Raw genomic sequence first — 71,177 nt, 5'->3', positions numbered from 1 at the left:
CTTCTTCCTTCTGACTTCCACCTCTGACCCTAATTCCTCACTCTGCACACAGCCAAGCATAGTTCAGATGGGGGAAACAGTAGGAGAGATTAAGATTCTGGACTTCAATTAGAAATATAAATCAGCTTTGAAATAGTCACATTTTTTGGCCTAACCAGAGGAAGTCGTCTGTATAAATCAGGCTACCATCATGTTTTTGTTATAACTAGAAATATGCCAGCTTCCTGGCTGTTGGAAATTATCTTTTTTTGTTGGTTTTGTTCATGACACTGGGATCACGCAGCTGTAATGTTTGAAGAGAAACTTAGAGTAGAGGAAAGAAAGTGGCAACATAAAGGCAGTGCTGTGACAGTGGCTGCTGGCATGGCTGGGCACAGCACCCCTTGGTGACACACCAGAGGGACACTGAGTGAAGGACATTGCACGATGTCTCAGGCTGCAAATGGGGCGTGTTGGAAGGAAAAGGAACACAAGGAGGAACCATGAGACCCCATTGTACCTCTAGTCCCTCGGGGTATTTATTTTCATGGCTTTATTCCATATTTTGCCACACTGGTGGTAACACACTTCATAACACTGGTGCCGGTGGGTCTACTGTTGCTGGTGACCTCCAAAGTCATCCCTCGTTAGCTGGTGTGTGGGTCCCAGCATCACCTGGGACATCAGTTCGTTATGGATTTGAAGCAAAGGGGCAACCTACCACGTCGGCACAACCAGCCCTGATCCAAAGAGCTGCCTGGGGGTCCCGTCCGTCTCCAGCATGGAGCCCCCGTGCCCAGGGGCTGCACAGCTGCCGGCCACGGCTAACCCGGCGTCTCACCTCGCTTGCCAGCAGACAGTTACTTCACTTCTGTAAAATGGGTAAGAAAAGTAAACTATTCACTCTGCTTAAACATATATTAAACAGCTGCAGCTTTCCCTCTTTGGCTTGCTGTTCCTTAACCCAAATCGTTTCGCTGACATAGTTCATGCTATAGTCCAAAAAAGCAGTTGTGTTGGCACAAGTGAAGTAGACAGTAGAAATCACCATAGTCTCTGCTGGCAGAAAAAATTCAGCACCGAGCTTCCACCTCGTGTGTGACAAAGACCAAGAGAGAGCCCAGAACAGCCTTTGGGATAATAACTTCGTGTGTGAGAGGTAGATAGGAGAAAGAGTAGAGGATGATGGGAGACAAATAATACAGCTTCTTTTTCCACTTCTACAAAATGAAGATTTAATTTAAATGTTTCAGGACTACAGCAAAATTGTGGTATAAAACACATGAAACATCTCATGGCAAAGAATAGCTGAGAAATATCCAGCAATAACAGAACTTCAGCTTCTCATCTGTTCTTAAATATGTAAAACATCTAAAACTCCACCGGGCAGTTCCCGCTGCCAGATCTGGATACGCTGTACCTTATATTAAAACTGTTTTCTCTCTGTAACCAGCTAGTGAGGTTTTAAAGCAGAACGTGCTGTCCTTCACTTTAGTTTCCCTGTGCCCTTTTGCTGCTCAGAGTCCATACGGCACCGACGCTAGATGAGAAGAGAGCATCTCCTGTAAACACGGTGCTGATACAGATCAGTGTCTTTGAAGACAGGAAAATGGTATATTTTTGTTTTTGAAGCCTGGAATACAACCACCTTCCCGCTGGCCATGTCAGTATGGCTGCCACCGACAGAGACTAAGGCTTTGTAAACAAAACCCAAAGATGTCGGGAAGCCTCCCCTCTGCTGCCAGTGCTGACACCCCCTGCGGTGGGTTACCTCAGCCCAAATACCACCGTGCTGACGGCACCGCCGGGACGCCTTCGCTCACCTCGCAGCATCCCGTGCCTGGTCCCCCGCCAGCCTTCCGGCAGCAGGCACAGGCACACACCAGCCTGCCCACAGCATCCTTCACCGACAGCTCAAACACATGTAGGCTCTTTGATTTCACAACTGCTCGCAGGCTTCTATGTTTCCATCGCATTTCTGAACGGTTTGTGATTATTTCCCGCTGGGGCCCAGGGGAACGGTGTGTGATTAAGGGTGTGATCATGATCTGTGCTGTACCATCCGGCAAGTGAAGGGATTGCACGGACACAAGATCCAGGAGGGCAGAGCTGGGGGAATGTGAGTTACCGTGAGGCAATTTGGCTCTGGTGACATTTTGGGGGGTGACACAGGTCTGAAGAGAGAGTCCATCACAGAGAGAATATTGTATTACCCAGCTCCTGGTGCAGCCAGGTAGGGTGTTCACTCCCACCTTACCTCCGCCTCCCCACAGCAAACAGCCAATCTGCCACCTCTCCTTGGAGAAATACGGATAAAAATACTGACATATGTGTCTATCGATCCACACAAATATTCCTCTTTTCCGGGCACCCTCCAATGCAATTCTTATTTCTCTACTATGGCAGCAAGGATATTGGGGGCCAAAAGCCTCCCAGAACTGGGCTGCAAGAAGTGGCACACGCCACCACATCTCTGCACTTACATCTCCCATATTCAGCACGGAAAAGGACAGCAGCGGTGCGACTGTCACCGCTCATCAGCGTCCCAGCACCAGGGAGAGCCAAAGAGCACTGGAATTTACTCTAATCATCTCTAACCATGGAGTGTGGTTGCAGAAAGTCAGACGTGATCAACCTCAGAGCCGGAGCGATTGCTGCAACACTGCTCCTTCACCACGTCAGAGGTAGAGCAGAGGCTGTGCGTGGATCCTGCCCGCTCCTCTCTGCGGAGCAGCCCTTCCCACCGCGGTGGGGCTTCCCAGCCAAGGGGTCTGCCAGGAGCAGAGACACTTGCATGGTTGGTTTGGTTTCTGCCACACTACTTTCCCTCCAAGTTAAAACTATATGCTCCAGAACATGGAATTTAATGGAAATCTTTTAAGAAGAATCTCGAACTGGCAGGGGCATGGACTTGAAATCAGAGACCTGCACTTCTGCCTGTTCAGGGGCTTCAGCCTGTCCATCATGTTAACTGTGAAATTTGCTTTAGACATCTGTTTTATGCTGAGAGCAACCTGCTCTGGGCTTGCAAACACGGTCTGTATGTATAGGAACAAGTTGATGAAGCCTGGCTCTCCATGCTCGCTGTTGATGGGTCTCCCAGGCTGGGGGTGTGAGTTACTAATTTTTCTATTTTTCTCTCTCTCTCTTTTTTTTTTTTTTTTTTTTTTTTTTTGTCCTGGAGCAGCGCCTAATGTTTTCTTGGATAGAAAATCTTTCCAGCTGGCAGTGTCCAAAATCCAACTGTCACACCATGGCTGAAACTACAGAAGGATCTGGTCTCGGTGAAAGAGCTGAGAAGGAAAAAAAGTACCAGCATGGGGCAGAGAGGCGGCTTTTGGCACCCAGAGCAGGCAGGAAGATGGGGAGCAGGCTGGGGCTGAGGTGGGTTACTGGGGTGACAGGGGCACACGTAGACAGAAACAGGGAGGGGGACTCATCCTTCCCACCAGCAGGCTGGGGGCTCTGCAGATAGCCAGGCAAAGGGCAGGCCAATATTTCTGAAAAAGCTGCAGTGGTGTATTAATGTGGAGAATGTTCTTCTGCTTGAGGAGGCAAACACAAAAGGCAGACGAGCACTTTGGAAAAACCCTGTCATTTCAGAGCACACCCGCTCTCCAGAAGCGTGAGTACCGGCACGCTTGACAGCAACCGCTGGGAACTCTGCCCTATTCCTGCCCGAGGCTCATCAGGAGCACGACCAACTCGTGCTGGGCTCACTGTGGTAGTGCAGGTGGGCTCCCATCCCATCCCATGCTATGTCATTCCATCCCAAGCACGGGGCGGACGGGGCGAGGGTCCCCAGCCTTTGCAGGGAACAGGGGAGCAGCTCAGCATCCTGTGCCATCCTCTGACAGCTAAAAGCTGCTCTCGCCTGCCATTAGCACATTTTAAAGTCATTAATCTTTCAGAAAAATCCTGCAGTATTCTAAAGTGCACCCTGGGTAGCAAGTTAAATTTATATGTTTAAACAGCACCATTTCACCTTTTCACTGCGAAGATGCAGCAATGGTACCCCTTGCTGGGCATTTGACCATATCAGCGCTGGGACTGGGATGAGGTTAATGGAAAACCTTCACCAGAGCTCTCCTCCTCTGGAAAATGAAGCTGAAATTTTGAAGTTTAAGTGTGCAACCCTTGTGCCCCTCAGAGTGGGAAAGATGAGCCCATGGACATGCTGCAAAGCCCGTCTCTTCCTGTAGGCACTGAGGAAGGAGGAGGACTTAGAAATAAGGAGCTGGAGGGGAGTAGGAGGAAAAGGGAGGGAAGGAAGGTAGATATATAGAGGTTATAATTACATTAAATTATTGCTGCTAAGGTCATTTTTTTTTTTTCTGGAGAATACCATAGAACTGCAGAGAATGAACAGAAAATTATATCCTTGCTACAGGATGCTACATGCTCCCCTGAGAACAGGGGGGAAATCTGGAGCAAGGAAGACTTAACCCTCAGTGGAAGTGGATCAGGTTAAGGAACTTTTAAATAAATTGGACATTCAGGGGCCAATGGAACCTCATGCGATGCACCCACAAGTGCTGAGGGCCTGACCATGTGATTGTGAGTCCACTCTCTATGACCTTTGAAAGGTCATGGCAATCAGAAGATATTCCTGAAGACTGGAAGAAAGCAAATGTTCCTCCTTCTTAAGGAAGGGCAATAAAAAGATTTGGGGAACACTGGCAAAGAAGACCAATGGTATCCTGGTCTGCATCAGACAAAGCATTGCCAGCAGGTCGAAGGAGGTGATCCTTCCCCTCTACTCAGCTCTGGTGAGACCAAACCTGGAGTGTTGTGTCCAGTTCTGGGCTCCCCGGTACAAGGGAGACATGAGCATCCTGGGGAGTCCACTAGAGCCATGAAGATGATTAAGGGACTGGAGCATCTCTTAAAGAGGAGAAGCTGAGAGAGCTGCGACTGTTCAGCCTGGAGAAGAGAAGAAATGCAAGAAATTCTATTTAAATACAAGAAAAAAACCTGCTTTACTGTAAGGGTGGTCAAACACTGGAGCAGGTTGCCCAGAGAGGTAGCTGAGGCTCCATCCTCGCAGACATTCAACATCAACTGGACATTCTGGACAACCTGCTCTATCTGACCCTGCTTTGAGCAGGAGGTTGGACTGGATTATCTCCAGAGGTCCCTGCCAACCTCATCCAGCCTTATCAGTCTGTGATTCCAACGTTACCCAGCTTCAAATTGTTATCTTTTTGTTAGTAAGAAGCATCTGATAAACTGGACTTTATCAGCTCTAAGCCCAAACAGAAAAGTCTATAGATCTTCACAAGGATTAAAAAATGCAGCTACTACATGTAAATAACAGGGCTCAAAAGAATTACCCTGGAATAATGAGAATTTTGTTGGAAAATGCCACAGAACAAATGATATCATTATTCTGGTTCCTCCTTACAAGAGTATGAATAAACCTTCTGGGAAGACTGTTTTTCAAATTCAGTTTTAGAGAAATGTGTGGAGGGATGGGAAAGGTTTCCCAGTTCGCTTGGGACTTCAGCAAAGCCCTTTCTAATCAATGACCGCATGCTCCAGCCTTGAGAGCAAAGGACAGGCAGGTTGGTTCAGAGCTTGCAAGGAGTCCTTTGGTGCCTTTGACGTGTGCTCCTACAGAAACAGCTAGTCAGTGTAAAAAATATGTATTTTTTGCACAGCAGCTCGCAGCCTCACACCGAGAGAAAGAAGCTGAGCCAAGGGAGGGCCGATGCCGCGAGGTCCGTGGCAGGCAGAACAGATGCATAATTTCATGCTGAAAGAAATCACCTCCTCATATGAGCTGCCTCTGCTATCCCTCCCACCACAACTGGTGGCATTTGCCTTTCTGGAAAGTGAGCCCACCACACAGAAAAAGTAATTTCTCTTCTCTTCAGAGATGTTTTTGCTGGCAGAGCCAGACACCTTCTTTGCTTTTCAAAGTTTTCTAAGCACTGTGGTGGAACGTTTCTAAACACACGCCAGTGAAGCCCATCAACACAGTTGTTGCTTGGCTGGGAGCGCACACCCCAGCAGGGAGATGTGCTCGGCTGCGGCAGCCGCTTGCACCTCAGCTGGTGCAATGCCATGTACCCGTCAGCGGGACAACCAGCACCCCGTGGCACCACGTGTAACTTCACGGAGCAGCGAGGAAGAGGCTTGGCTGTGGTTCAGCCAAGCAGCAAATGTTTTTTGACAGGGAACAGCAGTGTGAAGTTTAGTCTGCTGTGCTGGGCTGAAGTCATCCAAAATTATGATCTACAGCATCTCCCCACCCACCGACTTGCTACTCCTGGGAGGAGACCACCCAATCTGTCTTCCTCAGCTTACCACAGGCTACTGCAAGGCCAAGTCCATGTCTTGTCCCTAAGCACTACGGGATAAAGAGCTTTCCAATCCATTGCCTTTGCCATCATCAAGGACTGGTTATGGTTAAATTCCATGCAGATAATTTTTTTTTTCTAATAATACTGGGGATAAACTCAAAATCAAGACAGAAGGTGGTGTTCTGCTGTCTTCTGAGAGCTGTTTCTACCAGCTGTTGAACGTGCAGAAGAGGGTCAGCATTTGTCCAGGACATGGACTTAATACCAGAAAGGAGTAAGTGTTGCAGCAGTCCAGCACTGAATCAGCTGGCAGGTGAAAGAGAAAGTAGACAAAGGGTAGGAATTATTTATCACAATAAAGAACCCACCCAGGGCTTTTCCTGGCACAAAGGAGAGGGGAGAGTGAGGTTCAGAGGCAGGTGTGAGGAGAGGAGAGGAGGGGGGAGCCCAGACCCTGACTTGTGTGCTTTTGTCATCATGAAAAGCATGATGCAAAAGGCAGAGAAGCCCAGGGGGTCGCGGGGCAGTGCCTGCCCTGAGCTGCCGCTGGGCACCCCATTTCCTGGGAGGCACCTTCTGCAGAGCGGCTCGGAGTGGGATGCTCTGCTTCAACCACAGAGGATGCCACGGCTGCACCACCCGACCATTTGGCCTATCCAACCTCCCTGATGGACTCCCATAAAACGAGTGGTGGGTATGTATGGGGTGGTGGGGGATTGCAGGGACACGGCCAGCAGAGGCAGGATGTCACGCGGCAGCTGACACACGAGCACGGGGACTCGCTTGTGCACGCACCATGTGCACGGTACAGATGTGGCAAGTGCTTGAAACGGCACCAGTTTGTGCACACAGGGCAGAGCAGCAACGGTACAGAGGACTCTAAGGACCTCAGCCCAGGGAGGAGCGGGGCTCCAGCTTGGAAAGCACTGGTGTCTCAGATGGGTGATGGATAAATGGCCTATGTTTATCCAGTGTGGAGCTAATAACTTACAAAAATTAAGCTTCACATTTACACACCGCAATGTCACAAACCACCCCTTCAAGTCTCACGGGATCAAAAAAAGTTCCTCTCAGAAAGGCAGAGAGCATTGCCTCTTGTGGGCTACTCCACGGCACGCTCAGAAAGCAATCACTTTGCATGATGGAAAAATTTCTCCTGTTTTAAACAGAAGTGGATGACAAGAAAGTTAAATCGCTGCAACCTGTTTTGAAATCCGGGTGGTCGTAGCAAGTTGGTCCTCACCCCGAGTCCATCAGCCATGCCTGCTTTCAGGCACGTACGGAGTCACTCGTGCACTGGCAGCAACCGTCCGCCTGCCTTTGCTCGCTGGTTTTGAAATACAAACGAAATTTCTTCAAGCTGTGTAAATGCCTTAAAAGGAAGAAAACAGAATTAGCACACTTTTCATGCGGTCCGTGTAGGAAGGGACTTCTTCCTCCAGTGTTATACCAAGAGAAAACGTGCTTTGCGTTGTATCCCTAACAGGGCTGAGCAGCACGGAAACACTCTCATGGACTTTGCAGAGGAGACAGGCAAAGGAGGGAATCAGGCCCTTTCCATGTTAAGAGACTTATTCACTTCCCTGGGCCAGAATTTCCATTTCCAGGGAGAAAGGGATCGCATTAGCCCAGGGGTTTGGAATTGGAGCTAAACCCAGGAGCATCATGGCAATCAGAGTTTCCTCTCTCCCTTACTGGAAAGTTGGGGGTGATTTTCTCTGCCAAAAGAAAGCAGAGCAGCCAGCTACCCCATCCTTAGGGACTTCAGATGATTTGGGGAATACCCCTGCCCAGGAGGTGCCCCGGGGAGGGGCAGTGGGGGAGGATGCTGAGAAGATCTCTGGGAGACACAGCATGTACCCTACAACTTCCCAATAGAGCACAAGACATTTCAAAATTCCCCAACCAGAGCTGCAGCTTGTTCGAGTAGCGAAGCATAATTGCTCCCAGCTCCGAAGTCACGTTGGGTGGGGGCAGAGCTCTCCACATTACCTCTTCTCCAGCTAGAAAAGTGAAAGCTGCAAGGTCCACCCGATTGCACAAGAAGGACTCGCTTACACAGGGGGGTTTCCCAACCAGGAGCGCAGCTCGCTGAGCCCAGCCCTGCCAGAAGCTCTCTGCGTCACGGGATGCTGTGTGGGCACGAGGCATGGTACCGTGGTGGTGGGGGCGACTGCCTTGGGAATAAAGCCCACGTCAGTCTTTTTTCTAATTAAAACATAAAGAGAACATAAGTTATTAGAAACTGGTATGATATTTAGTGCTGACAGGCTGCAAGAGCTCATAAAGGCAAATGAAAACCAAGCTTGTAGCTTCCAGTGCTCATGAAACAGGCGGAGGAGCGGGGGAACTGCGGGCTTTGTCGGGGTAGGGAGGATTATCACCTTTATGGCCCCTCTTCCAGGGGTGCTGCCTGCACGGCTGCACGAATGCCCATCCCTGCACAAGAGGGCAATGCAGGAGCAGGAACTGGGTGGCAGCCACAGCTGAAAGGGGGTGCAAAACTCCCCTCAAGGGTGTGCAAAGCTTCTGCCTTCCAGCAGGAGCTCAGGAAAGCGCTGCGCGAATTTCTTTCCTGAGACAGGGGAAAATCCAAGTTTCCATGATTTTCTTGTCTTAGCCTGTGCTGAGCCACCGGAGCATGTATGTATTTGCTGTCGACAGTTTTCACTAGAGATTGAAGTGGTGTAGCCACAGTCACTCCCTGGTATTGCTAGGATTGCATGGGGTTATATTGCAGCAGAATTTAATCCAAATATTTTTACTTCTAATGATTCAGGGTAAATTCCCCTACTCAACCACCATTGATTATCTATGCCAAAAAAAGTGAGTTTGGATTTGCCTTCTGTCAGCGAGGTAAATGCACTGAAGAAAAAAAAAAGGCTTTCAGTCGACTTACAGGACTATTGTCACAGCTGATCCACATTAATAGTTTAACAGCCTTAAGCTCGCTCTTAATTCAACACCTGACTTTGCAAGGGAGGAAAGCACTGCACTCCTCCTGAGTTGTGACAGAGTGGTTTTGCAAATCTCAATATGTTTAGTGCATTATAAACAGGAGCTTGTCTCTGAAAATGGTACCAGTAGGGACAGGCTGTTATAGCCCAACAAGAAGCTTTCATGTAGATGTGCATAAAATACCTTAGAACTGTGTGGGAGGAACAAGAAAACTTCCATGAACAACCAAAAAATCCATCCTTGAACTTTGGGGGGTTTTGAGCATCTTGTCAGCTGCATCCTTAGTGCCAATGGGTGCCTTGTTCCTCTTAATTTTTATAGGAATCAGACCAAACCAAACACTTTCTAAAAGCTTTATTTAAATTGGTACATTAAAATAAATGCATATAAAAATAGCCTAATATGACAGTAATTATTACACCATCCAAATCTAAACATAATCTTTAATCCTGACAGTCAAAGTGTGTGTGTGGTAAAGTATTATCAAAAGACATTTTTTCATCCTATCATACTACTCCTTATCCTGGTGTTACACTCTAATCTTCCCATTTAAATACCTGTATCTCATGATCCATACTCCTTTTTTTCTGCTTCTTTCAGCAGCAAACAGTAGTGGCAGTGTTAAACAAAATTATAATATCTTGTTTAATTAAAAACATCACCAGTATTTGAACACTTGAAATAGTCAGCTATGCTTTTATCACAGCATCAACTGAGCTACTTGTTGGATCAGTTGGATCAAGTATCCTGACGACTTCCCATTCTTCCAGATATACACTGGCTCATTTACAGAAACAAAGACTGGACTGGGAGGGATGACTGGCTCACCAGACCTACTGACCATTCATCACAGCATGATGCTTCAACAGAAGACATGCTCCGTTTCTTCTTCCCAGCATAAACTGCTGTGTAATTGATTTTTCAGTAATTTTTCAAAGATGCCGAAAAGATTCGGGATTCAACATAGAAGCCCTTTGAAAATTCAAGTTGTATTTACATACAGATGCTCCTCTGTGTCAGAACGTGGTGTTCTGCTCTGTGTTTGCATGCATTTCACGTAAGAGTGCAGCAGCGGAAATCAAAATCCTCTTCCTTTATTATTCTTTATGCCTTGATTATGAATAAAGAACAATCAAGATCCTCAGCTAGTGACTTCTGTTGAAAGGCACTAAGCTACAGATACATATAACAACACTAGTTAGGGCTACAACTTCCCCCCTAGAAGGGAAATCGGACCTTTTGGCAGGTAGACAGAATTTCCCTGGCTTTTTTTTAAATTAAGCCTTACCACAATAAAAATATAGATTAAATCAAATTTGCATGATGAGGCTGAAATAAAGATACCAGCATTACCACCCTCTTCCCTCCTGAACTGTGTTGCAACTTAAAATCTTTGATAGCACATATTGTTATTTCAAATTTATTGTCACACGACTTGATATCTTTCCTGCATGAAACAGGTTTTTATAAGATAATTAACTGAACCTCAGAGAAAAGAATTGCTATAAATGGTTAGGTCTGATAGAAGGAGGAGAACAGTCTCAAAAAAGTCCACATTCTGCTAATAAACATGCCAAGAAAAAGTACGATCATTAGACAACATCATGGCCAGCCATCACGATTTATTTCCTTCTTTCCAGAGGAAAAAAAAAAAAGGCACATGATCTGATCTTGGAACACAGTCTCCAACTGCTTCAAAAATCTATTCAGCTCTCAAGACATGGGACAAAGAGAGTAAATTTTTTCCTTGAATGTGTGGTATGGAACCTAAAAAAGTATGGTTTTGGCTGTAACGTTTGCCATAGCACATACTTGATTGATGCTGGAAGGCAATGCACGTTCTCCCGCTGGTATGAGAAGAAGCTCAGAGTCAGTTTCAAGGAGATGCATCATTTGGGAAAGAGTTATTCTCCCCAAAATAGCAAGGCACGATATGTGCCTCAGCTTCTCCTAGCTATAAAGCACTATTAGCTGTAGTGCTGCTGTTTATGTAGATAATGTTAACAGAGGAACAGAGGGACAAACCTGGAAACTAGAACCTGAGGTGCTTGCATGGGCACATGCAGAGACACACCGTGGTCTGAAGAGCGCATGGTAACATCCAACCAACCAAACAAAAGCAGTCCCAGGTCCCTCTCTTGGAGTGCTCCCATAGGGAAAGGGGTACAAGCATAGTTCTTCACCTTCAATAACCAGAGGCTTTCCTGGAAGGAAGAGACATCAGGGGAGAGCTGGCAGACTCCCGCAAGAAGACATGTCGTCATGATGTGCAATGGGGTGTCCAATAAAATGTTGTAATACGTTACACAAAATTATGTCCCCAACAACTTCATTTGCTGCCAATTAGAAAAGCCTGTGTTGACTGAATAGACAAAACCCAAACTGACAGGTGAGCAAGTTTCTGTAGCACTATTACAGACATTAAAAGGCACAGGGCTGTAAGAAAAGTCCCGAGCTAACCAAGTCACCTGCCAATTTCCCCCGACTCCTACGTACATGAAATACCTACACGAACATAAACTGCTGTCAGGAACTCATGCTGCAACAGCATGACTGAGTATTTCTAAGGGCCTTCCCCTTGACACAGACCCAGACTTTAATCCCAGAGCTTGGGTAAAGAGTAAACGAGCTGCTAATTCTGAAAAATTAAACCTCCTCATATGCAGACAGTGTCCAGCTATGTCAGCTAGACAGCAAGTATTTGACAGCAAACTGTTTATAGCCTACTTCTGCCAGGGGAACAATTTGAGTAGTATCAGAATAGGGTTTTTCCTGTCATGCTTCCCATTCCCAGACTTCTTTGTAAAGTCTGCAAGCAGAGATGCCAACGTACCCCATTCTGACCTACAAAGCAAACAATTGGACTTGTGTTCCTGCTGCGTTATCACCGAAATGAATCATTGTCGTGACTCCTCATCAGCCTGGCAGGACGGAGAGTTTTCTGCTGGGAAGCCTCAGTTGAATCCTGCACCTACTGCTCTGATGACACCAACTGCATATTTTGAGTTTATCGCAGAAAAGAAAAACACACAGCAGAAAAAGGCCCAGCTTTAAATTTTGCTCTTTGCCAGGACAAACATGGGAGCAACTGAAGCACAACTCTGAAAGCTTTAACTTATTGAACTCCAGGGGAAAAAAAATTAAAATCATTTCATCAATCTTTTTTGAAAAACAGAATAAAGATGTTAGATAAAAATGTCCATCCCCCCAACAAAATAAATTGCACAAATCTGAGGAACAGAAATGGCCATGGTATAACATCATTGCCCACTCTTTCTGTACCTGAGAAGAATTTTAGGGTTGTGTCCTGCTATTGTGGGAATCAGGAGGAAAAAAAACTTGCTGGGAATGGGACACAGGGATGACAAACCGTCCTTTGCCTTCTCAGGTTTTACAGATCCCTGGGCTGGCTTGGCAATGAAAGGTCCCCACTGAATCAGGAAAATTAACTTCAGGGGAAGGCATCCCTACTGGGAGCAAGCAGCTGTCAGTAGTTAATATTTATAGTCTTCTGCTGCAATGGTGGGTGGGGTCTAAAAAAGTGTAGGAGATTTGGACTAGGTGTCTTTGAATCAAGCCTGTTTAACCTATGTGATCTGAAGCTTCTCTCTTACCAGCATTTGGAGCATAAAATCCTATCACTTATGCCTAACTGCCACATACTTGTAACCCTACACATGAGGGATAAAATTAAATCAAGACAAACCAAGACACCCATATTCTCCCTTTATAATTTATAAGGATAAAAGACAAGTTTTTTGCCAGGACAGGGTTCAGGAACTTTAGATATCCTGCTAGAAAAAACATCTTCTCTCTCCATTAAGAGATATCTTTCAGAGTTTGTCAGACATCCAAAATACTATTTCTCCTCTCTTCATTAGAAACCATGTTTTGCAAGTGACAGAGACGTACTCTTCACAGACCACCATTTACTTAAACAAATTATTAATCATAAAGTGATGCTGGAATGCAAGAAATGCTACATCTCCGACCACGACTCAACAGCAGTTGGTTTGACCTTTGTTTTGTTTGGAAAATTCCCAAAGCTAAAAACCTCTCTTGGGTGAATTTAAGCTGGCTGATAATCAGGTTGGCTTTCTCAGGGTTTCGTTTTCCTGCTTTTTTTTGGTGAGCTCTATAGACATAACTCCCTGGGTGCTGAGGGGTTCAGAGATCAACAGTTCAAAACCATTGCCCTACAAAATGCATCCTCATTTCAGTGTGCAACAAGCCTCTGCCATGTATGAGGAAGGGAAGTGCCAGATATCTTGTTTATCTCATCAAAGACTTCAACTGCACAATGGAACAGCAACGTACCGAACAAATACAGAGGAGATATTTTACTTTATTATTTATCCCCTAGAAGAAATAAAATTGTCTGCAAAACATTCCAAAGACTGAAAATATTGTCTACAGTAAAAAGGGAAACTAGAATCACACTTCTCCCACTTGGGCTGTATGAAAGTCTGTTGCTATCTGGAAGCATTTGCATTTTTAGGATAATTGAAAATTATAATATTCCACATTCCTGAGCCAACTGCAATGCAAACCCTCTTAAACATGAATTTTAGTGCAGAACTGTAATAGCTAAGGTCTTTAGTGTCTCAACAAAACAGATCACGGTCATCTGAAATCAGACCTTCCTTTGTAAGCTCAGGTATCAGGTAATTATAAGCAAACCCTCTTTAGATAGGTGTCCAAAGATAATTTTCAAAAGGAAGAAGTATGAATCACATAAAGATTCACAGAACAATTCTCTATATTGTATTTTTGGAGTCACAAAATCTCTGAATCTCATTTCATGATGGAGTCAGTAATGCTTCATTTTTATTTACTGCAGTGGTTAATACTCATCCTCCCATGTATTGGATACTGTAATTTCCATTTGGTATGCTTGCCCAAATCCCATCCTTTTATAAAAGTAGTGCACCACTGGGAGGATGACAGAAAATTAAGGGAGGAAAATTGCTTCAAAGAGACAAGGCAGTGTTCCTTGCTATTGCTGGATTGTTACATGCATTACTTTCCACTATACGATTATTTTTGATGATTAATCTAATAGTAATTACCATTTATCTAATTACTTGAAATATGAAGCCTTTATGGATTCTCCCAGTTCTTTCTCTCATCCTGGAAGTCTCTAGCAATAGCTCCTAGAGAAGGACTTTATAAAAACAAAGTTAATCTGTAAATATTCAGAAAGAATTTAAATAATACTGCTTTTCAACCTAACAATCCAACTTCTAACATATGTACCCTTTCTTCTGCAGGAAAGCAGAGTTTTCCCTGTGTCCAACATGAGAAAAAGCAATTCAGAATTACGGGAATTGTTCCATCCCATGGAGTCAGTAACATAAATGGAAGGTTATGCCTTAGTAATTTCTGGGGCTTTTACCTCCCCCGTCCGGCTGCGAGGATAAAACCTAGAAGACATATTCTGGGAGTTGTTCCATGCAAGATTCCTGTACAGGGCTGCACTGTTTACATTGACTACAAATCTGTATGCACAAGAGAGCTCAGCATGGGAACAAAAACTCATCTCTGAAGTCTTTCTGTAAAACAAATTGAACATAGTTTTCCCCATAACAACAGAAGAAAACAGAAACAATTTTGAAGGGTGAAGCGTCCCTCAAAAAATTTGCAGGGAATTTCTGCTTTCTAATACTGCAGACTTCCTAAAAACACATGGTTAGTATAGGTGAGGCCCATCAAGTCCAGCTAATTGATCCCCCTACAGGCTACAGAAAAGGCACTATGGAGACTCGTTCTACACAAGAAATTTAGCTGTCGAAAGAAGTCGCAATGCAATGTGAGAGCCACATTTTAAAAACTACTCATTTCTTGAACGCCAGCTGTATTCACTGTTGCTCCACAGAATACTATGGGCCAAATGAAATACTATTTTTTACAGGTCAGATCGATCAGATATGATGAAAAGACAACAGGGAGGGGGAAAAGAAGCAGGAAGGTCCTGCAATAGAAAGAGAACCAGCTCTCACTTGAAAGAAAGTACAAGAAACAAGTGTGCAAAAGCAGTGGATCAAGACTTTCAACTAAGAAGACTTATGGAGGGACAGGTATTATCTCCAGGCACAGGTTAGCCTTGTATAAATTCTAACCCTTGTTTTAAACAAACTGACTCCAGATGACCCGTGACGTTTAGAATAATTTTGTACTAGAAGAGAACCTTGGTGGTAATTTTGCAGTAAGCAAGACAAAGCGTTTGGAAGAGAGAGCCTTCCAGTGAACAGGATGATTTCACTTTGAAAAACTTCCTAATTGTTGATTCATCAGATCTCCAAAGCAGGCCAGGCTGGAAATCCTAAACTTGCTTCAGTTGAACCTGGCACGGACCTCTAACTAGTTTGTTGGCAAAATTATTTAAATAAAGGTTCTTTGTCTATCTTTCCTTTTTCCAAAGGTACAAAATTGTATCAAGTAAAAACATAGCCTGTACTGCCCAGAGACTATAAACTAAATTGAACTTAGAAATAAATTTACAAGAATGAAGACATGCTGTTGTAAGAACACTCTTCCTTAACGACCACAGACCCAGCATGAATGTGGAGTACAGCTATGCTGCAGCTGGGAACCCGACTGCTCTGGACCCAGAAGTAAGAGCATCAGTGACATGCCAAATCCAAGCTGACAAGCTCTGCTGGGCAGCAAAGTCCTCTTCCACACCCGCACAAGTGTCTCTGCATGGTGTTATCTTATGGGACCTCAAGAACAATTAAAAAGGATGACCAGATATCCACCTCAAATGTACAAATAGATACGAGGGCACCCTGGGGAACAAGCAGGAGGAACTAGAGCTTCTCATGCCGTTACTACAGCACTGTTGGAATAACAGATATGGTGGGAGAGCTCACGTGTGGTGGGAGCGCTGTGATGGATAGATGGATACAAGCTCCTCAGGAAAGACAGGGAAGGAAAAAGGGAGAGATTTGGGGGGGCTCTTTACAGGAAGGAGCAGCTTGAACGTTAGTGATGGATGGCAGTCTGATTGAGAGCGCGGGTCAGGATTGGAAAAGAAGCCAGTGGCAAGGATGCGGCAGTGTATTGCAGACCAGCCCATCAGGGTGATGAGGACAGTCAAGCACTGGAACAGGTTGTCCAGAGAGGCTGTGCTGTCTCCATCCTTGGCTTTTCAAGGCTTGACTAGATAAAGCCCTGAGGAACCTGGTCTAATCTCACAACTGATCTTGCTTGAGCAGAAAGCTCGACTAGGTCCAGAAGTCTCTCCCAACCTGCATTATACTGTGATCCAATGTCCAAAGGACAGAATCCCAGGCAGGAACTGCAGTTTTGAAACTGAGGCAGAAGAATACAGCATGTACTACCAGCCAAGAAGTGCCAATTTTGTGACTGTGTCTTACCCATGAGTATCGTGCAGAGGTGCTCACCCAGCAGCCAACTGGAGACCAAGGCTGCAGATTCCCAGGAAGCTACAGAGTAATGATGGAGCAGTAGCAGCAGAAGTCATTCCTGCAACTCTTGTGAACATCAAATATCTACAAAAAAAAAAAAAAAATCTCTGGCAACAAATGTTAACTTGAAGTTAACTCCCACAGAGTATGTTCTCAGGGCAAGGAACTTTTAAGTGTTTGCAGTTTCCCTAACCAGTTAAGAGTCAGGGAATGTGAGACTGCACTAAAATGAATTCCCAGTGAGGGGAGGGGGCAGGGGGCCAAAACGTGTTTAATTTCACTGATGTTCCTTACGTGTGTCCTCCCCAACAATCCCACTCCACAATATAGCATATCAGCGCCAAGTTTGAGAAGTAACTTAAAACTTATTGCCTCGCTCTTGCCAAGACATTGTTTACATGTTTTTGGATGAGACGAACAAGCTCTCAAGTCCAGACTGTCACCATAGGCCTTTCTTGAGAAATATCCAGCCCTTGTTTTTTCTGACAGAACCATGTTAGTTGTTTCTAACCATCCTCAATGTGATAAGGCTGGTGCACTCAAATTATAATCATACTATCCCTCTTGATTTGCAAAATATACCCCCTCAAATCTTGGTCCTCCTCTTCTGTCTGGTTCTCCTCCCACAGGTGGCTTCAGTCCCACCGGTGTCACGCAGCTCTTCTCCCAGACACAGCTGATGCTCTAGGGAAGCTCACAGTTGGCTCTCCATCCCCAGCTAGCAGTCTCCTCTAGGAAAGCTGCCAGTCAGGCTTATTTAAATCATCAATGAAGCTGCTCCTCGAAGTCTCCAGGCTTCGCTCAGCAGCTGGTCTCCGGCTCCCTGGACTTGCCAATATCTGAAACAATCACCTGCGCATTTCCACTGATACAACACTGCTTTTGGCTTCTTTCCTTTCTTTTCAGAAACTGGCCTGCAGCCACCACGAGGGTTCAGAACTATTCCCAAAAGGGACAAGGAGACTAAACAGAAAAGTGATGCTGAAAGGTTCTGCATGTGCAGTGACCACTTTCTGCCCTGCCATTTAAAGAATCTTAAGCAGCTTGAACGCTAGACACATCTACAAATGATGCACGTACTTCCGTGCGGCTCAACTGTATATATAACCAGATTACAAAGTTTACTTGTATTTGACTACAAGTGTCCAGTGTCTATATGTCAAAATTCTTATAAAATCTTTCCTATCTATGTCCGAGCGAACCACTGTGAATATAATGACACAGTTCTCTGCTGTATGCCCTGATAAGCCATTTTCTTATTATTGCACTGTGGTATTACCCATTGTGTTTAGCTGGAGAAAAGAAAAATCACAAGTACCCAAGTAGTGCCATAATCTTCAAAAAAGCTTCAAAATCTATTGCTGGGGGAACAGCAAAAAATGTACCTCTAGGTTCTGTAAAGATTAAAGTAGCAACAGAGTCCTTACAGAGTCAGTGCCAAGCTTGCTATCAAAGGCTTTGGGTCAGCACCAGGAACAAGTTACAATGAACTTCATACCAGCCTCCAAAAAGAAGTCCACACACTAGTTTTATACCTAAATACAGGTGCTAAGTTTCAAATTCAAGGCTCAGTCTTGAAGAAGTTAATTCCTGTGACCGAGATAATGACTACGTACGTCATTATTCGAGAAAACATTCATGAATTGGAAATGGACACATATGAATAATATTTTAAATTCCAAATAAACTACCACGGAATTGATCCGTAAAAGAGTCTTCCTGCCACTCAAGGGCTAACCCTTTAGTCTGCCAGCTGCTGGAAAATACTTTTCCTTGCCCAGTTTTTACAGGTTCTTTAGAACTATGCATTACTGCCCACAGTATTTCCAAGAAGTAATACCTCAGGGAAAAGAGAAAACACGCTTTTTAACTGTTCAGACTACACCACTAGGAAGAAAGTTTAAACAAAATCATACACCACTGCAACATTAAAGAATGTAAAAATACTGAAAATGAAACAATCATCAACATCGATGTTGCATCTGTATGATAATCTCAGAGTTACAGAAATTTCTTGTATGGCATTTCTGTTAAGAATAAAGACAACTGTCTGTAGAGTTGTTGTGACCACTGCCATTTAGTTTTAATGCACGTGAGGCTCTCAAAGCGGACAGGTAGAATACTCACAAATACACCTGGAAAATCTATCTGACTTCTGCCAGCTCTCCATTTCTGACTGACTTCCTTCACTACCCTCTCCCACTTCCTCTGAAAATACTTTTGTAACAGATGGACAGACAACTCAACGCTTTAAGTCACTAAGAAGCATTGACTCTCACTGGCCCAACTGATCTGGAGGGGGGACAGTCACTGTTCTGTTGAATATCTGAAAAACAGGACAAGAATGGGAACAGGACTCCAGCATTCCCTACGGACCTCTGCAAGGGACAACAGATCCCTCTGCAAGGGATAGCAAGAGGAAGGCTTGGTGGTGTTGAGTAGGCAGCAACTTTGAGGAGAGTGATGAGGCAAGAAGGGCATGCAAAAAGCCCCTACCTGAACCAGAAATACAGGTTTAAAGTGAAGTTGAAGGCAAAATGAGAAACATGAGTGTGTATACAAGTGTGGGTGGGAACCAGTCCTGTGGGTGCAGAAAACAAGAGAGAGTTGACTGAAGAAATTTGAGATCAGGTAGTAAACACAAGAGCAAAACCACCTTCCCAACACAAACCAGTTGCACTACCATTCGAGAGCAATGCTTTATGAAACGGCAAACCTTACTATCTAATACCATTCTCTTTATTTTTGTCTTGGCACTGTCTACATGAACGGAAAACAACTGCAAAAATAGATACATGCACTTTGGTTTTACTGGCTTCCAGAACACGACTGGAATGGAAGCAACGATTCTAACATTCATCTTCTTTTAAACTGTGGTTCACTGAAAGGTGGTTGTTTCTTGAGCTTTTACTTAGTGTATCATTTGTATGTTAGCCAACAGAATTCCCAAAGGCTTTTTCCCATGCTGCTCCTGTTAGTCTTTTTATTTATTTTTTTTAAAGAGTGCCCAACTGAAGGCTATTTCCAAAATGTATCTGTAAAACTTGCATTTGAATGCTCTTCGTTCATAAAACAGATGGAGAAGTGAAGAGTAAGGAGGAGAAAAATGTACAGAAAGAAAGCAGACCTGTACAAAAAGCATCACGATGGAAAAAAAGTCATTTGACTCTCCATTTCACCATAATAGAAATATTAAAAGTAACGTTCTTCAGACTGTGTGTCACATTCAATTCCTAAAACAGAATGTCAGCTACTGCATTTCTGTGCTGAAAGTCACTTTCCCACTGCTTTTTGTAGACTGTTTGCACTATTTAACTTTAAAGAGTCCAAGAGGCTTCTGATTGTTTCACTTCCCATTCCTTTTGTCCTATTCTTCATCTTGCTGGGATTACTTTTTCCAAATGGTATCAGTAGGGCTGCCAGTCCCCAAGGCTCTTTATTGATCATTTGCTGAGTTTTCTCTTCCTTCTGTAAAATCCAGGCACTTTCTCTGGCCATAGCTATGAATTTCTCCAGCTGTGGCTGATTAACATTCTTGCTGATATTAAGGTCTTGTTCAAAGGGATTCCAGATATAAAGAGGAGACGACTCAGGTTTATTTACTTCCTTTCCCTGTAGACAGTATAAAGAAAAAGCCAAAGTTGCATATATGCATTATAGGCTAAGCAAATAACAAATCACTTGAGTTATTATGTTAGCACTAAAAGCATTTTGACCTAGAAGAGAACTTTTGGGGGGTGGAAAGAAACAAGAAGTCACTATTAATCAAGTTAATTTTCCTGTTAACTTGACTGTACGACTCCTGTTCCCTGAATCCTCTTAGTGGTATTTTTCCTTGCCACAGTCAGATTTCCTTCAAGGCAAAGAACACACAACTACCGCTTAGCCTGTCTTTTTGGCCATTCTCCCATTTGCTTTGCCAAAAGTCTCAGACTTCCCTCATTGCAACCGCCTACTCCTATCTCCATTTGTGTATGGGCAGCATGAGTGTGTCATACTAACCTGCATAGCCCAGTCTGATAAACTACAAGCACTTAAACTGTTCAAACCATTGCTCTCACAGTGCTCATTAAGAGCTAGTATAACAAAATAAGACTACTCACTTTGCTGAAATTCCTCCAAGTTCAGTCTGTCTTTTAAGTGCAGAGCTATTCAGGTCATCGTCCAGTTTTGGGTACTTGGTATAGTACAAAGCAAGTTGTTGACAACTATGTAGTTCGTTATTTAAATGCACTTTAATTTCAGCGCTTATCAGTGCTCCTTAGATGACCTGGTCTGTGTTACAGAACCTCTGCAAGCCTTCCACCGCAAGCTCTAGCAGGAACCTACCAGCTAACGCTAGTCCAGGAAGCATCCATGTACATGCTACATGCTCTTTCCCCAGGGCCAAGAGGACTGACTGACTAGTTAAACAGAAAAACATCAGCAGCACAGACATTTGCCCTGACGAGCTCAGGCTCCAACATGTGTATGCTTCTACTTGACTTTTTTAGGCTTAATGACAAAGTAAAGTTCTCCAGCTTAATCAATCAGTTTCTAGGATCAGCCTGCAGTGGCAAAGAGAGCTCTCATGCATAATCCATAGTGCCCAAGTAGGAAAGAGAACACAAACAAGAGTGTCCACAAAGCAACATGGCACTGAAACCCCCCATACCAGAAGCAGCCCAGCAGGAACAGGTAGTTACATTTATATATGTTTCTATTATACATGCATGCAGCATATACACATGTATCAACAAACAGCATGACTTAAACATATAAAGTAAAGCAAAGTGATAGAGCAGACCTCTTGGCAAGCACAGAATGATCATGTAATCCATCAAGCTTACTGAGTTGTAAGTACACTTACTGTAAGCTGATGCAAACTGCAATAGGAAGCGCAAGTGCCAAAAGCCAATTTCAGAACTCAGTCGTAAGTTTTAATGCAGACACTGTTTGGGACTGGACTCCCAACTTTAAACGCAAAGCCTGTTGGTGTACAGAGTTTGTCATAGGCTTTCACTATGACATACATCATGACATTTAAAAAGCTTTCCTCTCACAGAAGCAAAATAGCTTCTACTTTTCAAAACGGCCATTTTTATTACAGGGTTGTCAAGAAAGATCATGCAGGCTTAGCATCAGAGTTTGTTCTTTCCAACGTCTCCAAGTAATGACACTGTAATATTCTTAATGATGCTCTAAGTGATAAGGCTCCGAGAGGAAAACTCTCTTCTTTAACAGAAAGAACTCAGTTTCTGGATACAACCAGTTTAAATGTACTTTGTACGTACAATTAAAAATGTCAGAAATTGTTGCTTAGCATAGGTAGTTTGTCAAACAACAGACAGAAATTCAATTGATAATGATAAGAGATTGAAATTCATTTACCTTTCGAAGATTTATGGAATTCCTTCTGAAATCAAAGTTTCCAAAATATTCAAAAAAGTCACTCAACAATACATCTAAGGCAAAGAAAAACAATATCCATCAGTAACTTTTCCTTAAAGTTTACTTTCAATATGCTCAAGACAAAAATTTCTAAAAAAAAAAGCTGATGAAGATTTACCTACCAACTGTTTCTGTATTCTTTGTAGGTTTAATCTTGCTTAAATCACTAACAAATGAGCAATCATATCCTCCAATTATATGCTTGTCTTTTTCATCTGAAACAAAAATCACATATTAAAAATCACATAATAATAAGGCATATTAAGAAGTGATAAACAATAAAACGCCATTGTATTTAGTAAAATTCAGATAACAGACATGACTGAATTCAATGAATGCTATCATATTAAGTAAATCAAATTAAGAGTTAACAAGTGAACTTTCAGGTTTAAGGTTTAACCTACTTGGTTAAAGATTTACAAGAAAAAGTCTACAGACAGGCAAAGGAACAGAAACATGAGTAAATGACATATTTTCAAAAGCTCACAGGAATGAGGTATATGACATCTTTGTATCTCTGAAGTTACTTCTTTAAAGTAACAAACTAGATAGCTCTGCATACACAGCTTTATTATATACTAAACAGCACAAATCTCTGAGGTTAATAACTACACGAGGGTTTCAAAAAAAACAAAAAAACCACACAGACCCAAAGTGCCCACTGTCTTTTTCTGGAAAACTTAAGAGAATTAGGAAAATTCTTGTAAAATTTCAGGACAGGTGTTTTAAAATTCTATAGAATTCTAATGGAAACGCTTAAACTGATTTTAAAGCAACTGAACAAAGAACTTTTTTTCCAAAGGACTCAAAGCTTCCAAGGAACCATGTCAATAAGCAGAAGGTATGAGTAAGGAATCAAGAACTTGGGGTGTCATTCTCTGTGCTTTCATTAGATTTACTGATGATAATACACCCTACAAGCTATGTATGAAACAGCTAAAATAGCTTATTTGTGAAGATGTAAGAATTATTTGCAGATGGGCTGAACAGTCTCAAGGATACTACAAATTGTGAGAGAAAAATATAAACTGTCTTTTAAATGTTTGGTTTCTATAAAACAATACACATCGTATTAATTTGCACAAAATCCTTATCAACTGTGGAGGCATTTGAGACCTTACAAGATTTCTAAAAACCAAAAAACAAAATAAAGAATAAACAGCCAGCATAGAAACACTGAGCAAATAAATGAGTTTTAATTATGTCTAGTTAGAATTTAGTATTGTATTGAAAATGAGTTTATTTTTCCCTTAAAAATGCATTATTTTCACCAAAAAAAAAAAAAAGTAAAACTTGCATATTCCCTCAAACTTAAGGCATACATAATACACATTAGTATTTGAGAGCATAAACAAATTGCTTGGGTTTATTGATCACTTTAGAGAAAACAAATGTGAAAGTCACTTCAATAAACACACGAACAGGTGTCCTTACCTGCCAGTTCTTTAAGTTGGTCTAGTGTTGGAATGATAGGTGGTGATCTCTTTTGCAGAAAAAACATGACCATCATGGTCAGAGAGAAGTTTGTAATCCAGGTACCAGGAACACTATTTGTAAGTCCATGAACACGGGCCCAACATCGTACAGTGAACACTAGTGCTCTTACACGGGAATCGAGACAGCCATAGATATACAAGAGTTCTGAACTTTTTATAGCAATGCTGAAGAAAAAATGAAAAGTAAAAGACATGTAAATGATAAGAGAATTGTGAAGTACCAGATGCAATGTTCATTGTTCAGTCCTAGGGCATCAGTTATAAGGGAAGAGGGTATCCATAAAAAAACCCCACAAACATTTCACTTTTACGCTTTTGAAAAAAAAGAAAAGAATGCCTGAAATTGTCTAGGATTAAATACCTGGTAGTTTTCCATAGTAAGGAGGATACAGTTATGGCTAAATAATAATACTGCACTTTTTTCACATCACAGTGGGAGAAAAAAAACAAATAAACAAAAACACCATGAAGTACTCAGGAGTGAAACTATGCAGAATCAAGGCGAAAAACACAAGTCAGTCATAATTGTCTTTAAGGTACATTAGATAAAATCTCTATTCCAATATATAATAAAATACAACTAGAACTTCTTTTACAAGTTTAATCTAAAAAGTAACAAAATAATGCACTGAAAAACACATGAAGTGCAAGCAAGTCAATTTGGTAATTTTTAAAAGACTAATGTTTGGTCCTGTTGAAAAAACAACTAATCTGGAAGGTTTTCAGATGGATCAGGTTTTGATCTCCTTCATCATATGGTTGTACAAACATTCACGTAGCGTACAAATGGGAGAGCAAGAAAAAGCAGGAAAAAAAAAATGGAAGCATGGTGTGACAGCAAAACTTACTTTGGGGTCAGTTTTAGTCTAAATTGCTTGCTGTACTACAGTATTGGGAGTTTTTAGTCCCAATCTTGCACTGAATTCTTCTAAAACTCCACCATGGCATTTTGGGGAAGTTCACCATGTCAATGTTTTGTAACACCTGGACTTTCAAAATTTCAACCGTGAAGTGCTGCCTTGTGTCCACAGAAGTTTGTTACTACACAAACGATAACAAGACCACACACCATGTTCCAATCAGCCAAACCACCAGCAGAGAACTATAAGGACGTTTGCACAGAACTGCATGCTGACTTTCATAGTGGCTGAATATACAAAAGCAATTTTATTGTAAGACATTCGCTTAGTACTGACTTGGCAACTCCCAAGTATTCTGAAACAGAACTTTGGATAAATCAGAAAATTCAGTCTAGGATCTGATTGTATCTGATGTCGACAAATCACAAAATCTGCACTGAAAGTTGTATCAAAAATATTCTGAAAGATAATCACTCATATTTTACTATTCCCTAACAACAATGAAAAGGGTGAGTAACTCATTTTCTATTCTGTACCCTTATGCCACGGCTACAGATGTATACTGCATTAAGGTGTGTATTTCTTAATAAAACAAACGTCAGAAAAACAAATTATATGCTCACTGTCAACCAAATGAGAGCAAGCTGGAAGAGGAAAAATAGATGCAAAGAGAGGTATTTCTAAGAAGCCTGCTCCCTCTATTGGGCACTGCTGTGAAAGGTCCTTAATGACAGTAACAGTTCAGGCTGTTTTCTGATGCAGTGAGTTAATTTAGCATTCAAGATACCTTGCCAGCAAACAGATGTATGCAGGCCCTTAAGAAGAAAAAAGGGACACCAAAGTAAGTAGAAGCCTAATCACTGAAAATTAACACAATCGAGTGCTTAAAAAAAGCAATCAAAAGGCAGCAATGCATATACCCATATACATGAAGGGAAGAAGTGACTAACAAACACTGCCTTCTTTCAATTCCTTATAAACTAACCTTATTGTATAGAGTTGTTTTCAGGTCTTTGGTTTCAGCCAGCAAGTATTTCCTATGCTGGAGAAAGATATCTTAAGCACATGAAAACCTAAGCTCTAGAAGCCAAAAATCTCCTTTTTACTTTCAGAGCCAACATTCATATTTGTTAAGAACACAGAAAGAAGTATACTAAACAGTATTCATTACAGGTTTTCAGAACATAAGTACAGTAGTATTCTTCCTATACTTTTAAAAACCAGGTCTCACCTGTTGCTCACTGACAGATCACACTGGAATCCGGTCGGTTGATGGGAAAATTTCACCAGCGGGCAGCGAGCATTGAGTATCTTCTGTACGCTCACGCACCCAGGACCAAAATTATCAAGGCAATCGCCAATCACAGAAAGAATTTTCTGAGTTGCTAATCTTTCAGATGGTAACCTTTTCATCTGATACTCCATTTCGAAAGGACCTTTTTTCTAACACAAAATTGTAAAAGTAAACTGTTAGTTTTGGAACCAAAGAGACACTTAAGAATACTTCTGAAAGACTACACCAAGGAGTCTGTACAGTGACAGACTGAAAGACAAGAATTATTCAAAGCAGCCCACAGAACTTTAAAAAGGTAAAAACATACTGCTTTCTCTTTTAAAATTCTTTTTCAGTGATTCAACTTTTCCAGGTTAACAGTGATCAACTTACTGTAAAATTACTTGTTCAGATGAGGGTGTAATACTACTACATCTCACTACTGCCTAAAGCAAGTAATTCTGGAATTTCTGAGAGAGCATATATGCTCTGACTGAAAAGAGGAGCATACAATTAAATAAAGAGAGAGCCAAAACACAACCAAACCCCAGTTAATTTCAAACCACCAGTAATTCCATTTCAAAACCTCAAAGAACAATGTGCTATTGTGAATCAAGTAGCAGTGTAAAGGAAAATGTCTTTTTCATCTAAAAAAACCCTAAATTTTAGCATGCAAATTACTTAATCCTTCAAAATGAATGTTAAGTTTCCGTAAGACTTAAAATAATCACTAAAAACTGTCAGACAGTTTTTCTGACAAATAAATAAAAGTGGAGATGTATTTTGACAACATCAGACATGAATTTTCCTGTAGGTCTTTGTATTGTGAATTGTAGTTTATACCTCAATAAAATAACTTCATACCTATTAAATCTCTGTTCTCTTTATAGTCTCTCTCTGTTTTTAAGCCTCAACTAATTTTGCTTGTTAATCCAATACTTGACACTGACTTAGCCTCCCCCCTGGAACACGTTACGGGTGAATGCATACTATACAAACAGCATTGAGCAGTGACTTAACTAGTCCTCTGAGAGACAGGTTACTTTTGTTGTCACCAAGTTAGTGCAAAGAAAACATGCACTCACAGACAGGCGAAACAATTCAGAAGCTATGGACCTTGCCACCTTTCCCACAAACTCACTTTAGGTGCTGAATTTCTGGCTCACTCTGGCAATCACTAAGGTGATCGTTGCTGCTCTCCTCTTGCCAAGTTCTCCAGCCAGCTCGTGCATTTGAACACACCGGGACAGAAGTCCCTAATCCCATTTGGCTGCGTAGCTGGATGCTACAGCAGGGCTGGCTCAAAGCCAAAGGAGGCTGTTAACTATCGGCACCAAGGTAGGCAGCATGAAAAAAAAAGCCACAGACTTGACCGACATCTAGGTCTGCTGGTGCTCGGACCTATATGTTTGTGACAAAAATCACAATGTGCCTTCCCAGACAACAGCTCAGGATTTCTCAAAAGCTGAGTGAAGACTTTCTTGTAATGATAAAACTGACACTCTTATTAATTGATAGGACCTTCAAATACAGCTTTGGTGCCAGCTGGGGAGGGATGAAGTACTGATACACTTGCCCCAACCCTGCGGTTCTCCCCCTATTCTTGCCACGTTGCTCAAAATGGAAAATGTAGATAAAGTAAACTATTACTTTGAGGTAAACAGATATAGTAGCCTAAGCAAGAAGCATAACTGTTTTAATGGAAAAACTGTTACTCTAAAAACATCACAAAACTCTGTTTTCATTCACTTATGTCCCAAACTGCCCGCATGTTAAAAATGTCTTATCTGTGGTCAAACACTGTACTGATAACCCATTCTTGGTAAAGAATGCCCCCACTTTTGCTGCTTTTTAAATTCATAATTAATCATCAGTTTTTCATAAGACTCAAAAAATGTTATGTAATGTAAATAGGTGCTGAAATGCTGGTACCTCCTGAAAGGCTGCTAAGCACAGAAATCAGAAGATACCCTTTCCACTGCTGCTGTATCATCTTATAACTACAGCTACCTCCTCTTGTCTTCACTGTTCTAAGGCAGTCAGCTTACGTATCTGGTAACACAATTTGCCAGGGAGAATATCATTATCCCTATAAATCACATTGCCAACTATATGAGACTTTTGCCGCCTTCTGTTGCCTACCACAGCAGATACAGTAGGAAAGTGAGATGTTGCGTGTATTTGGCTACTGCAGCAAGGGTGTGGTAGTCGGGGAGCTGCAGGGGTGGCTTCTGTGAGAAGACACCAGAAGCTGCTCCTCATGTTGGACAGCGACAGTTCCAGCCGGCTCCAAGACCGACCAGCTACTGGCCAAAGCTGAACCCATCAGCGATGCTGGTGGCACCTCTGTGATAACACATTTAGAAAGATTTTCCCTCTCAAAATTTAAGAGACAGCTTTACTGTTTAAACGTAAAGGGTTCCTAGATTTTAACACTTCACACACACACGATGACCCTACTCTTGAACCAATATGTTTTCTTTCCTTGTGTTCGATCACTGCAATAATACTAAAAACTATATATGTTTGAAGGGATATTTCTTTAAAAGTAATGTACAAGGTAATATACAAATTGTACAGCAAAGCTGAAGCTTTTGAAGATTGAAAATTCATTAAGCCCATTGTTTTCCTTAAAAAAAAAAAGACAAAGCTAGTTTTTCCCAAACTATCTGTCACCATACAAATAAAAAGAAAAGTTTACAAAACACCAGAATCGCTTAATTACCCATTCAGAATCCATGAAGAATACCAACATCTCCACAGGGCATTTCTGATCTAACTCTCTTTTTCCTATCCTGATTCTCATTCTCTCTCTTTCGTACTTCATTCTCCAATCTGAAAGGATATTTACACCGTCCACAGTCAAAAAACTGCAACAAGAGGTAAGGTGCTTCCAAAAATGCCTTGTCTAGTTCCTTCCCATTCTTTATGCCTACACGCACAAGGATGGAGACACAACCTACTTTAAATAACCATTATGATTTAAAGCTGTCCAAATACCAACACTAAACATGTGAACTTGGTAACACAGTGCAGATTTCAAAGTCGTAGCAGGGGTAAAGACACGATTAAGATGAAATTTAAGATGTGCATTGAAAAAGGCTGAATACTGCTTACTAGCAGTCTTGCAACCCTACAGCTTCTTGAGGTAGTGATGCAAATTCTGTATTTTGGTCAGCAAATTCAAGTAAGTGTGTTTCAATTTCAAGCCTCTACGCTTGCTTAGTAATCACCACTTGCCTTGGTGCTTACTGTTGTATTATCAATGAAGCATGCAAATAATTATAAGCCACCTTATGAAAAGCCCAACAACTGAAAAATCCGTATTATTGATGTGGCTCAGTTCCTGTTTTGCTCCTGGTTCCCAAAACACTACAGTTCACGTATACCAGCTTACGCTCAGGTTTCTTTTAAGAGTAAGCCAACTAATTCCCTTCACAACAAAAATCAGGTGCTGTTAACATGATAATTTTTTTCTGGACAGACAATGCAAATATGAACACGTGTTCTACCTGCAACTATTCATCAATACTATCCCAGGTCTTAAACTTTCACACCTCCACACACTCTTATGTGTGTGTGTATATTTATATGTATATATATATATATGCACCCCAGTACACAATTTAGTAACTTCTCTGCAGCATGAAGTCAACTCTTTAAACTAAGGAAAAGAAAATGCCAACCCTCCCAAAATGCACATGCACACACATGCACAAAATTACTATGCTTTAGAACATGGAAGACCCTAAAAATCAAAGCCAATCTTTGATTGCATGGATGAAGCCCAGCAGCTCCAGAGAAGAAAACACAGCAGTAGGACAGGAAGGATGATTTGATGCTGAATCAAATTTCGAGGATGAGGGCTGTTTTTTTCTACAGTGAGACTCGGTATTGTTAGCATGAATTTAAGTAAACACTGAATCATTTTTTTCCTATTACAAGGAATATCTCTTCCATGTCACATCCAGCTTTTGAAAGTCTCCAAATCCAAACATTCAAATAAACTTGTTCACAGTCCATGGTATAAACTTACGTAAAACCTAAGTATAAATAAACTGATTCCCGTGTGTGAAAAAGCAGATGGACTGCTCTGTTGAAGAAATCCAACAGACTGAAGATGCAGAGGATAATCTTACCATTTTTGTCACATGCTTTCGTACATCATGGAAGTCCAGAAACATGTCCACATCACATCCCAATTTGCCAAAGGTGTTGACTGAAGAGCCAAATGGCTTTACCATGCTGTCTGGAAAATATGCACGTGCAAAATCCCGAACCAGAGAACAGGCCAGATATCGGAGCTTGATATTTTCTTCTGTAAGTTGAAACTCATTCAGCAGAATGTACATTTGATTGCTTATCTAGTTAAGAAAATAAACACTGTAAAAATACAATGAGCCATCCTCCATCTATTAACACGTTTTCATCTACTTCATATCATTGCAATTAGAAGATTATTTTTTTCATCTCAAACAGGTCTATTTCATACAGAAAAAAATATTTTGACAATTAAAATTACTAATTCCATCTATTTGTTTCAACGTAGGTGAACGATTCACACAAAATTCTAACAGAGGTTACCTTTTTTTTCTTTAATAGGAATAAACAGCTTTATAAGTTGCACATGACCACTTCCAAATCTGAAATGGACATAGGCCATTTTTAACTGAGAGCTAGAATTCTCTACTTACACTGTCTGCATGACAAAGCTTTTGAATAAGCTCTTTCACTGGAATGTGAGACTGAGGAGAGAGGTGAATTGGTGTCTCTTCAGCAGCTTGACTCACTGGGGTTTTCAGCGTAAAAGTAAGAAGTCTAGATTTATATGGGACAACATGATGCTCTGCAGCACTTGGGATTCCAACAGCATCCTGCAATGAAGCTATACTGTTCTTTTCCGAAAATTCTATTAAAGCATGGATACCCTAAAACATTAAGAATGGAAATAGAAAGGGTTAGATAAATGCATACAAGCTCTGAACTGACTGCACTGATATTATTCAGGTGTTCCAGGGAGTACTGAGACAGTTTAATATGACAGTCCTGAAGCTGAATGCCAGGTTCTGTACCTCACCACTTTTTAGACACTTTTTCACAAGAGGTCAAAAATATTTAAGATATGCTATTCTTGGCAGAAAGCACTAAACATAAAAGTTCTAAAATCTATTTATCTTCACAACTGTCATGCTCAAGAAACACGTAAGAAAAGAGTTAGCTCCATTGTTAGAACAATGAACAGTACTATGTGAAAGTTTCAAAGATTCAGTGCAAAATAGGTTGTTAGCTATCCCTTAGAGGTGCTGCTTAGCTGACTTATGAACAAAAATCTACTGCTCAGCAACATGTAAACATTAACAAAGATAAAAACTAATTTAATACCCTAATTATATAGAATTAGCTTAATTTGCATGTATGAGGCCTTGACCAAATGCTGGTATTTCCTTTTGTCTAAGTCTAGATTTTAGTTTACATTGTTAATTACTTACACGATTTTCAAAAAAGAAATGACTCCTAATGTTTCCATGACTAGATAAATACTGCAATAATTTTTTTTCACTAAGTTTTGGTGGGCATTTAATTAAAACAGTCCGTTCTGCTTGCTCCAATCGTTCTGTTTGGACCTCAGTGAACGTCTTCTTTCTGGTATTGACTTCAGCATCTGTAAGAAGAAATGAGCATCAAGGCTTTTCTATATAAACAGAAACAGAAAGATTTAAAACTGATTTTAGTACCCTTAATCTCTTCCTCTGGATTGAACAAATGAACAAAGGTTTGTCCTGGCTCTCTAAGAGGGTTACAGCAAAAAAGAAAACAATCAGGAATGAATGAATGACACAAACATAAGCATATTTATCTCATGAATGCATACATTTGTAAGAGCAATGAATAGGAAATGTGGGAAGAAAACAATACTGACTTCCCTTGATGCCACAGGATGCTTGACGATACAAGGAATCTTTGCTCTTCTTTGATTTGCTGTCTACCTTCAAAAAATTCAGCACACACAGACTCTGCATACGAGTCTGGAAATACCAGCTAGGGTATGAGGCAGAGCTAGACCTTTGGCAAACTGCACTGAAAAGATAATCTCTCTCAGCTACCACAAAACCAGCACTTTCACCTTCGGAACAATTCAACACTCGCTTATTTTTACAACTCATCTCCTTCTTTTACAGTAAACTCCTACTCAAAATTTTCGTTTAATGCTACACTTTCATCTACTCTACTACAATAAACCCACAAATCAGTCATATCTCACCACACTACTGGCAATCTATATTGTTGCTGACAGCCTACAGAACTGACATGGAAACGAGACATGCTAGAACATCCAGAAACACAGAAACTTTTTTCTTGATTGCATGCAGGCAAAGGGGCCATGTCCCAAATTGGAAATCATAATCACTTCCCTGCATAGCTCTCAAACTAATCCATTGATCACATCGCATTACTGGAACTCGTGAAGCTGCTACCTGTTAATACTGCCATTCGTAATTCAGGCTGGGAAGCTGGAGAACATCCTGCTATTTCCTTGTAGCTACTATGGGCTACAGAAAGATTAAACAACGAGCTCTTTATTCTATGTTTTTGATTTTGAGGAATCCACAGGATACTGTGGCCTCAAGAAAATCTTAACTCTCATCATATTTATTACTATTTTTAAAAAACCTTTTATGTTCCAGGTTTATTGAGCTCTCACACAGGCTTGTAAGTAAGAAATAACCACAGTAGCTGTTTCAATAGCTTAATATTATATGAGCATTTTTGGTCAGAAAACCAAAGAAGCACTTTATGAAGATGATAAATATCCTATTTTCCATAGGGGCAGAGAAGTGGGCAGTAACTGAGATGCAGAAAGGACAAGGTCTGTGGATGAGTGACACAATCAGGAGATGAACCCAGATCTCACTCCCACAGCTCTCTGCATTAGGCCAGTGGCTACGTGATTCTTGCCTGCACATGCCTAGTTACTATAGCAGAAGATGTGCTCTGACATCTCTTCCCTGTTCTACTGTCATTTGCACAGTCCGAGTGTACCACACATGCAGATGATCCCACCCTGGTGGCTGTAAGCATTTTAAATGCCTGAGAGGCAGTCCACTTTGCTTCCATACAACATTTCCAATTCTTGCCAGCGTTTCACAGTTATTTTGAACAGGTACACACTGGCACTGCTGCTGGAAGAGACAGCCCCAACCTTCACATGGTGCTTGTTCTACTGCTGCCCTCTGCACGATGATGCTAATGCAAGCATTCACACAGCCGTGTAGCAAACCAGGTGAGACTAATGATCAAATTTATACACCAAAACAGGAATGATTAACTGAGATCTGGAATTGTTCCATATTTGTTAGTACAAAGATATGAACAGCAAAAGCCTGTTGGTGTTGTGAAACTGCCAAAATAGAGCCTGATCTCCTCTCTTCAAGGAAAGCTTGCTACCTCATGTTTTTCAAGCTCCGAAACACGAGCATAAGTAGAAGCACAGGGCTCGGGCTCACAAATGCATTAGCTCTAAGTTATGCAGTACGCCCAAGTTACAGCACACCAACAGTGGACAATCCTTGCTGGTTCTTGGCTTGTACTTTGCACTAAAGACATGGCACCAATCAATCCCTTCCTATGGTTTTTCAAGGAGGCCTCTCGGGAAACAGCACTGTCACTTCATTCACCTCTACCTGATGTGTACGTTTAATAACCCAAGTCCTACACGGTGGATTCTGCCCTCCCGGACTGCACCCGGGCGCTGTGGGAAAGCACAGGCCGCCCTGGCCGCCGCCGGCATCCCCCCCGGGCCCCGAGCGGCTCCTCACGCCCGGGACGCCGGCAATACCCAGCTGCCTCTCTCAGAACCGAGCCGCCCGCCGCAAACACCACAGGCGGCCGCTCCGCTCCCCACGCCCTGCCCTGAGCCCATCGCTGCCCCCGGGAGAAACAGCCCTGGGTCCCACACGGCAGCTAGGCCCGAAGGGGACCGCGGCCCGGCCCGGCCCGGCCCGGCGACCGCCTACCTTCACCCGCCTCCTCGGTGCCGGCTGCCTGCGGCGCCCTCTGCGCCGCGGCGCCGGAGGAGCTGAGGCGGGCCTGCCCGCAGCCGCCGGCCGCCGCCGGGCCAGGGAAGAGCAGGCGGCCCCGCAGCAGGAAGAGCGCCCGCCCGCCCGCCTGGTGCGCCATTGCCGGGCCGGCAGCCGCCTCTGCGCAGGCGCCCTCCGCCGCGCTCGACGGCGGCCGGCGGGGCTCAGCCTTCCTCCGTCGAGCGCGGAGCGGCTGCCGGTGCAGTGGGCTGGCCCTGGGTTACGGCCACGGGGTCTTACGGGCTGGGAAGGGCTGTTGGGGCCGCCGAGGCGTGTGAGAGGAGGCGGCTGGTGTGAGGGAGCAAACCTGGCCGGCCCAAAGCCCGTGGGTGCGGGAAGCTGCCCAGCCGGTGCGAGGGATCACCCGTCGCCCGTGCCTGGCTGGCAGGGCCTGCAGTCTGCCCGAGCCGGAGACCCACCAGGCCGGGGCAGGAGGGTAATGGTGGGTGTGGAGGTGAACCCTGAGGGGAAATAAAACGTTTGTCCAGTCCCATGGCAGGGATGCGAAAGCAGGTTGAACCATGAGAACTCTGACCTGCTGGAAAGCAGCTCTGCAGTGAGAGACCTGGGAGTCCTGGTGGACAACAAGCTGACCGTGAGGCAGCAATGTGCCCTTGTGGCCAAAAAGGCCAATGGTCTCCTGGGGTGCATTAAAAAGAGCGTGGCCAGCAGGTCGAGGGAGGTCATCCTCTGCCCTGCCCTGGTGAGGCCACGTCTGGAGTACTGTCTCCAGGGCTGGGCTCCCCAGTTCAAGAAGGAGAGGGAACTACTGGAGAGGGTACAGCGGAAGGCTACAAGGACGATCAAGGGAATGGAGCACCTCTCTTGTCAGGAAAAGCTGAGAGACCTGGGTCTGTTTAGCCTGGAGAAGAGAAGACTGAGAGGAGATCTCATCAATCCTTACAAATATCTAAAGGCTGGGTGCCAAGAGGATGGGGCCAGACTCTTTTCAGTGGTGCCCAGTGACAGGACAAGGGGCAATGGGCACAAGCTGCTACATAGGAAATTCCATCTAAACATGAGGAGAAGCTTCTTTCCTTTGAGGTTGCCGGAGCCCTGGAACAGGCTGCCCAGAGAGGCTGTGGAGTCTCCTCTGGAGATACTCTAAACCTGCCTGGATGTGTTCCTGTCCAGCCTGCTCGAGGTGACCCTGCTCTGGCAGGGGGTTGGACTAGGTGATCTCTGAAGGTCCATTCCAACCCCAACCATTCTGTGTTTCTTTACGAGGCAGCAGTATGCACATTCTGCGGGATCAGAAAGGCAGAATTGCCGGGCGCCGGTGAAATTTTTTTGGGCCTGCTGTGTGGTTCCCTGGGTGTAGAATAGAGAAGACATCTTTTTCTTTAGTATTTTTAAACAGTAATTTATGTAAAATTTGTGGGTACAGCCGTAGTGTGTATTAGGGGTCATGTGTCTACTTTGTGTGTTAGCAGGTCTTCACTGCAGAACTATGCTCCTGGTTGCCTCCAGGTAGCTCAGGATGTGTAGGTAATTACTATAACCTTATTATCTTTGTTTGGTATCCCAGGATGATCCAGGAGATGGAGAGTAGATTGCTCTTCAAATGCTACATTTCAATTTATATCCTATGTACACGTGCCATGGAGCAGAAACTTTTATTTCCTCCATCTCTCCATGGTAAATACGCAAGTTCCCTCTGGAATTCTATGACTTGTCCTTCCTAAATTCATTGATGTAGAGAAACTCCTCCTCTTTTTCCCTTTGAAGCTGGTCTAAAAAAGGAAAATTGTTTCATTAAAACTAATTGTGTGTTTATGAAAACTAATAACCCAAGCGAGTTCCTGAAAGAGGATACCTAAGGTATCCTAGCGTGAGAGCTTCTACACGTTAAGGATGTGTTACTCACCCTTAAACCTCCCACTTTCAAGGTGTTGCCAATTCCACCCTCTCCTAGGCCTGGCCTCTCTCCGTTTTACCTCTCCTGTACCTTACTCCTAAATTCCTTTTATTTCCTTCCTCTGTTTTTGCTTCCTTTAATGATCTTCAACTTTCTTGCACTTTTTTCACAGATGTTTCTTGGCAAATGCCCTGAAAAGTGCAATCGAACAAGATCAAACTCAACGAAGAAGATACGTATTCCTTTATGGAGAGTTGCCAACGTGTTATTCATCTGCATATTTTGGAGAAGGAACCGTGTGTGAAGAAAGGTTAACTCAGCTAGCAGTGTTCCACAGGAAAACAAAATCAGGTAGCGAGTCTGTCTGAGTCCCTGCACGTTTCAGAATGGCATTTGTGCCATACTTTGCACAATTTTTGAGCAAGGAGTCAGTGTGTCTGGATAACATAAACAGAAAAGGAGTTGTACGCATTGAGAATAAACACTGAAGCCTCAGGTGAGTGTTTGTCCTGAAACTATAATGGAAGTTTGGGCCGTTGACTTCAATAAGCAAATCATCGTTATAGTGCAGAGAGTTGTCAGAAAATACAGCTCGTGTCTCATGAGATCTGGAGACAGGTTCAGCTCATCAGCTCATGGCTGCGGCAACTGGTTTTGGTGATCAAGCGGTGCCACTTCTCTCCTTAAAAACTAACTGGCGAGAGAGGAGGTATTGGGTCCTGCAAGAGTTACTGCCCTTTGGATGAGAAATACAATGTGGTCCTGCCCAATTTTAGCAATTGCCAAACTCAGGCTACTGCCTCCCGGAGTATTTTAATCCTACTGCCAGTGACAAATCCTTCACATTGTTGTCCTAAATTCCACCAGAGTTTCAGCTGAAGTTTTACTCGGGTGACGCTCCAACCAAACGTGCGTAGGAGGCCGGTGGGATCACCGGGGGCCGTGGGAAGGGGTTCGCCGTTGCCACCAGGAAATGCCACCGCCAGGGAGGTGCTGGGGCACGGCGAGAGGGTGATGGCAACGCCGGGGCCGCGCTCGCTCCCGCCTTCCAGGAAACCGAAATAGAGAGGGCGGCCGGAGCCGCCCCGTTCCCCCCCCCGCCCTCGGCCGGGGGCGGGCGGCGCTACCTGCGCCCTTCCCAGCCCACGGGAGTTTCCCGCGGGAGCCGGCCGAGCGGCCCCGGCGCTGGCGGCGGGCGGGCGGACGGACGGGCGGGCGTCGCGGCCTCTCCCGGCGCCCTGCCGGTAAGCGGGGCCGGGCGGCGGGGGTGCGGGGCCGGGGGACCGGGGGCAGCGCGGCGGAGGAGCGCTGGGGAGCTCCGATGGGACGGGACGGGACGGGGCTGCGGAGGCGACTCGGCTGCCTCTCCGCTCGCCCTCCGGGTCAGCCGGCAGCAGGGACGGAGGTGCGGGGGGCCGATCGGTAGCAGGGATGGGGGTGCGGGGGGCTGTGGCTGATCGGCAGCAGGGATGGAGGTGCGGGGGGCTGTGGCTGATCGGTAGCAGGGATGGAGGTGCGGGGGGCTGTGGCTGATCGGTAGCAGGGATGGAGGTGCGGGGGGCTGTGGCTGGCCGGCAGCAGGGATGGGGTTGCGGGGGGCTGTGGCTGATCGGTAGCAGGGATGGGGTTGCGGGGGGCTGTGGCTGGCCGGTAGCAGGGATGGAGGTGCGGGGGGCTGTGGCTGATCGGTAGCAGGGATGGGGTTGCGGGGGGCTGTGGCTGGCCGGTAGCAGGGATGGAGGTGCGGGGGGCTGTGGCTGGCCGGCAGCAGCGGTGGCGATGCGGGAGGCTGGAGCCGGGCAGGTTCCTGGCTGTCCTCGGCTTCCTGAACAGCGTCGTGTTTGTCGCTGGAGTCGTTCGATCTCCAGCACCTGTGCCGTTCCCGCGGGGCTGCAGGGAAGGGGGACACTGGAACACCTCCCTGCTGGAGGGGAGGCTGCCGCCTCTGTGAGTGCTAGGAAGTTCTCTTTTCTTTTCCCCAAGTGAAAATCTGAAATGCTCTAGAAGTTGAAATTGTTGATATTTTTTGCCCTTTAAGAGCTGAACTTTTTTTTTTTTTTAAAGGGATTGTGTTTTTCAAGGTCTGACGATAATGTTTCTTAAAAGCAAATAAGGACTTATTTTTTCATGATCAGTGGACAAGTACTTGCCACTTAGGCCAGAAAATTATTCCCTAAAAGCAGGACAAGAAATCTTTATTATCGGTGTATGGTTGTGTTGTGCCAGTCTGTGCAGTTCTTGGTTAGGTTTTTTAGGCTTGGTGTTTGGTTGGGTTTTTTTAACTTTTATTGTAGGGTTTGTTTGGGTTTTGCTTTGTTGGTCCTTGACACAAAAAAAAAAATCCCACAGGAGCTCAGAAGGCTGGTATCCAGTAACTCTTATTTCAATAGGGTGGATACAAGGATGCTCTCAAGCAGCACACTTCTCAGGAAAAGGAGTTTGAGGAAAAGCTACTCATGATAAATAGAGAAATAGACTCTTGGCTTGCAAATTACTCATGTGATGATGTTGAAATAATGGCAGAACTGGAGAAAGAGTCTTGTGCTTTAGCAACTGACTAAAGTGCTTACATTTAGTTTTGTTTCTTCACTGTATGTAAAAACAGTTTTTTAACTGACAACCTAAGTAAAGCATACTTAGTGATGTAATTTGTTCATGTATCTGGATTCTATAGAATGATTTAGACCATTACTTGACATTACCAAAGGTAGTAGGATTTTAGAAATAAAAAGGAAGAATGAATTACCTATTGGCAAATGAACACTTTTTTTTTGCCAGTGGTGGAAATATAATATATAAATTGCTGCATAATTTTAAAAAATCAGTTTTATATAGTCTATACACTGCTCTCATTATGTAGATATTTAGTGTTTAGAATTTGCCAGATATAGGGAAAAACGAAGGGTCTACTGCTCTTCTCAAGCACTAAAAGCACAGAACTGAGAATACGCTAGTTATGGTCACTTTTTCTTGTTATTCAGAGCTTTTTAGATGGTAGTGAAATTGTCAAGAATGTTATTACTGTTGTGGTGTAGTTTGGGAACATTTTGAGGAACAGAGCAGAGCTGGCACTTATGGAAAGCTGCATTTGGTCTAAACTCTACAGATGCCTTATGCATGAAAACATTGTCAGAGAGTGAATTAGTTTAATCGTGGTCCATACTTGTCCTTATCCACAAAAGACTAGAGCATCTAGAGGCTCATGTTTTTCTTCAGAAAGTCCCTCAGGACTAGTTTCTAACTTCACCTGACTTAACACATACAGTCTCTTGGTTCCTTTTATGACTGTACTGTTTCTTTTCTCCCCACCCCCACTAATTCAGCACCAAAAAAAAAAGCAATGAATAAAAGTCCTGCTGTGGGGAAAAAGATACATCTGCTTTATAATAAAGAGTAAACACTTTCAGTCTTTGTAAGCAGCCTTTATCTTGGGCATAGAGCAGGAAGATGGGATGCTAGGGGTTAGAAAACACCCTGAGCATCTTTTATTTCTTGTGTAGGTTGGAAAAACCTGACCTCTCTGAGCACCCCAGATACAAAGCCTGCGTGCTCCCCGCTCAAGTAGTGCTAGTGACCACAAGGTTTCCTACCCGGCTGCCCTAATGCTGGGGGTTGACTTGAGGCTGGGTGAACTGGTGTGAAGTGCTGGTGAAAGTTGTCGTGTCCATCTCGGGGGGACGAGGAGGCACAGTGCTGCTCGGCCACTGTCATCCCAGGGGTTTGAAAAGGAGCGCGTTGCACCGCAGGCACTCCCCTTGCCTTTTCCTGCACTGCATCTGCTGAGCTGTCCTCTCCTGCCTTTTGAACTCACAGCACGTGGTCTGAGGTTCTTTGCCAAGTCAGCCGCGTCATTTTACTCGGTTTTCTTCAACGTTAGAGCTGACGTAAATGCTCTAACCCATGAGAAATATGTGCCACAAAGCTTCCACGTCCTTGTGGGGAGGGTAAGAAAGATAAAGATCATAACCAGAAACTATACCTGGGTAAGCGGCGTTGCTTCATGGCCTCAGGGGACCGAGTCTGCCGCTTCTCCATTAGAGATAAGTAGGTTGTGCGTGCTGCTTTTCTTTTTTATTTCTTTTTTTTTTTTTATATATATATATGTATCTTTTTGTCTGATTGTTATCTTTTGCCCAAAATAGATGGTTGCAGTGGATTATGAAAAAAGGAAATGAGAATTCTGTAAATAGGGCATGCTCTACTCAGTTCTAGAGGAAATGGAGATCCGTCTCTTTGCTATTAGCAAGCATGAGGCAGGGAGAATAAGACTCAGGACCTAACCGTGGAAAAACTATTTTTCGCTACTACTTGGAAATCTGGATGATTGTGCAGTACTTTGATTCTTTTTTGACCTGTCATTTTTTTCTGCAGAAAAATCCCCTGTTATCTCAGCCTTGTGATTACTAGTTTTTCTTTCCGTGAAGCTTGTGAAGCAAACGATCATATGAATATAAACCAGTCCTTCTGCTTGAGCTGGTCTGCCATGGCTTTATTTGTTTTGATTTTTTTAATAGACTGCTAGAGAACGCTGTGAAATTATCGTCGGTGGTAAATACGGGTTCAAGAAACATGACGACTTTAGGGATTATATTGAGACGTTTTTGATGGTTTTGTGTGATGTAACCAGGATAAATACAAGGTAAGTGCTCTAGACATTTATGTGTTGAAAACTATTTGTGCAAGTATTTTAATGACTGTCCACGTATACGTTTTTAACTTGAACACAGTAACTCTCTCTGGCTTAAAGTAGGAACCTGGGGTGGGAAGGGACTTTTTGGGATATTGAACCCAGTTTCTTGTAGTGAAAGTCCACTTCAGCAAAATGCTCAAGATTTATCTTAGAAAGTTGTTGTTAGGACTAGTGAGGACAGAGCAGACTGCTAGAAACTGCTTCAAAAGCTCATTGCTTTTATGCTAACTCAATTTCTGAATTTCTTCTGAAACTGGTGAAAATTTCAGTTCAAGTCCAGTTCCGATCAGTTATTTGCAGAGAACATGGTTGTCTATCTCAGGTGGTGACTTGCTTGTACTTTATGCAGTGGTACTAACAGGTGCTTATTACTGGTGGAATGGTCTTGCTCCATGAACTTCTCTTCTTTCTGGGCACATCAGAAAAAGCTTGGGGGTAAATGAATTGAGTACATTTATATATCTCTCAGTCATTAATTTCTAAATAATAAATTCCTTCATTTGTATTGAGGGTGCTTCTACATTTTTGCATGTCCAGCAAAGTGTAACTAGTTCGTGCTTCCTTACTGTACCAGTTCCTCTAACAAAAAGCTTTATCAAAGTAAATTCCAAGAATGAATGACAGGGGAGGTTTACTAATAACCTCTAAATAAAATTGCACTAGCAAAGACTTTTCCTCTGTTTCCTCTTTACCCATTCTACTAAATACGATTTTCTTCATAACACAAATTAATGATTTTAAATCTAACGATACAATAATGAGCTATCACCCTGATCACTTCTTTTCATTCTTACTTTGCTAAAATAAATTTAGGTGAAAAGTGTTTTCAGGTTTGTTTGTTTCTTTTTTTTTTTCAGGAGTGGTTTTGCAAAGTGGACAGTAATGGAGTATATGAGCACGGGTAGTGATAGCAAAGAGGAGATTGACTTGTTGCTAACTAATTTAAATATGTCTGAGGTGATAGACATCATGGAAAACCTTTATCCAGGTGGAGACCTTGCAGTCTATGAAGACAGCTTAATTACAATGTGCGAAGAGGGAAATCAAAATGAAGAACGTGCGGAATCTTTACTGTTTTGTGAAAGGGAGGTTTCTTTCATGTCCTCCGTCAAATATGGGACTGTGGAAGACCTGCTTGCTTTTGCAAATCAGGTGTCCAACACTGCAAAGCAATTTAAAGGATGCAGACAGCAAGAATCTGGAATCCTCTTGAATATGGTATGTCTCTCTTCTTTTTACTTGAAAATTAGTATACCTTAGGAGTTAGAAGTTTTTAATGAATCTAAATAAAGATCACCCGCAGTCCCTGGAGTAACAGTTAGGCTGTTGTTGCCTGTGCAAACCTGGGACTGGAGGGGATCTCTGAGGTCATCAAGTCTGGCCCCTGCAGTCTCAGGCAGCTATGGAGAAAGCTCTGTTTTCAGAAAGATCCACTCTGTGTTGCCTCTTGGTATCCCTGGAGATTAGAAAACATTTCCCAACATTGAATACAAACTAGAGACACACAGTAAAAAAGCAAAAGCCACAACTATGGTGGCTTACATGTTTGGGAGACGGTAAGCGTTTTCCAGTGCCTTGTGTTCATGCAGTAAAGACAGTTCATTATACAAAACTCCCAGATAAAGGTCTAGGATCTATTTTGTAGTGTAGTGTAGTGACAGGACAAGGGGTAATGGTTTTAAATTGGAAGAGGGGAGATTTAGATTAGATATTAGGAGGAAATTCTTTACTGTGAGGGTGGTGAAGCACTGGAACAGGTTGCCCAGGGAAGCTGTGGATTCCCCATCCCTGGAAGTGTTTAAGGCCAGGCTGGATGGGGCTTTGAGCAACCTGCTCTAGTGGAGGGGTTGGAACTCGATGATCTTTAAGGTCCCTTCCAACTCTAACCATTCTGTGATTCTATGATTTTGGTATAGTTACTGAGTTCACTCTGTCTGCACAAAATGTAGAAAGTAGAAATGTAAGGAGAAAAAACATATATAATGTCAACTGTGACTTTCATAATTACAATATTACATAGTATCACACACTGCTAAATTCAAGTATAGATGCATTGTTTTGAGATATGTTCATTTTTTCCCTAAAATGATTTGTGTTCTACAAGCATCTGTAGATATTGGTGTCACTGAACTTGTATTTAAAATCAGTTGCTCTAGAAACAGTCAGTTGTGAAATGCAAGTTTGTTCATAAATGTTTGTACCGCTGTTTTATTTTCTTAAGATGTTCTACATCTATCATCTTAAATATCTTGCATGTAATATGTTTTATATGTGAACATTGGTTGCTTGAGGCTTGCTGGTCACTCAGGTGTGAAATAGCACAGGGTATTGCTTTATTCTGATTTGGAGGGAGTATTGCAAAACAGTCACTTTTAAACCCTGTAACATTGAAATGACACTTACTAATATTAGATGTTTCCTATACTTAGGATAGACACTGTTCTACATACTCGTGGTTGTTTTGCTTGCATATTGTTTCTACAGGTGCATACAATTGGTATGAACCAACTACTATTAGGTGCACGTGATCCCATTAAGCAACTGAGGACTGGAGACAGGGCATTACCTGTACATGCATTTCAGCAGGTGCATCCACATCATTAATATCGCCAGCATTTTAGTTAGGATCAGGAGTGTTTCTGACTGCCTGGTGACCTGCACTGACTGCACCGTGGCTTGTGTCATGAAGGGTCTTGGAGCACACAAGCCGGATTGCTGCCAGTTGAAACTAAACCAGAGGATGTGTTACAGCCACAAGGGACATTCATTCCACAGTACCAGGCTAGGAACTAGTCCTGAAAGCCTCCTGAAACCATGAAACAGTGTGGTGATTGTTGCTCTCTTGCTCTGCAAACCCACTGCGCTCAGTCTGTGTGACTTTACAGGATAGGTGTAACCCGTGTGGATTAGCTAGTCTCAGCCCTTGAAATGCAGAAGCGAGCAGGGTACAAATTGCTAGAATCTTACCTTTCTCGTAAGTAGAGTGGAGGCTCATTCTGCATATCCTAAGAAAAATACTTTTTATTAGAAGGCACCTACCCCCCAACAGTTAAAAACTTATCCTCCCCAAAATTAAGAACTTCAATGAATTAACTTATTTCACGTAGATACTAGTCACAAATGACAGTTTTAGCAGTCAAGAAGATAATTTCCTAATTGAAAACCAGGAGGTACTTAAAGCACAGAAATGTTATGTGTGTTATATCTTAAAAAGAAATCTAAACCCAACACTCTTCTTATCTTAAAAAGGGTGGCTGAAGAGCTGAGTACATGAGGCCATGTGACAGACATGAAGTGATAAATATCCTTGATCTGCTTTTACATATCTTCAAGAGTCTTGATAAAGTAGCAGTAAACAGGTTAATGATATTCCAGATACTGACAGTACTGTATATCCCTAAATTAATTAGAAGCATATTCACAGGAAACATTACTAATTCTTTAGCTGGGAGAATATTAAGAGACTGAAGAAATAACATCAAACCTCAAGCAGTACAGGCTGTAGTTAGGAGTTTGCTCTCTCTCTCTCTCTCTCTCTCTCTCGTGTGCTGAGGGAGTTGTTTCAGAGAAAGATTTAGAGCAAGATACTGCCTTAGATGCTCTGAATCGCTTCCTGGAGGAGCCCTCCTCGCCTTATTAACAATATAGAGAACCAAAGCCCTCAACATTACCCACCTAAAGCAGACAGTGTGACTCCCACTTTTTTTTTTTTTTTTTGGACTACAGTATAAAACTAGAAGAAGGTGGCTGGTAAGATTGCAGCAGACTTCTTTGACCTTTTACCAAGAACCAGAAACTCTGATACAAGATGGAAAATTAAAATGTGTTCCCCTAGCAGTACATGTGATATTAGGAAATGCTGAAACTCTTGCTCACATCATATAAGATAGCCTGTGAGTAACAGGTATGTGGCATAACAAGTTAGCAGATTACAGGAAGGACAAACATGTGCAGGTAAATCTAATAACAAGAGGTGGGTAATTTCATTAACCCAGCTGCTGTTGTTGTTGTTTCAAGACAATTAATTGCAACTTACACTTTGTAAGTTAGTCACTGGAGAGAAACGTGGATGAGTGGGCTGTGAATGAATGCCACACCTCACATACTGTTCCCATTTGTGTTTCTAAATAAAGACTGCTGAACAGATCACATACATCATGCACATATAGAAGTGATTTATTTTTTTTTCCCACTACATATATAAAATTAATTTGGGTTGAAGTAGTTATAACTTCATTGTTTTGTTTTGTTTTGTTTTTTTTTTAAATTTAACTCCACAGATCACACCCAAGAACGGGCGCTATCAAATCGACTCAGATGTGCTCCTGTTTCCGTGGAAGCTGACTTACAGGAATATTGGCTCTGATTTTATTCCTCGGGGAGCTTTTGGGAAGGTGTACTTAGCCCAAGATCGAGAAACCAAGAAACGAATGGCATGCAAACTGGTATGTTAGTTCAGTAGTTTTATCTCTCAGCAAATATTGTATGACATAGTACATACAGTATATTTTCAAATATGTCTGCATGAAATTCCACTGTAAGGCTGATGATCATCTTGGTTTTCTTAGCCTACACAAGACAAGAAAAATGCACATTTTTAACTGTGAACTTGTTTCAATTTTTTGGCTCTGACACTGCAAAAGTTTCAGCACTTTGAAAGTATCTGGAAGTACGTTTATCTGCCACGTGGGCAGGCCGGCTGCAGAGCAGCAGTAGAAGAATTTCTACTTGTCCTGCTGTGCTCACGATGGTGAAATACCAGCATGAGATCACATCCCTGCTGAAGGTCATAGCAAAACACTGTTGCTGCAGATGGTTTTAGGATCTTGTCCTTAAACTGGGGTCTTCAGACATAATTTTTCTCTGCTCAGTGCCATAATGTCCCTGAGAGCTCAGCTTACATGCGACTCTCACTGTGTTTTGGGTACTGACTGATCGTAAGGTTGTGAGATGTCTCAAGGAAACTGCTGAGCACACCCCTATTTTTATATGAGCCAACGTTTTCCTTTGATTTTACCTTTCAATGTACTATTCTAAACAAAGCAGTATGTATTTAGGGCCAGTAAAAGCTCGTCTGGGACACTGCTCTATATCCCCCAGATCATTAATAAGCACCTGCATTACTTCTGTGTGTGGGAGTTGAGAAGGCTCTTGTATGTCCTTTCCTTGCAGCCAGTGTATCCACATGGGGACAGATTTAGTTTGCCACTCCTGCATAACCCGCTGCAGAATTAAAGCTTCTTAATGTTTCTGAAAATATAAACTGCATTTCTCATTTCAATAAAAATATTAGCCTCTTATTTGGTTCTCAGCCACGAGTCTGAGGGAAGGAGAACAAAACCCATGGTAGTAGCCTTTCCGTGGTTAAGCAAACACTGCTTTTTATTATCTTAGCAATCTGCCGTCAGTACTTTTTAAAGAAATACAGCGCTGCCAGGTGCTCAATTTAAAGCAAGTTTCATTTCTTGTAAGCCGTAAAACAGTGCTGATAAGGGTTGCTTTGAGGCCGGCAGTGGTCCTGAGCACGGTCAGTGCTGCCAGCACCGGTCCACGTGTCAGACAGGTGCCTGGTTCTGGGAGAGCAGAGGAGACTGCACAAAGCTGATGGCAAAGGCAGCGGGACTTTTATCTCCTTCACCAGGAAGTTTGCTTACAGCTTTTGCGTAACCACCGGATTTTGACGGGAATAACTTGCTACATTGTTTTTTCTGGAAGATTGCACTTTTTATTTGGGCATGATTCCAGAAACTCTCTCGACTTTAAACAGGATGTATCTCAACAAGTCACAGGATCAAAATAAAGCTCTGTATTTTAAAAAGTGGATAGGCGTGTTTTGTTTCCTTCTTCTATTTCAATCTATAGAATAACGTTAGTACAGATAATTTGGTTTTTGAGCTGCTTTTCTGTGGTTTTGTTTCAATATCCTAGGTCCCAGTGGAACAGTTCAAACCGTCAGATGTTGAAATACAGGCATGTTTCCGTCACGAAAACATTGCTGAATTATACGGTGCTATTTTGTGGGATGAGACGATCCATCTTTTTATGGAAGCCGGAGAGGGAGGATCTGTCATGGAGAAGCTGGAGAGTTGTGGTCCTATGAGAGAATTTGAAATCATTTGGGTGACAAAGCATATTCTGAAAGGACTTGACTTTCTCCACTCCAAGAGGATTATCCACCACGATATCAAACGTATGTGTGTGTGATTCCTTGGGGTGCTTCCTGGTCCAGGCTGGGCTGGGGCTCCAGTGGAGAGCCTGGCACTGAGCTGGGGCACACAGCCTTGCATCTCTGGGAGGGAGGGATGGGTAATGCTCAACAAATGACAGGGGCAGGTTCTGCAGATAGTCGTTATTTACACTATTTATTAATTCACTTCAGTGGAGAGGGTGATTTGAAAGTCCTAGTTCCTTTGCCTTTCTTGAGCAACTCAATTTGAAATAAAAACCTAAAGAAAGTGGGCAAAACTATCCGGCTGTGTTAAGCCAGAAGTTTCCCCCTTTCTGAGTAAATTCATCCTGAGTACTTCCATGCCAGCCTTCCATTTGCACCTTCTTTTAGGTTTTATGTTTCTGCATGGCTGTTCCTCACTTTGAGACACTTTGGAACTAAATGCATAATTTGTACTGTTTCTTTCAACAATTACTGCAAATTTTAGTATATATTTGCTTTTAAAGAGCTCTGGGTATTGACGTGTATAAATAATCAAAACACACTGATATTAAGCCTGAATTAAATATATTAAGTTGCTTTAAAATAGAATTTTAACACATTATGTTCAACTTAATATTAAATACTGTTTCTCCCAGCATCACCTCCCCTTGCACACAGATTAATTCTGCCTTTCTGGTAACAGTGCTTCCAATGAAGACGTATTTCTTCTGCGAGTTAATTTTTGCTAAACTCAAGGGTGTCAAATGGAAATACTTAAACTGAAGTGTTACAATAAATAGTTGGCAGAAGACGATTATCAAGAATTGCTAAATTTTTATCTTGGTTTTGCTTTTTTTTTTTTTTTAGTTAGTATGGGTCAGTACTTTAGATGTAAGCCTTTGAGATTTTGACAAGTATAAAACTGCTTAATTTTTCCTTAGTTGTGGTTTCTTGCTTGTAGTAAGAGTCTTTCCTATGGGTTTGCTGTAATTGGCAGTAACAATGACATTAATTAAAAGGTTTAAAAACCAAACCAGTCAAAACCCAACCCACGACATCTAGATAGTGGATAAGAGAACCAGCCCTTTGAGAATGTGGCAGATGTGGGTGCGTTTTGCTTTTCCCAGCCTTTTTCTGTGCTGCTGGGAGAGCTGGGGAAGCCGGGCCCTTAACGGCAGCCATGCCTCTGCTCCAGGGAGCCGAGGTGCATGTTTTCCCTTGCCAGGTGGAGTTAATACCAAAGGCTGTTCGATGGCAGGAGAAGATGGAGATTTTACTGAGAGAAAGACTACCCTGAGCCTGGAAGGGGAAGAGGACTTTCTTTTGGCTCTTAGGAGCAGCTCAGTGCTGCCACTCATTTCAAGCCTTTGTTGGAAAGTGGTTAAATCTAAGGTTATTTGGTGGGGGGAATTTTAGTTCAAAACCAGCCAAAGCTGGGGCTGGGTGCAGTCCCAGGCAGGCAGCAGAGCTTGCTGCGCTGTGGTGGTGTGGCTCTCTGCACCGTCCTTTGTGTGGTGTTTAAAATCCATATCTTCAAAGGTATCCCTAAAATTACATGTTTATTTACATGGTTTTGTAGCACTGGTAAGGAGGCAGATATGTGAAGGATTGCTTCAGGAGCCAGTACCGCTGAAATCAAGCCCTCCCACTGAATGATCATGGTGGGCACTGTCAAGACAGAAAATGACCCACAGTTTCCTCTGGGAGAAAATGTGTTTCTGTTGTGTAACTTGGAGGCTTCATTTGTCCATATCTTCTGAAACAGCAAACAAGAATTTCTCAAGGCTTACACATAGCACTACCTTCATAAATATTTGATCAGAAATACAACTGCAAAGAAAGCTTCTGAGTACAAAGTTGTGCCTTAGGCAGAGTTTTATGAAGGAAACCTAGATATTACTGCAATTTGGAGGGAGCTTGCAACTCTGTCTTTTGTGACTTTTGCAGACATAGTCTGCCCTCTGTCCTCATGCTGAGCTGCTCCTGCTGACCAGTGCAGGAGACCAGTGTGGCTGCTGCTTCATTTCCTCTCTACTTCTGTCTTCATTTAAATCGTTAGTGTAGAGAAACCTCTTGGTGACCCACAGTTATGTTGTTTATAGCCATACCTGCAACAGCATGCTCTTCGCCTTGGAGACCATTAAACATGTTCAGAGCAAGCCTTGCTGCTCTGAGCTGTCTACTGGACACTGGACTCCCACCTTCCTCCCTTACCCTCAGCCATTTTATTTTCTCTCTCTTTTTTTTTGTTTTTGTTTTGTTTTGTTTTTTGTTTGTTTTTGGTTTTGTTTTAAGCTAGGAAAATGTCCAAACCTTGATTCTTATTTCATATAAATCGGTCCAGTTTGATTTTTAAGATATGATTTAAAATTGGATCCAATCACTAACAGACCTGTTTTGGCTAGGAGAAGGACTGTGTTGGCTGTTTGCACTGGTTGCACTGATCTCCCTTCTCAGGCTGACATCCAAATGAAACAGGCATGTTGTAAAATAAGTGCCCAACATGCTAGAAACTTAAATGCTGTCGTTTTTGTTTTTCTTTTAGCAAGCAACATTGTTTTTATGTCAACTAAGGCTGTTCTGGTGGATTTTGGCCTTAGTGTGCAAATGACTGAAGACATTTACTATCCCAAAGACCTTAGAGGAACAGAGGTAAGAAGCTAGAGAGACAAAAGCCCTGATGTTATATTACTCCCATGATTGTGATGCTTGGGCTCAAATTTGGAGCTTGGGGGTAGAAGCTTGGGCAAAAGAGTTTCATAATAACTTATAAAAATTACAAACATTAATATCGTCTCAATTATATTTTTAATTTCAATTTACTGAAAGGAGAATCAGGTGTTACACATTGAAAGCCATGTCACCTTCGCTGCAGTCCCATTTGTTAACTATTATTAAATCTGAAGTCAAAGAGAAATTGGCGTTCACTGAAGTTAAACAAAGGAACAGTACTCTGAGAAGGGTTGTTTGCAGTGAATCAGCTGCTGGTCAGAGATGCTCCAGACTGGAATTTGGTTCTTTGCTCTGGCAAAGATTTCTTCTGAGATACCAGCTTGTGGACTGGGGTGACCTGCTCAACACAGTAGTTTGACTCCTCCCTTGAAACTGCAGAAATTATAGACCTCTGGGTTTTATCCCTTAGCATTTCTAAGCTCTGTTCCCCATCTACATGTAACCCTCTTGTTCTTTGGGGCTTATGTATGGCATGGGTGATGACTACCTGGTAAACTACTTAGGCATCATGGTGATGGAGGTGGGGGCCTTTAAATGTTCTCAGTGACTTTGACTCTGAATGTGCACAGAGGTCCTGCATGCCACTTGGGCTACCCTCATTACAAAGTGTCTCCAGGGCTGGAGCTTTAGCAAACAACCAAGCAGCAACAATTAGCTTGGATCGCTGCTGCAAATGTGGCTTTGCGTGCTTTCTGCTGGAGGAGGGTTTTTTTACAGGACACACTCCAGCTGAAATGTTGGTGCTTACCATTTTGATAGTCGTCCACAGCACAGGCATGTACTTAGAGGAGATACTTGTAAAACTGACAAAGATCATTTCAGTCTTTGGAAGGGTGGGATAAACTAAGATTTCACAGAATGTCCGGCTTGTTTGTTTATTTGTTTTTGAGATATTTGGGAAAATACTTGAATATTTGTTTTCACTGTGTTTCTAGCCAGGGGAGTTAAGAGCTTAAAATGCTTATTGTACTGTAAGCAACATGCTTTCAGGCATTTAATGTACATGCCTTGTGGGTGCTTTAATTTGGTTTGGTTTGGGTTTTTTTGTTTGTTTGGGGGTTTTTTGTGTGCTGTTAATGAGAGTAAGAAGAGTGGCAGGAATGAGTTGGAAGCCCTGGTAGGGTATTTCCCAAAGATAGACATGTGCATAAACAGGAAATTTCCAGGTTTGTGGAGTGGACTGGTGATGATCTGCTCCTGGCTGTTGGAGGATAGGTTCATGTTGGTAACAACTGCAAAAAACACTTAATTCTTCATTTAATAAGAAGAAAATTATTCTGCACTGTTGAGCAGCTACAGCCATGTCCTCAGAAAGCAGATAATCCTCACAACCCTGAAACATGGCCGTGCTTGGTGATTGCTGTCTCAGGGCAGAGGTAGCCAGTCCTCGGAACTGGCCATCCTGCCCTTCTGCCACAACATCAGGGGCCAGAAATAAGGTTGGAGAGAGAGTGCGGGGAAAGATTTTTCAAATACCAGTCAAAGACTTATAGGAAAATCACAAATGCTAGTTTATAGGTTTTTCTGCTCACGTCTACCTCTCCACAGTGCCTGTGTTCAGCCTTGTAGGGTGCCTAATCCAGTTACTCACAAACGCCCTCCATAGTCTTTGATAGCACTGGCTTTCTTGATTTTTTTATTTTTTTTTTTCAAAGTAAGATCTTGACCCTCCAAAGTCCTCCTGAGTTTTGCACCCTCTCTTATGCAGCCTGAAGAAGTGGTGCAGTTGTCCAGGAGTGCTGTGTCTGCACATAGTTGTGCAACCCTTTGTTGGGGCTCTGTCACTGCCGTGCGGCATCCTGCCTGTGAACTGGTTGGTTTCTGTCACATCTGGGATTGGCAGGGACTCAAGTCCGTGAAGCAAGTAGCAGTTGGAGTTACCATTCTCCTGGGCACGTTCTCCTCTGGGGGTTTAGGATTTTTATTCACTTCTGTAATACAGAAAGCCTAAATGCAGTGAATCTTCTTTGTGTTTATGAAAATGTATAGTTGCAGTCCTGGGCAGAATGATTGAAAGATAGCTAAATTTTGTTTAGTGGGTGTAGCATGAAAAGCCTGGGTTTTCTGAACAGTACGTGTGTGTAAGGTCCCGGTCGGATTGGTCCTTGCAGCACAACATACCATGGTTGTGATGAAACTGCTCTGCAGGAAATATTTTTTCTAGGCATTTGCTACACTTTCTGTTGTGCTTCTGTCACGTTGTTAAAATATGTAAGCTTCGGTTACAACCATTTGAGGGGAGGAAAAAGTTGTCTGATAAGGTTTATTGAATGTGGAAGGTGTGATTCATTTGCAGGAATGCTAGACTGAAACTAGCACAGCATGAAGAAAAGGACTGGGCTGTAGACGGGTTGTGTCTCTGGTCTGACTGGCAGGCAAGTGCCAGCCCAGCAGTAGGAAGGAGTGGGAATGGGGAAGGTACCTGGGGCTTGGGCTGCCTACTTTGGTGACAACAGTCTTAGGCCAGTCTAAATCAGTATGAAATCACAGCTTGGGTGTACATCTCAGTTTTGCTTTTTTGGCCCTGTGCAATCAGGGTGCCTGTCGACCATTTTCACACTTTGACTGTAACTGCAGACAGGTTCTTGTTCCAGCATCCCTTTTTCCTCAAGGAGGCAGCTGCTTTTTGTTTATATAGATTTCACTCAAGTTGCATGCTATTTGCTAATGATTTTTTTTTTACAAAAGTAGAAATTCTGTTCCTTGCTCCCTATGAGACTTAAAGATAGGGGTGCAGATGCACTTATTCTGTTTTAGCCCCGAGGAATGCAATGGATAGGAGTAAGCAGCAGCTGTAGACACTTGCTGAACCTTTGCACATGCTTCTGATCTGAAGCTCTGTTTGCAGATGCATGGTATGTGATTTACTGGGAAATATTCCTTGAAATTTGCATGAGCCCTACAGCCGTTCTCAATCTGTGGTAATAAGTAGCCAAACAATGTGGCGATGACTTAACTTCCTGCTCTTGTGTCAGTTAATGGCTTTTAATATGATTCTTTGTGGCAGGATGACAAGAACTAATTAAAGTTCTCATTGGCTCCTTTAGAGGGAAATTGGGTGAGGGAAAAGTAGAAACTAGAAGCACTTAGGGCCTCCATCTAACCTCGTGTGTTGTGGGCTGTGCCCGAGTCGTGTTGAAACCTACTCCCTGGGCCAGTGGCGGTAGCAGAGCTGTGGGGGCAGCTCCTGCCCATCCTGGGGTGTGCCTCCTGCATCCTGCCCATCTGGTTCTCCTCCAGCTGCACTCCCAGCTGCCTGGAGCTGGCAGGAGCTTCCCACCGGATCCTTCTTGACAAATCTAAACGTTCCAGTGAAATGCTTGGATGGAAACTGTATTTTGGTTTAGACAAGATTAGAATTTCTGGTTTAAAAAAAGGATGGAAGAGGGATTGCCTTAATACCTGCTCTGGGGTAACCTGGTGGAAAGGGCTCACAGCAGGCTTTTAATGTATGCCTTGCTTTAGACCTGGCTTGTTCCTTACCATCCCATTTCTTAGGATAATGCCCAAATATACATGTTATTGGATAAGGCGGGGAGAGGAGAAGAGTAACGGAGACAGGACGGTGTATATCTGTTATTTCTGTCCAGAGGAGTTGTGTAGTATCCAGTGCAACAGAGATTTGAGGAGTGGCTGGGTGGCTAGCAGCAGCATCACCTTCTCTCAGCCTAGTGCATGCCCCTGTTGTTCAAGCAGAATGGAGCAGTCCCAGCAGTGCCCGGCAAAACAAACTGGCAATTCAGGCACCTCCTTTTGCTGTGGAGGGATGAATGAAGCAGAGCCATGGCTTGAACCTCAGCCTCTCGCAGCTCAGCTAAGTCCCCTAGCCACTGAGCTGTACCTGTCTGGGGAGGGCAAACCTGGGGTGTGAATTTGTCCAGGTGCCAGGCTAGAAAATCTCTGTGATTGTGGTAATGTGCAGAGCAGAAAAATCTTATTCCCCAGATGGTCTTTAGGCTGCAGGTCCTAGTGGGCTGCAACCCTTCAGAGGGGGGTTTCTCGGATCACAAAATGTTGTGGTTTGTCTTTCCTTGTTGTTTTCCCCTACTGATTAATCTTTTTTTGACTGTTCATCACAGATTTACATGAGCCCTGAAGTTATCCTCTGCAGAGGCCACACAACAAAGGCGGACATCTACAGCATGGGAGCTACTATTATTCATATGCAGACCGGCATCCCACCGTGGGTGAACAGATATCCTCGTTCTGCATACCCTTCCTACCTCTATATTGTAAGTGTCCTTTGCAAAGCTGTAGCTCAGTTTCAGTTGGAGGGTTTCCTGTACTCTTATAGGAAAAGCTCCAGTCATATAAAAACTATCAAAATATTTGTCAGAGAGGTGATATCATCCTTTTTGCTTCAGGGGAGGGAGGGAAGAAGTGGGTTTTGATCATTTAGTGAAAGACAGAGGCTGAGCTGGAGTCATCTCTGTGGTTTGTGTTACAATTTACAGGCCTTGGGTTTACTGCAAGGACAGGGTTAGAACAGTGTGAAATTTGGTTGAAACAAGCCCATCTATGTTCTTCTTGTCTGTTTTGCTTAGAAATTGCAGATAAAATCTGGAACCTGGCAAATTTGATTCTCTGGTTCTTTCAGTGTGGTACAGAAATCTGGTGAATTTGCACTGCATGGGATTTTAGGCTTGCTTGGAGTTGCTTTGAGTTTTTAAATTTATGCTAAAACCTTATTCAAAAAAAGGTGGATTTTGTGCAGTTACTTGTTCTGTTCTAATTGATTAGCCCAGCTTAGGAAGATGATGAGTTGTAAGTGGGGAATTCCCAGACACTCATGTGGTTGTCTGTGACTTCCTCTTCCATTGTTTTTGGAATAACTGTTTCAGTAGTCTGTTTTTTTTTATTCCAACAGATACACAAGCAAGCTCCCCCCTTAGAGGACATTGCTGAAGACTGCAGCACTTCCATGAGAGAGTTGCTAGAAGCAGCTCTAGAAAGGAATCCTAATCATAGGCTGTCTGCAGCAGACTTACTGAAACATGAAGCCTTACACCCACCCCCAGAAGAGCAGCCGCGGTGCCAGAGTCTGGACTCAGCGTTGTTTGAGAGGAAAAGACTACTCGCAAGGAAGGAGCTGCAATTGCCAGAAAACATTACAGGTAATGATATGAAGCTTACTTACCTTGCACTCTGTGGACTTTACTTTCTGTCAAAACTTGATATGACTGTTTAGAAGCAAATGAAACTCAAAAAGCTTCTGGAGAGGGACCAGTAAAAATCCCAATCAGATGAGATCAGACCCAGAGCTCATTAAGTGTTATGTAAAACGCCCATGGACTTCAACAGGGGAAGAACTTAGCCTGAATTCTGCAGCTCTGGAAGGGCTGGCTCATGAAAAAACCCTGGCAGTCATTCAGGGCTCTTCTTCACTAAGGATAGGCTGCTGTCCCAAATTCACTTGTTTTGCTACAGCAGTAGAGATGTTTTATTATGATATATTATATTATGATACCAGTGATTTGTTTGTTAACCAAAAAAAAAAAAAGGTCCCAACAACCACCACCAAAAACAACACTTTTTGCCTCCTTTAAGACACAGACAAAACCATAACTGTTGCTGAGTGTCAGCAGTACAAGCCCTTTGTTTTAAAAACAAAAGTGACTGTAGGATAGAATACAGTTTCCTTGGGCATTAATAAGTGCTTTATGAAGGATAATATATGAACCAGTTAGAAAACTCAGTATGTCCTTAGACAATATCAAGTCCAAGGGAGATTTGGTACCAGCAACCTGCTATCAGGCTTCAAAACGCTTTTCTTCTACTTCTAAAATACGTCTGGAGCATCCTGACAAAAAACATTTAAAAACTGACCCCAGACAAGTGGCTTATGTGATTGTGGTAAGTATTTGAAAAGATATCTATGCAAAGTTATGGGTGCTGTAATGCATAATTATTGCAATGAATCCGCATAACATTCAAATCAATCACAGCCTTTGTATCTAGAATGGCATTGCTCCTTCTTGCTTTTGCCATGTGGGTGTATAATCCTTTGGCCAGCTCAGGCCATCTGAATCAATTCTTTTGAAGACGAAAAAATATTTGACCATTAAATGGAACTTTAGGTGCTTGAGATTCCAGGATACTCATTACACAAGTATTCAGGGGAGTTCTGCCATTGCAAAGGTTTCTTAGACCTTGATTTAAATAAAAAAAAGTTGAGACTAGTGGTCCCATATTTGTTCTATATTGTCACACCCAGCCACACAAAGAGGATGTCATCTGTTTAGATGAAAATTCCCCTGTAATTTAGGGGAATTCTCAACTGGCAGGAAGCTCGCAGAACTTTTTAGTGCACCAAACTCTCCTTTATCACTATGGCTCAGAGGATGAGGAAGTTCTGTCTAGCCATGCCAACTGATGGAGGGTTTTTTGAAAGAGTTGAACACACTTGCTGTTCTCAGGAGCAAACTGCTTACCTTTCTTTGCCCTACGGTTGTGGGTTGATTTGGTATCTTTTATTATATTTTGTATGAGGTTTATGTTATATTGTCCTTAAAAATGAAGCTTTCTAAACCACAGATAAATAAAACCAAGTATTAGGCCAATTATTCCAGTAGTGTCTGCAACTGTGAAACTGAACTAATGTAGCTATTTGTGCAATAATGACATGCTGTCTCTCTTTCCTTTTTAGATTCCTCATTGTGTACTGGGAGCATGGAAGAGTCAGACCTGCTAAAAAGGCAAAGATCACTCTACATAGATCTTGGAGCTCTAGCGGGTTACTTCAATATTGTTAGGGGACCACCAGCCTTAGAATACGACTGACTCAGTACTGTTGTATGTCGGCAGGTCAGAAATGGACCTCTACCTCTTAAAATTGGATTTTAAGACTTTATTTTCAAATTTGTACATAAAAATATTGCCCTTGTAGGCTGTAAAATGTGAATAGTGTTTAATTGCACAGATGATTAAGCTAAACCCTTAGGGGCTCTGATAAGCTGATCCCAAGCAACGGTATTTGTATGTCGGCTGGTTGACCAACAAGAAGACAGCAAAAAGACTGCTGGGAATGTCTTAATCCAGGATATCTTCCTGTGCTGGGCCTTGCACTTTTATAAAACTTGTAATATATGCTTGCAAATACTGTCATGAAAAAAAATAATAATTGAGCATGTGGGCTGTAAGATTTAGTCTATCTGAGCTGTCCTTAGAGAAAACCCTCCAAAAAAAGAAGTCTTTGATTAACCAGTCAAAGACTGGTTTGGTCTTGTTCTGTCTTTGAGACTTGGCCAGTCTCTGGTCATTCTTAATGGGAATCAGGGTCTCCCTTAAGCTGAGCTAATTTCTATCAGCTATCTCTGGAGCCAAAGCGTGGCTTGGTTAGAGATCTGTTTTAACTTTGTATCTTCCCAAGGCTGTCAGAACTAAGCGGGGCACTGTCCCCCTTCTCCTTGGGTGTAGGGAATCCTTCACTGGCTGTATTGGTTAGCTTTGGGAATAGCACAGCAAGCTGGCCCTGACAAAGCACGGCAGTGACTCCGCCAGCTGCCTGTGTTACAGCTACTGCAAGGATATCTTGGGTAGTTTTCAAGGGTAGATCAAACGTTATTTTCTATTGGTAACAGTGGGCAGGCTCCAGGCTCTTGCTTTTTAATACTTTAAAATTGTACACATATATAATTGCCGTGAGTGCTATGGTTTGGAAAGCATGTCATTAGTGACAAGCTGTGTTTATGTTCCTATGGAAATGGAGTTATATTGTTCTTGCTGTGCCTCATACATTTGAAACATGATGTTTTGGATGATAGTAAAACTATGTAAACTGCATAGTTCTGTACATCCCATGGGATGAGAAAGTAAACTTTTATAAAACTTTCTTCAATGCTTAGGATGACTCTTTATAAGCATTTGTGTTAAAATGGCATACTATGTATGTTGTACACTGAATCTTTTCTGAAGCACAGTCTCTTTTTCGTATGTCTATTATTTAATGCTGCTCCTATCTAACACATGATCCTAAACAGATGATTTCTAGTTTGATACTGATATGGTCAAATTAATAAATCCAGCTCAGTGCCTTGAGATGTGGTCACTCTGTTCTTTCATCTTTGAAAACAGTGTGGAGCTGTGACCGTGTTTGAGCCAACCTCCCCTACCATGGCCCAGGTACGCTACATGCATCATTCCACTTATTGGGGAGCTGGGTGAAAGTCATTGTTGATGGATTTTGGACTCTGGTAACAGAAATGAGCATTTCTGACAAAATCTCATTCTTAGACTACACCGTGCCTTTTGGACCACCTGAATGTTGCACAGCAGTGGTGTACAACATGCAGCGCTTCAGTCCTGATGTCAATTGCTGCAAAAAATCCTGCTGGGAATAACCCACCTGCTCCAGCACTTTGTGCAAAATCTCTAGATGACTAGCTGCTCTGAGGAGAGCTGTGCAGGGGAGCCCTCTTCATATTTATCGTGGGTCTAGTGATCAGGATACTTGGGGATCAGACTCTCAGTGTAGCTAACTTGAAGAAAACATGACCTAATGGTTTGGGTGCTCAACTTTGCCTTGAGAGACCTGGGTTCAATTTTCTGGTCTTTGACTGATGGCTTTTGATCTTTAATGAGATCCACAGAATTATTAGGAAGCAACTTTTCAAGTAACTGGAGGTGGACTTAAAATCTCTTCCCCACTTTCCCTTCTATAATAATTAAATTTTTATAAAATTTATCCCCACCAAAAAGTGGCTAAATGTTATGCAAATGCTTCTCAAGTGCCTAGATACTTCAACAATGAGATCCATGTAGGAATTATAGGCTGCTAGGGGGCTTTTACCATTGTTTGAAAAATGTTACACTGATTTTTCTTCTTCTATTTTATTCTTTAATGTCATATCCTCCTTTAATGTCCATCCATCCATCCACCCAATAAAATGATTTAGCATTGAAATCTGCATTTGGGGACAGGCTCACTGTTTAATATTTGTTCTTCATATATGGCTGTTTTATATCTTCACACTGTGCAAGTAATAAGTGACAAGGTTATCCAAAGTAATTACAGTTTATGTGTTGCCAGACACAGGTGATAAGGTTTGGCTGAGTAAACCGACAGCTCTTTATAGGCACATCCACAGGTCTAAACAGTATGAAGCTTCGTGATAAACATCACTTCAGAGGACTAGTACACAATCAACAAGTAGCTGTTCAGGTACACCGAACACCAAGCATTGCTACCACCTCTGTGAGCTTTCTAGTAGCTGAGGACTACTTTTCAGGTGAGCCTCAGCTGTGTTAAGCAGGGATTTCTCTCTGGAGCAACACATCATATCCCAAGTATATCACATCCCCCAGTGGTTGACCCCAGTGTTGTGTAGGTTCACCTGTTTGTGCTACCACCTGGGGAATGAGGTCAGGGAAATGAACTGGGTTAGAAATAACCTGGGAGGGGGAAGATTGTTTCTCTAATCTGGTTACCTGAGCAGCTGTGTACTTGGAGCAATCAAGGCTGGAGGTGAGGGGGAGGGAATGAAAAGGGATGGTGGGAAAACCCTGCTGACATGACATAAGCCCCAGGGGGGTGGCTGATCTGCACTGAGCCGTGGGATTTTGCAAATGGTTTGCCTCTGTTTGTGTTGATGTCACAGTGTGTAGTTTCATTTTCTCTTGGGGGGATACTGAGACTCATGCTAACTGCAAAGGAAAGTGTGTGGAGAAACCCACTGCTCATGGTAATGGATGAAATTGGAGAGCCCGAGGTGCCTTCTCTCCTTGTGGGCTTAGCAGGTTTCTAGTGCTCGAATCAGCCTGTGGCCGTGAGACTGAGCCCATCACCGCGCTCCTCTGCAGGGCTTCCTGGTGTGAGCAGCCTACAGCAGGTGTGAGGATCGTTTGAAGACATGTCAAGATCCCCGCTCTGTGAAGGAAGGTTGGGTTTAGGTCATGCTTTTGAAACAACGTGGGGGAAGAGAGAGAGGTCAACTCCCCTTTTTTCCCATTTTCTTGTATCTGCTGCTTCTTTGCACCCTCTTCCCCCCGCCCCTTCCCCTTTTTCCCATACCTCCTGTGAGAAGGTTTCACTTGCTGCCTGGTTTCTGCAGGTTTCTTAACACCTTCTAAAATCAGGCCCTTGATTTTCTAATCCTGCAAAAATGTTATTGGGTAGAAGAGACTTGGAGGACAAACTGGAAGAAGCAGAAATAAGGGCTTTCTTGCCTGGGGGTTTGAATGAGCTTCCCTGTTAACCCGGATGGAGGTTTGAGAGAAGCTGCAGTAGAAGTACAGAGCAGTTTGCCAGGATCTCAGGATTTGCAGTTTGTCCCCTTCCATGTGCAGTGCTGGTGAGGATGGGGAGGGAGGCCCTTGGCCAAGTGCTGGTCCCTTTATTGGGAGATTGGGGACACCAGTGTGTTGCTCTTCGGGCTAAATGGCAGAAGCAAAGAGGCAGCTGGGAAGGGACACTGGAGGTGTGACCCCTGCAGCAGCTGGGAAGACCAAACGGGTTGGTTGGGAAGGGCTGGGGTGTAGGGAGCTGCACGGTTCTGTGCGTGGACAAAACTGGGAAGGTTTGTACGTCTGGAAACAGTTTCCCTTGGGGCTTAGGCACTGCAGGCAAGGATTTTTTTTCCTATGCTTTGCTTTGCATCCCATGCCCAGGGAGGAAGGACTTTGCACATCCCCGGTAAATGAACACCAAAGCACTATTTGGATCCTGAGCATCCATTTCTTTTCCTTACGGGAAAGGCCCAGCAAGGTCCATTTCTAAAACTGTCACCGGCCAAAGCTGATCATTTGGGCAGTGGGAAAACAAGGTTTTTATACATGGTGCGTGCCGGCCAAACTCAACAACGCCCAAAAAAATCCAGCTGGACCTTGGGAGTGGCTCATTACAGTCCCGTGGGCACACTCATGCTGCTTCAGGCTGGCCACCAGAAATAACCCCGCCGACTGATACTGGGGCACGGTGACTCACCGGGGAGGAGGCGAGCTGAGCTGCTGCCACAGCCATGAGCCTTTGCTCACCTGCGCCTCACACATCCCACGCAAGGCAGCACCATGTGCCACCTGAACAGTGGGGTGTCACAGCCACAGAGTCGGTCTGAGCAGCATCCAGGAGAAGGTGGGTTTGTCTGGAGAGAGACTGATGGGAGAAGGAGAGCCAGGGATGCTCCAGAGTGAGATGTGCAAGAGAAAACAGCTGTGCATAGCGGATCCTAGTCAAAGCTTCATGCAACAGCAGATTCATGCTCACCCATAAATCTGGTCTCAAGTGTGAACCTTGTTCCGCTAGGAGAAAATTTCAGAGGAAGGATGCTACCATAGTGTCCATGCACAGAGGAACAATGCCCCACTTGCAGGCTATGGCACTAAGCATAGCTTTGCCAATGTGAAAAAGTAAAATCAATGATGGTGTTTAAAAAGCTTAAAATCCCTCCTGGTGCTCATAGAAAGTCATGTGCTGAAGCAGCACACAGCCAAAAAAGGTTGAGGGGTGGAAATGAGAGACAGGCCCGGAGGGACTTGGTGAGGTGTATAGAGAGCCCAAGAGGAGGAGGAGGCAGGAAAATGTCCATCAAACCTCTGGAGTCAAAGTGCCATGGAACCAGTGAGCAGGCTGGGGCCTGTCAAGGTTGCTGACGGTGTGAAGGGTTGCCTTCTCCTCTAACTTTCACTTAAAGTAAGCCAGAATCAACTCTTCTTCTTCCCCTCCCCCCAAATATAAAAGAAAAACACGGTTTGCCCAAAGAGGAAGTCTTCAGGAAGTCTTCAAAACTGGTGTGTTAATTCCTAGTGTCAGTCTTTTCCCTTTGTCAGCTCTTCTCTCTCCTGTCTGAACTGCAAGTGAGCAGGAGCTGCTGTGTATTGTCCTGGCACACATAAGCTCATGGTAGAGCTGACCCTGAGCAGAGCCTGTATCACACCGTCCCTGCAGATGCTGCTTCAGAAGCCTTTATCCACCAGTGGTATAAAGATCCCCTCCAGACACTGAGCTCTTGTGCCTGATTTTTGTGCCTAATGATAGACACCAAGCCAAACTTGGTATCTCCATCACCCGTGCCAGCTTCCCTCTCATTCCACAGTGTTCGTTCTCCCTCTGCAATGCTGTTTGGTCCCCACAGGTCACTGTCTGCACAGCACATCCCATGGTGCCAGCCAGCCTGGAGGCCTTGGGGCAGAGGTGCAGAGAGATACTGGAGAAGGCTGGCACCACAGCTCTGCTTTTGCACTGGGTCACTGGCTGCTTGGAGGTGACTTGATTGCCATTAGTGGCAGTAGCAGAGCTGTCTGGGGACTCCGGCTCCTTCAACAGCTGAGCACCCACCAAGGTGTATGGAGGTGGTGGGTTTCGGCTGCTGGCCTGGACTTGGCCGGGAGCTTGGACATGTCCTGGTGAAGACAGCAGCCCAGTGGCACTGTGCTCCCACTCCCAGGTGCCAGTGGCCCAGGGCCAACCTGGACCCCCAGGAGCATCTGACGGGCAAGTCCTTGCCAGGACACTAGAGCACCGTGGGGAACATGGCTGTGCTTTCTGGCATAGAGAGATGGCAACACAAGGGCACCAGGGATGCCAGCAAAGGCTCTTGCTATGGAGTGTTTCAAAAATGGTCCAAAAACCCCATGAAATGATGCCTGGTCTAACCGGCTCCCTGCTCACCCAGCAGATCCACTGCAGAGGGACACGTATGCTGCATCCATGTGGTTTTGAAAGAACAGAAAACCAAGTTTCACTGTCTCAGGCAGTTAGCCAAATGGTGTTTTCATGTACGTACTGGGTTATTTTCAGGGAAAACTGAACCATTTTCTGTGTAAACAAGGATCTTTTCAAGCAAGCGAGGAGTACCCTTTGAAGTAAGTTGGCTCTTCCACAGAAATATGAAAACATCTTTGGCTGCAACACATCAGTAACTCATCTTGCCAAAAGAGCAACATTTCTGGGAAGGAAAATGACACCCAAAAAAAGTTAAAAATGTTCAGGAAGGTCTGGCTCCCTTTCTGCACCATTTTATCCAACTACTACCTCAGTTAGGTTTTATTTTCCAGCCTTGCAGCAAGATTCCTGTATTAGCTGCAGCATCTTCTCTTAGCCTTCCCTGTAGTGCACGTGAATAAGGGCAGATTTGAGAAGTCAGACATGACCTGGAAGGAGGCGGCTCGAGGTGTGTCTCTGAGTGTGCATATCTTAAAGAAAGGCGTGGTATTTCCTCCTGCACCCCATGAAATTTGTAAACGGGGCCAGAAACATTCCTTCTTCCATGATGACTGGGGGGGGGGGTGACTTCCAGTGCTGATTTATCAGGTGGACGCTTGGGCAGCATTGCACATTCATACGCCTGAAGACAGAGTTCGCACGTGTGCCCAGCCCATGTGCCCGGCCATGGGTATCCCTGCATGACTCATGGTCTGGCATGTCAGGGGACAGGAGGGACCACCCAACAAACCCCTCCATAAGCAGGTCATGGGCAAGAGCCCACTTGCATTCACACCTCTAGACCACTTTCATCTCCAGGACATGTAGGAGACAAAACCAGCGTGGTAGGAAGTACTGCAAGGAAGTCAGTTAGCAATAGAGACCTTTCATCCCTCAGCTGCGTGGGGAAAGGGGGAAAATTCTGGAATTCAGCAAGAAAATGTGGTGCTTCTTGCAAACTTCAGACCCTTGCATACTTCATCAGACTCCTGCTGTTACAAGCTGGAATTTGCCTTCTCTTAAACGTTAACGTTTTGCATGGCCAGCCTTCATATTTCAGTAGATATTATTCATTGACGCTTCACAATAGTGATGATTACGGTACTTCATTTCACCTTGTTAATCAGAAAAGTTCGTATTTATATTTAGAGAGTGTTTTAGTGAACTGGATAGTATTGCTATGTGAAAAGCCATCACAGCAGAGTCAAGCTTCTCACAAGAGCAAATAAAACCAGAAGCCATGGAGGCAGATGATCTTCTCCAAAATGATATTGTCGGTGTTGTATTTGCAAATGTTCTCTCAGGCAACATCACCTATGCCCCTGAAAGATTATGAAATCAGGCAGAGGTTAGACACCAGGGAAACATGTCCAGCTGTTAAATATCGGCCTGTTGAGGATGACTCATCTTTCTAACACTCCCTGCTGAGTGGTCCTCTCCCAGGTCCCGTGGGTCTCTGACTAGTAAGCTGAAGTCACGCACTAGCAGCGACATAAGAGTTTCAGACCAGAGTTTTGAAAATAAGAGCAACCAACCAAGTACATAAGACTGCGACCACAATTTGAAGTCTAATTTATGAGGTCAGTTCCCTTAGGCTTGTAAATTGGTTTTTTTTACAGATACAGGGACATACTTTCAGAGCTTTAATGGGACAACCCAGACAACCAGGTGTGACTTTACAGTTGGCGCTGCATGGACCAGGGGTTGGTCTAGAGACGTCTCCTGCTCCCTGCAGACCTAATTTTTTTGGAGGAGGGCAGGCAGCAGGGGAAAGCTGAGCCACCCCATTGCCAGCTGACCCGTGTTTTGGATGGAGAGCAGAGGCTGGTGCACAAGCGAACCTCATCTCCCTTCAGCGTCCACCTGCACCCTCACCTTCGGCTGGTGTCCCAGACCCTCTGCTTGCTTACCTCACCTCCCTTCAGGTGACCACCTCACACTGCAGGTCTCAGGAATGGCTTTTATAATTTCCACTTCCCCTTGACACAGTGTCTCTTACTCCCTGCCCCTGCAGCTCTCCCAGGCTATTCCTTGTGCCTGGGGGAAACTACAGAAGGTATTCAGGCAACTTTTGATGTGCTGCAGAGCAGGGCTCTCTCCCCATGCTTCCTGCTGCTTGACTCGGTCATCTTCTGTCCCCTCTCCTCTGAGGCTGCTGGGACAGGGACTGCCAGGACCTCAGTGCCTTTCTGAGCAGAACAGACCACCTAAGCACTAGCGCTGTGATATGAGGGCTATTCTCCTCTCTCCTGCCAGCCCCTGCGAGGGAAGGTTTTGCTGGTAGAGGAGCCAAGCAGAAAGCCTGGAAGAGTCCAAGCCTTTAGCAGAGGACAAGACTTGGCATAGCTGCACTGTCACCAAAAGGTGCTGAAGAACAGAGGTGGTCCATAGACCTGCTTGCCCTGAGCCAGCAGGCTGGCGGTGCTGGGCTGGCTCAGATGTCAGGTACTTTGGGAGATGGATCATGATGGACCGCTGTGGGAAGGGGCCTTGTGCTTCCCACCAGCTGGCTGGTGCCGAGACGGCACCCAGCACATCTCCTGCGGGAGCACTGCTGTGCTGCTGTAATACAGAGCGGAAAGATTAAAGAGTGTTTCTGCTTTCCCAGCAGTGTCAGTGCCTTCACCTCACCTCCTCTCAGGACACGAGGCAGTAAATCCAAAGCCGTTCCACTCCCAACTCATGAGTCAAAGCCATAGGGTGATGCATGCACCAATAGGGCACTGGGGAGGCAGAAGCTGACCAGACACACAGGATGTAGTCTTATTAATTTGCCTAATACATTTTTCCATAACATGCACACAGGTTTCTCTTTTATATGAAGTAAGTCTCTTCCACGCCTTCACCTAAGCACACACCCTTCTGTCTTGCAGGACACTAGCTAGCAGCTTGCACTCTGCACCTCATCGAGCAGGCTGATGTTTCTGGGTTTAAATCCCTACTTTCCTCTAAGCAAAAGAACAGGCTGGTTTTTGCCTACCCTGCCCTCAGGTAGCCTAAGACACTTGCAGCTTTGCCAAGCTGATGCTTTCATGCCTCTTGCCTTGCCCCTGCCCAGGTCCCCTGCAGTCCCGTGGAGACCAGTTCCAGCCAGCAGAACAGGAAATCTGCCTGCATCCAAGGAGCCTGCTCCTGCCCCAGCCCAGCCACGGCAGCTGAGCTGCCTCCTGTCACTCAGACACTTGAGCTCTGAGCTACTTATTTATGGCAAGGTCCTTCTAATTATCCCCACCTCCTCCTCGGCAGCCGGTTGCGTACTTCCAGGCGTGCACTTCAGAAACTCCATATAGGGCACGTCTCTCCCACATCTGCCTGGGACAAGAGGCTGTCACATATACTTAAGAAGCTATGTTGCTGCTGGTGATGAGCTTCACGTAGCTTTCCATCACAGGGCGGTGCACGCAGGATTATTCACAACCTCCACAACTCCCACGGACTCACTCCTGGTGTGTAGCTGACTCCCGGTGTCACGCTGCCCACTATACGGGCACGCTGCCAGGGACAGAATATCCTCCTGCTTTTATCCCGGTTAGTAAATGGTTTCTCAGCCATGTGCGCTGGAGCCCTCGGCTTATTTCCTTGCTGTTGAGAGCCAAGCACAGTATGATGTTTATTTATTTGCACCTGAAGCTTGTCTCACCTTTCACAGGGTGTGGGAAGGAAAGGCTCGTGCCCGGAGAGCAGCGTGTCCACACGCCCCGTGCGAGGCAGAGCTCGCAGCTTGCCCCTCACTCCTGGGGAGGGAAGACATGGACACTGGGACCATGGAAGGGAATGTGGCTCCCACCATTTTGGGCTGGGCGTGTTGGCAACGGCATGCTCTCTGTCTTGTACTTTCCTCTGCTGTGGTTCCCCAGCCTTTGAGGTGCTTTCCACAGCGAGGTTTTGTGGAGTCCCTGCGGGGATGGTGGAGATGCCCCAGGGATCAGACCTCGCTGCAGACCGTCCCTCAGAGGGGAAAGCTCTAGTGTGTAGCAAAACAAACAGAGCAAACACATGAGAGAGAGAGAGGAAATGGTTCAGAAAACTTAAAACTGAAAAGGATAATTGTCGCCTTGTCTAACTTTTTGCATAGCACAAGCTAAAGGACTCCTCGCAGAAATTCCCCCAGCTCCTCTGCCCTGCCCTGCTCCCTGGAGCAGGAGGGATGGAGAGCAGTGGATGAAGTGCTTCAGAAATATGAGAAGACCAGAATGCCAGCTCTGAGGGATACCAGCTGTGAAAACTGGCCTCATGGACGTGAGCTACGTGGATTTCTGCTGCAAGTGGAGGAGTGCAGCAGGACCGCAGAGCAGGGCCAGGCAGTGTGAGCACTGTGAGCACCCCTGGGCTGGGGCGCTTCTCAGGGCTCTCTCTCATCTCTGCCAGTGGCAGTGGGAAGTGCTACGTCAGAAGGACACAGGAGCTGGCTACTGCATCTGGTCTATCCCATGCCCCCAGCATGGTGGTAGCCACCCTAAGAACCACATCCCTGCCTATGCCTTCATCTGCCACATGCAGTGTCTTCACACCTTTGCAATCTCAGACCCACTCCACTCTCATCCTTCTTCTGCACAGACCAACAAGTCTCAGGCTTTGCCCCCTTCTCTCCCAGGCTGCTGCTTGGTGCCCTGATGGTTTTTGGTGCCCTCCTGGCAGCAGGAGGGTGCTGCATGTGCTTGCTGCTGGGTGAGTCACCCTGGGAGCACCCATGGGCACTGAGGTGCTGGTATTCCCCTGCCCACCTTCCCCGTGAGTCACTCACCATGGCCCCTGACCCTCCTTGGGCACCATGAGCCCACGTAAAGGCAGGGAAAGGAAGGTCATCCCTTGGAGGGAGGCTGCTTCCATTTTGCACCCCCTTGACAACTTTCTTGGAAAAGTCTGTCCCAGGCTGATGTTTTCTTATGCGCAAGAGCAGTGCAGAAATGAGCTGGCAGTGGGGAAAATTTGCTTTAAAAACCACTTTCAGACTTCACCTGAATGCAGGAAAAGCTCTTTTTCTGTTGCATTTTCAGGTGCTTTTCTGTACTCTGATAAGTCTAAGCTAGTTCTATTTTCAGCCCTTCTAGCTTGGGGATTTCCTGAGATCTTAAATGAGGAAGATGTCTGGAGCCAGATCCTAAAAAGGACATAGGAACCAAAGTCCGGCACCTGATCAGCTGATGCCAGCCCTTAATCATGTCTAAAGGCTCTCTATTTATTTTTTCTTTATGCCTAGACTTCCTTAGAAACTGGAGGAAAGTAGAACTAAGGAAAAATACTGTCATGGAAAATGTCTGTACAATCATGCTGGTTTTTGCAACACCCAGGGTAGTGCTGCATCATGCAGCAGACCTTGCAAAAAAGAGGAAGAGTTCCTGTGGTGAGCTCTTTCTCCACTTCATTTAACCTGTATGTTGCTGTTTGTTTTGATGTCCTTTGATTCGGCTTGCCTCATGACAGCTCTCACTTTCCCCTTGCACTCTGAGACGTCCAAGGAATGACTGCTCAGTCCCTTTTCCCAACCTCTGTAAGCTCCTGCTTAAGCCTGAAACTCTTACTCAGCTACTAACTCATCCCATTAGGGATGGAGCCTTTCCATGCTTTCCTCTTTCTCCTAACAGCTTCTACGTCTTCTGCTTGGTGGAGGTTTGGATAACGTATAGCCCACAAGCTTGTCAACACTTACACCTGGACAGGGAATTGCCCTGCCAGCCCACAGCCCTGCTGCCCTGGCTAAAAAGAGCTCTGTGTTTTTTCTCTCCCTTGTGGCCTGTGTGTGCATCTGCCATGCAACCAAATAGACACCGCGGGGATGTATGACAGCTGCCCATCCCTACACCTGGGAGATGTGGGCAAGCATGCCACAGTCGCATGGCAGGCACACGTCTGGTTCTGCAGTAGGGAGGGACATCAAACGCTGGCCCTGCAGCTTGGTGCAGCAAGTCCATGAGGAAAATAACTGTGGCCTCCAAAATTGTCATTGTTACCCCCTCTCTAATAATATTTGGAGAGTGCTATCACAATACAAATTTGACCTTAAGCAATTTACAACAGATTTCTAAAACTGCCCTGTTAGCACTTCTTTATGATCACTTCAACAAAGAGAGTCTTACACAGATCAAAATTGTTTTCTTTCCCATTCCTGAAGTGAAGAAAGCTTTCCATCACCTCCCCTGACACCATTCTTTCCTGCTTGTTGTCAACCCTACAACCCCAGGGGGCATTCCCACTGCTGTTATCTCTGTACTAGCTGATTTCATGTCTTTCACTGGAAGATCAAGATACTCCTCCACCTGGGCTGCCTGCATTTGTGTAGGATTCTCTTGACTTCCTGGCTTTTTTTCTTCTTTATTTCTGTCTGACATCACCATATTTCTTAGCTGAAACAGGCACAGTTCTCTCATTTACTGTAATGTTTCCTTAATAACTGTCCTTATCAGCGTGACTACTTCCTTTTCCTTGATGCACATTCTCCTGCCCTCTAGACTTCTTGTATCTCCTACTCTATCTTACTTTTCTCTTCCTGTCTAGTAAGACTAGGCACAGCAAGCAAAGTTTTTGCAACTGTTGAAACTTGGAGCTGAATGGGAAGTTGCTTGGACGATGGGTTGCAGGTTGCAAGAACAATTCCCTGCCCAGATCTAAGTTTCAAAGGTTTCTTTTGTATCAACTAGGGTCAGCTGGGCCAGATCCAGCCCCCAAAGGTCAGTCTTTCAGCTACACGGATTTCATGCTGTGAATGTCTCCCTAAGGTCTCGTATCCCCCAATTGTCCTTACAGCATAAAATCTTGAAACTTAGTTTGTTTTCACTCTGCAGCCAGGACTTTGCACTCCTCTGTGGAAAACTCCACTGGACATCACCTAAAACTTCTTCACTTTAAGCATCTTCCATAGCCTGCGGCTGTAGCTGTGCTGACCTATTCCTGTATGAATTGCCCACGGTCATTTGGTCCAACAAGGAAAAACCCACAGGCTTTCACTGCTCCCAGATGATCTTTGCCATTTCAAATCTTCACTCGGTGTCATTGCTCTTGGCAAATATTTTTGCTCTGCAGAGAAACTTGCTGTTCTCTGTTGTAAGGGTACAGGTAGATAAAAAGATCTGGATCTCATCTCTCCATCCTGACCACATTTTTTTTTTCTGAGACCTCTCCATTCTTGTTTGGTTTCTTGGTCCAGACCTTCTCCATTGCACTGCAGCACCATGCACTCAGTGTTTATTAAAAGGAATGACAAAAATAAGAGTCTTTCTCTTGGCTTTTGTTTCAACATTTCTCATGACACCTGAGTGACTGAAGAAATCAGTGGCCATAGCAAGACCTGGTACTCCCCACTGCATCCTTGGTCCATAGCAGGAGGGCAGCTGGGAAAGGCAGGTGAACTGCTGAAGCACGGCTGCATCTCGGGTTAAGGGACTCTAGCATCATTCTCAGCTCTTCTGCTGCCTCTCTGGGTGACTAACACCAAATCTGTACAAAAGAGTGACTATGAAAAAGAGACAGTTACTACCTATAGCAAAACATGGCCACTTGCTGAAGAAAAAAGTTAAGAAATATTACCTATTTAAGGAAATAGGATAGGAGGGCTCTATCCCAGAAACAGAGCATAAGCTTGGGCAAGCAATGTAAGGCCTCATGTTCAGAAAATCTGTTGTTTCTCAACTCCTACTTTGGCAAAATTAAATTTTTGCAGTTATTTTGAGACCTTTAGACAGGAATTCTGATGGAACAGCAAAATATTATTACTCATAAAACTTTTTTGCTAGGCAAAACTGGAACTAAGCTGTGGATACTGATATCCAGTGGGTATTTCGAAGGGAGGAGGAAGTATGTGGCTGCTTCACAGGGATGGGCCAGTGTCAAAATTTGGTTTTCCTTTAGCTAAGCACAAACCAAATTATCTCATAATGCCCCTGTTTTGTTTCCAAAACCTCTTGACTTTGCTTGAACCTAAAATACCCTGAGAACAGCTTTTCTTGCTGCTTTTCGCTTCTGCTTTCGGTGGTAACTGGAAACCAGAAGCTCCAGCACACGAAAATGGTGGTGACGAGAGAAAGAGAATTTCATTTACTCCTTTGAACTACCAATGGGGGAAAAAAAAAAAAGCTAAAACTTCCCAGGTCGGTCTGTGCTTTCGGTGGAGCCTAAAGGGAGGAGGCTGATGCCACTGCAGTTGTTCCTGCCAGGGCACAGGGTGGGGGCCGGGTCATCTGCCTCCAGCCTGGCTGGGGGCTGCCCATCCAGGTGCAGCGATTAAATATGAATCGCTGACATTGGCTACGAATGACTAAAACACAGCTTTTGAGCTGGTGGGAATTTCCCTTTCCCTGTTTTCCAAGTACAGATGTCCTTCAGGGAGGAATTCCCAGGGAAATCCCTCCACCAGGATCTTGCCTTGGCTGCAGAGAGGGGGACATTTGATCCCAAGCCCCTTGTGCTGGCAGAAAACCGCTTGCTAGCTCAGCCTGAGGCCTGTCAGGGTAAGCAGGGGTTAGTGAGCGGTTTCCACTGGTAGGAGAAGCGGGTGGTGCAATCCTGACCTTCCCTTAGACAACCTCTGCAGCGGTGGGGTGTGCCTGGCAGCACCCCTGGTCCCAGCAGGAGCCCAGCCCAGCCGGTGGGTGAATTTTTGATGCATCAGCTCCTGCCTTTCAAGGGAGCCCTCTGCCCTTGCAGCTGCACCAGATGGGACCCAAGGGCTTTGACCTCCATCTCCTCAATGCCCCCCCCTCCAACAGCCCCGCGGCTCCTCTCCCGCACCCAGCCCTGTGATGCCCGTGTGGGTTGCTCCTGCCTTTCTGCTCTTGTTACCAGTCCAAGTGGTAGGACGCAATGTGGTTTCACCCTCTTTCCATAACACCACCCTAGAAACACAGAAATGTGCTTTAAATGGCTTCTGTGATGTTGCAGGATTTACACTTAACCATGTCCCAGTTAGACGCTTGGTGGGTGCTAACACGCTTGGACTGCCAAGAGAAAAGAGAAACAGCACCAGAAAAACCCATAAAATCCTCTCAAACAATCCGCCAGCATGTTTTCTGCAAGACACCTGGCTTATGAACAGTGACGGAGGGCAAGGGGAGGTGTGTGGTTTGGGTTTCCTCCTCTGGGGAAAAACAGAGCAACTCTTGGGGCTGCCACCTGCAAGCACCAGCTTTACCCGAAGCTGTGATGGCACCAACCTGGCAGTAACGGGACGTGTCAGGCTGTCAGCCCCGGCAGGGAGGATGCTCACCGATGCACTTCCCCAGGGTGCTGCAGGGCAGCGTCCTGCCCACTGAGCCTTGCAGTGGTTGAGCAGGGTTTGCAGAGCAAAAAATGTTCTCTGCTCTCAG

The 71,177-nt window shown here is 44.1% G+C and overlaps 2 protein-coding genes across 3 annotated transcripts; one reads left to right on the top strand and one right to left on the bottom strand.

The window, feature by feature from the left end:
• Window positions 1-19,360: 19,360 nt before the first annotated feature.
• MTPAP (mitochondrial poly(A) polymerase) lies at window positions 19,361-33,945 on the bottom strand. The gene is made up of 9 exons (XM_074157280.1): window positions 33,747-33,945; window positions 31,221-31,393; window positions 30,426-30,659; window positions 29,871-30,095; window positions 25,690-25,901; window positions 23,537-23,763; window positions 22,225-22,317; window positions 22,043-22,116; window positions 19,361-20,284 (listed from the first exon to the last, which is right to left on the bottom strand). Exons 1-9 carry the CDS (start codon window positions 33,907-33,909, stop codon window positions 19,946-19,948), a joined length of 1,740 nt encoding a protein of 579 aa, XP_074013381.1. The 5' UTR covers window positions 33,910-33,945; the 3' UTR covers window positions 19,361-19,945.
• Window positions 33,946-36,718: 2,773 nt separating this feature from the next.
• Window positions 36,719-56,021, top strand: MAP3K8 (mitogen-activated protein kinase kinase kinase 8). Of its 2 annotated transcripts, XM_074157495.1 has the most exons (9): window positions 36,719-36,911; window positions 40,182-40,306; window positions 41,215-41,575; window positions 44,638-44,802; window positions 46,286-46,547; window positions 49,054-49,160; window positions 53,321-53,473; window positions 54,109-54,355; window positions 55,888-56,021. In XM_074157495.1, the coding sequence occupies exons 2-9, from the start codon at window positions 40,272-40,274 to the stop codon at window positions 56,019-56,021; spliced, it is 1,464 nt and encodes a 487-aa protein (XP_074013596.1). In that variant the 5' UTR covers window positions 36,719-36,911; window positions 40,182-40,271. The 2 variants fall into 2 exon arrangements, with proteins under 2 accessions (XP_074013596.1, XP_074013595.1); XM_074157494.1 differs by lacking the exon at window positions 36,719-36,911 and having other exon boundaries at window positions 40,272-40,306; window positions 41,188-41,575.
• The last annotated feature ends 15,156 nt before the right edge of the window (window positions 56,022-71,177 follow it).

The sequence above is a fragment of the Numenius arquata genome, chromosome 12, assembly GCF_964106895.1.
Source record: "Numenius arquata chromosome 12, bNumArq3.hap1.1, whole genome shotgun sequence".
In the NCBI taxonomy this organism is placed as follows: Eukaryota; Metazoa; Chordata; class Aves; order Charadriiformes; family Scolopacidae; genus Numenius; species Numenius arquata.
The sequence above is the reverse complement of the archived record's forward strand: the minus strand, read 5'-3'. Positions and strand labels throughout refer to the sequence as shown.

What these genes read in the sequence shown, in the direction of transcription:
- MTPAP (XM_074157280.1), bottom strand. Translation starts at nt 33,909, where the DNA reads ATGGCGCACCAGGCGGGCGGGCGGGCGCTCTTCCTGCTGCGGGGCCGC. An exon ending in AGCTTTGTCATGCAGACAGT is followed by an intron (nt 30,096 to 30,425) that starts GTAAGTAGAGAA and finishes TTTCTTAACTAG; the next exon opens with ATAAGCAATCAAATGTACAT. An exon ending in GAAAGCATGTGACAAAAATG is followed by an intron (nt 25,902 to 29,870) that starts GTAAGATTATCC and finishes ATTTTGTGTTAG; the next exon opens with AAAAAAGGTCCTTTCGAAAT.
- MAP3K8 (XM_074157494.1), top strand. Translation starts at nt 40,272, where the DNA reads ATGGTTTTGTGTGATGTAACCAGGATAAATACAAG. An exon ending in AAGACCTTAGAGGAACAGAG is followed by an intron (nt 49,161 to 53,320) that starts GTAAGAAGCTAG and finishes TGTTCATCACAG; the next exon opens with ATTTACATGAGCCCTGAAGT. An exon ending in ACCCTTCCTACCTCTATATT is followed by an intron (nt 53,474 to 54,108) that starts GTAAGTGTCCTT and finishes TTATTCCAACAG; the next exon opens with ATACACAAGCAAGCTCCCCC.